At 44.5% G+C, this 57,034-nt stretch overlaps 1 protein-coding gene and 1 long non-coding RNA gene across 2 annotated transcripts; both read left to right on the forward strand.

Moving 5' to 3' along the window:
* Positions 1–3,273: 3,273 nt before the first annotated feature.
* Positions 3,274–45,723, forward strand: PDLIM1 (PDZ and LIM domain 1). Its single transcript, XM_014858440.3, has 7 exons — positions 3,274–3,536; positions 18,752–18,903; positions 20,513–20,597; positions 24,508–24,707; positions 36,779–36,930; positions 44,631–44,748; positions 45,185–45,723. The coding sequence occupies exons 1-7, from the start codon at positions 3,441–3,443 to the stop codon at positions 45,369–45,371; spliced, it is 990 nt and encodes a 329-aa protein (XP_014713926.1). The 5' UTR covers positions 3,274–3,440; the 3' UTR covers positions 45,372–45,723.
* An 8-nt stretch (positions 45,724–45,731) lies between these two features.
* On the forward strand, positions 45,732–55,103 carry LOC123279138 (uncharacterized). Its single transcript, XR_006517013.2, has 3 exons — positions 45,732–45,854; positions 54,763–54,861; positions 54,967–55,103. It is a non-coding gene; the product is annotated as an uncharacterized lncRNA (long non-coding RNA).
* The last annotated feature ends 1,931 nt before the right edge of the window (positions 55,104–57,034 follow it).

The following is a 57,034-nucleotide window of genomic DNA, read 5'->3' on the forward strand; positions in this document are numbered from 1 at the left end:
GAGTCCAGGACTTGTCCTGAAGACTAAATAGGACTCTATGTACAGCCTAGCACAGTCCTAGACTCACCGTCCTTAAGAAATGGAGCTGTTGTTCCAGGAAGCAAGGTCTCCGAATAGTGGCTCTGGAGGGTGCTGGCAATGGCACCCTGGGTGGAGGTTGCCAGCTCTGCAGAAACCAGACTGTGGGAATCCACTAGTAGACTCCTCGCACCCTGTCCATGTTGTAAAACTGGACTGAGAGCTGGAAAGAACCACTGTCCCCGGGACCTCCTGGACTAGTACTCTGCTGTCCTTTTCCTGCCCTCCTCCTTTCCGTTTCTCCTGCACCCCACTTCTCCCCCTCCTAACCACCCTGGCAGACCCAGATATTTGATGGAGGCTGTTTAAGGTCAATGAACTTTGATGGAATGCATTATAATGGTAATAGCAAGACGACTGAAGTTCAGAGAGGTTGCTTAAGGCCGTTCAACGAGTACTCAGCAGGAGTCAAGGGTCCGAGGGAACTGGAGAGCATAGACCGATAATTTAACGGTGTTTACGATAAGACAAAGTTGCTTATATTTGGGGTCAGAGCTGTTAATCTATCACTGTGATATTTTCTGAGTACATACTGTGTGTCCAGCTCAGAGCTAGCTGCTGGAGGAGGGGAAGGGAGATCAGACAGAAGATGAGGCCCTTACCCCAAGAAAGGCTATCATTTAATCTCCATCCAAGGAGCTGAGACCTTTGTACTGATTTTTGTTTTGCAAACTTTATATCATCATTAGAGGAAATTATTTTTAAAAACTTCCCCAATTCCATCTCCCAATACAAAGTTAGTTTTTATATTTTCTCCTACTTTTTAGCAATAGGTAGACATAGTTTTAATTTTTAACATGAAATCTACAAATAATTTAGTTTACAAATAATACTTGGTTTAAAAATAATTTTTTCCACATTTCCCTGTCTCCTCAGAGTCTTCATGGTTAGCATTTTCATGCTGCATACTATTCCCTCATATGGCCATACCATATTTAGCCACTTTTCTGTTACTGGTTGATTCCAGTTTTTTGGTCATTATAAATAAGGCGGCTATAAATATCTTTGTACGTATAGCTTTTTTCTTCTTTTAAATTATGTCCTTGGAATCAGTGCCCAGAAAGGGGATGACTGGGTCAAAGCGTTGACTGTTTTACAGCTCTTGCTATGTAGAGCCAGACTACAACTGAGGACATTTAACAACTAAATGAAGCAACCGAGGACTCACAAGCCCTCACGAAAGTACTAGTGCCCCCTATCTGTAAAGACTATTGTATAGAATAAGGACTTGCTGGCACCCATGATGTGTCGGGTCCATGCTAGCAGTACACCTGGGGATGAATGAGAGGCAGTTCCCAGCCTGAAGAGCACAGAAGCTGTGGCGTTTCAACCTTTTTCTCCTCCTAGGACACAAAATATTCAAAACTGCTACACATTTAAGGGCAGGCTCAGAATTTGGTGATTCTCCAAAATTCTGCAGGGACTTGAACCACTAGCATGTTTTCTAATCAACAGAATCTTAATCAAAGAGGGTGTATTTTTGGCTTTGATGAAGCAGGTGGCTGACTCCTCGCTGTAACTCCATTCCTTTTTCTCAGATTCAAGAAAGAATATCAGGATGCAAGGGGGCGAGAGGGATGGACAGATAACATAAATCCACTTTGATTTTTAAAAACAAGCAAACCATTCCCAAGCATAGGCATTTGTGCTGTGACACAACTGGACAAGTAAGATGATCCTTTTATGTGTAAGTCTGTGCACAGGGCTCCTTGTAGGTAGGCCTGGATCACAAGGAGACATAACCGTGCTGTTAACAAATGCACTGGGGCATGTGTCTGTGCCAAGCACTGTGCTGGGGCCCAGGCACCAGGACAAACGGGTGCCAAGAAAACTATGAAGAACCTGGGCTCCAGAGAGGGTAAGTGGCCACAGGATGGTTGGTGTATTTGCATTCATTAAATACTATGTGCCAGGCACTATTCTAGGCACTGGGACACAGCTAGTGATCAAAACTGATAAAAACCCCTACCTCCATGGAACTAATGCCTAGGGGTGGGCGTGGGACAAATAGTAAGTAAAATGTTGAGAATGTCAGATGGTGATACATACAATGGAGAAAAATAAAGCAGGGGAAGGTTTTAAATAGGGCGCTCAGAAATGGCCTCAATGAGATGACATTTGAATAAAGATGGCTGGGAGAAGAGCGCTCCAGACAGGCCCTGAGGCAGGAGCAAGGAGGCCAGTGGGGATTGGGAGTAGCAGGAGGAGATGAGGTCAGAGAGGGAGTTGAGGCAGGAGCAAGGAGGCCAGTGGGGATTGGGAGTAGCAGGAGGAGATGAGGTCAGAGAGGGAGTTGAGGCCGTTGTGTGGGTGGCCCCCGTAAGCATTTTAAGGATTTCCGCTTAACTCATAGTGAAGCTGGGACCCAGTGGATCGTGTAAGACATAGTCTGGTTTGGCACGGAGAGAGCACTCAAGGGCGAGGGTGGCAGGGAGCCCAGTTAGGAGGCTAGTGGTAGGCTGGGAACCCAGGTTTTCATACTCAACTCCGTGTTCTTTCCATGTACTTAGCCCTTGGCCCTCCCCAAACTTCAGCTCTGAGCTGTTGGGAAGGTCAGAACCTATAAGCGAACTCCAGCCTAGAGGAAACGTTTCCAGAAAGGTTTTCAAATCCAACTATAACATCGTGCCATGGTTTCATTAGCATTAGAAAAGTTCCAGGATGGGGTTCTCTAGCACAGGGAGCCTGGGCAGTGGTACAGTTACATCACTGACCTCGGGCAAGTCTCCTAACCTCAGGCCAATCTAGTTTCTTCATCTGTAAAATGAAGCAAAAAGCCCTGACTGCTTCATAGTGTCCAATGAGATCATTCAAAAGCAACTTTTAAACATCATTATCGTTTATAAAAAGCAAATGTGAAAACGGAGCTAACCTCAGGTTGACTTCGCACAGCACTTCTAAATTCGCTTGAAAAAGCGCCAAGCCGGAGTTTGTCTCCTCCGCGGTTTGTCGGCAGATGCTTCCCTCTCACCTAGCGCCGCGGGCGGGGCTGGGAGCAGCAGCCCGGCGGTGCAGGGTAGTAGGGGTGGGAGGGAGGTGGTCCTGGGGTCCAGGGCGGAGATGCTGAGAACACTGGCCCCCTGACCTGACTCAGGGCTCTCTCGGCAGTACTCGCAGCCGGGGCCATCTGCGGGCGCACGGGGCGGGGAGCGGGTGCGGGCCACCGGCGGGAGGACGGGCGGGGCGGGCGGCCGCGACGCAGACTGGGCGGAGCCGCCCCCGCCCTCGCTCCCTCCGTCCCTCCTCCCGCCAGCCCCAGGCTCCGGGGGCCCGAGCCACGCGCTCTTTCTCCGACAGCTGCCTGAGGAGCCCAACGCGCCGTGCCGCGTCCTGCCCCGTCTGTCCTCGCGGGTCGCCGCGCTATGACCACCCAGCAAATAGTCCTCCAGGGTCCGGGACCATGGGGCTTCCGCCTCGTGGGGGGCAAGGACTTCGAGCAGCCTCTCGCCATTTCCCGGGTAAGAACAGCCTGGGACGCGCGGGGAGCGGCGTGCCCTGGAGGGCACCTAGGGAGGCTGGGGCCCCGCGGACGCTGTCGGAGACGGCGGGTTCGGGAGCCCGGGACGGAGCTGGGACGGCCGGGCATATCCAGGTGCACTGGGGTGCGCCGCGCGCTGAGCGCTTTCCGAGCACCTGGGCCCCGCCGCCCCTTCCCCAGCGCTGCGCTCCCGGGCGAGCCGGTCGATGGCCCGCGCGCACTTTCGGTGTCCACGAGAAACACTGGGGCTGTTTTCATTCTTTTGCCCCGGAAGCTCGGCCCGGCGTGTGGACGCGCTTTGTCAGCGGGCGAGGGGATGAGGGTCCCCGCAGACCCCGCCCGCTGGGAGGTAGCACTTCTCCGATCTTCCTAAGTCACAGAGTGGCGGAAAGCAGTAGGAACGACCTGGAAAGTGAGGTGGAGTGGGTAGGAAGTTTACTGGGGGCGAGTGGAATGAACTTTAAAAACAACCACCAAAACAACTAGTTTTCCATTCTTTGGACTTGATGCATGGCCACTCTCACCTCGCTCATGCCTTTTGGAGAAAAGGCGGGATTTTGGAAACAAACCCGAATAAACCCTCTTGGACATTCCCCTCCCCCAGCGAGAGGTGGCTGTGCCATATTTCGGCCTGGCATTTACGGATTATCAGCCTATCAGCCGTTTTCCCCCCAGGAATACTGGGGTGGGGTGGATTTCCACCTTGTGTGTGTGTGTGTGTGTGTCAGGGGTTGGCTGGTGCTTGAAAGCTTCTCAGAGGGTCCTCATCTCTTTGGAAGGGCTCAGGTTCAATCGCAGACCACCAGACCCATCACCCCCAAATAAAGCCCCACGGAGACCCAGACTCAGGGTTTGGAGAGCCAGGCTTTGGTCATCTAGTCTGGGCTAAAGGCAAGCTTTTTGTCCTACTGAGACTTGCCACATTCAATGCCTGAACCTAGAAGGGGGTCAATGCATATTTTTTGACTGAATGAAAAAAGCACTCCCTGGTGTTCACGTCTTACCTAAAGGCCTCGCATTCCATTCTTGGGTCCATCTGCTTGCTGAAGCTGACCTTAAACGTGCCTCCCCAGCCATGTGAACATCCCTCTTTTTACTTGGGGGAAGAGGAAGCTCCCTCTGGGTCCTTTTGACTTAAGTCTCAGCCTCCAGCAGCTGAAGGAGTGTGGTGGGAGGTGCAGGAGGAAAAGAATTGGGGGCCTCCTCTTGGCTTCTCTGCCATCCACAGTTATACCCACATTTCTTTCCATGGGGGCCTAGTGGAGTGAAGAGGTCTTCTCTGACCACCCCATCCCCAAAAGGGGCAGGTGCCTCCGTTCTTAGGCCCTGTCGTCCCACTGTTTTCCATCTGCTGACCTATGAAAACCTCTTGGATTATTTTTGCAGGTACATGCTGTCTTCATAGCCAGCAGCTGAATTCTCAAGTGTAGGAACTGTGCCTTCCTTTTATCTGGACCCCCGCCCCCAAGCCTGGCACAGAGCTGAACCTGGCCTAGCCCAGAAATCTTTGCAGGCTTATTAATAAATGCTTGTCCAGGGGAGGCACATTTAGACTTGGTTACCTCATAGTCCATTTGTCCTTGCTCTTTGTGTCTATAATTAACCTGTCAGCCCTCTCTACTTCTGAATTTATATGTGACATGAAACCTTTTTTAAGAAGTGGTGGATATATTGCCAATCTGTTAAAGGGCAATTACCACCTGTCATTTTAACTCCTTTAAAAAGTCTTAATACAAGTGGCACTGTGCAGGAATGATGCTCCGGGGTAGAAAATACAACATTGTAAATTCATTAGTTTGTGTCTTCGTATATTTTATTTATTAGCACAAGTTTACTGAGCATATGCCATATTCCAGAAACTGTGCGAATCCCTGGGGTCCCAGTCATGAGAGGACACAGTTCCATTTTCAAGGTGTTCATGGTCTGGTGAGGGAAGCGAATCTTTATAAGGCCCTTGGCAGGTGCTTTAACTGAAAAGTGAAAGTGACTCAGGAGGTGCCATTCTCATGCTGACAGTAATTTGCTTGTTTCTTCATCTCATTATTTCCACACTGAAAAAATGTAGGCCTCCTCCTGGGAATGGGAAAGTCACTGTCCTAAAGGGGCCGTGAAGTGGCTGTAGGAGAGCTGGTGCTGGTCTGGCTTCTGCTGCTTAACTTGAGCTGTACCTGAGGTGAGCCTCCTATTCTCTGAGGCTGCCTTCTTTCTCTCTCAGTAGCCACTGGCTGCGAGTTAAGGTATGTGAGAGTGCTCGTAAAAAGTGAACAGTAGTGAGGAGGGTCAGCGTTGATTGACAGAGTCATCTACACCTTCAGGTTGGTAGGTGTGCTACTGTTATCATCCTGGTCTGACACCATTTGCTACTATGGTCCTGTGTTTGTGGACTTTGAGTCTCCACACCAAAGCAAACCATGAACCATCAAATTAGGCTGGGAGAGGAGTGCCTTTTGTTTAAATAACTATGTTGGCTTTCTCTTGCATGAATTATTCTGGTATTGGCTCCAGTCTTTTGTTAAACTGGTAAAGCTTCTGAATATAACTCTGCAATCTTATGTACTGGAAATTGTTTTTTTCTTTTAACTTATTTTTTTATTGTGAAATAAAAAAGTCATAAAATATAAATGCGTAGCAAATGATTATAAAGCAAATACCTGTGTAATCACCACCTAGGTCAAGAAATAGAACATTGCCAACACCCCAGAAGCTCACTACACATAACCCTATCCTGACTTATAGTAATCACCTCCTTGTTTTTTCTTTATAGTTTTATCACCTAAGTATGCATTCTGAACACTGTAGCTTAACTTTGCCTGTTTCTGCACAGAATCAGACAAAATACATTTTTGTGTGTGTGTGAATAGCTGCTTTCACTCCTCAATATTTTCTTCTGTGTTATTGTGATAAACTTAAAATTTCCATCCAGATTTTCAAGTTTAAATGGACATAAACTAGCTTTCTTCCTTTTCCCACTTTCTCATGTAAGGCCCCGACCTTGGAGTCCCTGATGATCCAGCCACACATTTGCCACTGTCCCCTGAGATTTTTTTCTGTCGGTTTCTGCTCCAAATCCCCAGTCGTCTATCTCCTTGATTTTTTTTCCATGTCAATTTCTTATTTCCTCTAGTTGCTTTCAAGGGAAGCCTTCAGAGAATCCACACCCAGGCCCATATTGCTGCTCAGTTTATGTTGACTGTTTTTCTCTCCCAGCAACTGACAAAAGACAGGAAGGGGTAGGGCCAGAGATAAGGGGATGCTCTTGGTGGGAGGAGCTGCTCATTTGCCTCTTGAGTTCTGGGGAAGCCTTTGCTAAGAGCAGCATGGTGTTATGGTGAATGCTTGTGCCTTTTGCTCAAATATCCTAAAGGGTGCTTAGTAATAGATACGGGGTAGACAGAGGGTCTTTTCTGGTTTTTGAGATTATTTCCAGCCTCAAGTAGGTTTACATCACGTCCTTAAGGTCAAAAGAGCAGGCCTTGTCTGTCAGATTATGAAAAGCAGGAAACATTCATAAAGGCTCATTATGTATTAATGGCCTTGCTCTGCATGCCCTCATTCTGTGAAATTGATCACCTGGGAAATCTTAGCTACTCCAGCTGATCACAGCGGATCTAAAGAGAGAGGAGGAAGAGGATGAACCAAAGGGGATGAACAGCGTGTAAGTGAATGCTTGAGCCTACTGTCATGAAATTCACCAAGTCATGTTAGGAGCCCCTGACCAGATACCCTCCCCCTTCCCCAGCCTCCAGGATCCAACCTTGCTGGTTTGTCTTTGAGGAGGACAGGGGAGAAGAATGGCTTTAAGGTATTGCAGCCTGGCAGATGACTGAGAGGAGATTGCCATTTAACCATTGAGGTCACACTCTCCGTAGGCTGATCAGGACTGGGAAGAACACCAAAGAATTGCTCTTGTGCTGAGACCAGGCTCAAGCTGTCACATTCCCTAGGCCGTGCCTTGCCATTGCTCCATGGAGGAGAGGAAAGCCGGTATTCTTTGCCTTTTACAGAGGGTAGCTCAAGTGCCCATAGGTTAGGTAATTTGTTTGAATTTACATAATTTTTCATTGACTGAACTACTTAACTTCCTTGTAAAGGACAGGGTAGAGAATGGTTAAAAATGAGCAACAGTGGCTATGTCAGAAAATTAATTTTTTTTTTTTTTGAGGAAGATTAGCCGTGAGCTACCGTCTGTGCCCATCTTTCCCTATTTTGTATGTGGCATGCCTGCCACAGCATGGCTTGATAAGTGGTGCCTAGGTCTGTGTCTGGGATCCGAACCTGCGAATACCAGGCCGCCGAAGCGGAGCACATGAACTTAACTGCTACACCACTGGGCCGGCCCCAGAAAATTAATTTTTAAAGGATGGTTTGACTTCCAGTATGTCTCAGAGGAAAGCCTGGGGAAGCTGCCAGAACTCCTGTATGATGCCTGGTAAAGTGTCCAGGGAAGGGACTCAGGCTGAGCTCCAGTCCTGAATACCACACTGGGAGACCCTGGGCAAGTCACATACCTTCTCTGGGGTTCAGTTCTCTGTAAATATAAAATAAAATAGTAAACAAACAAGCAAACCAATGGTTTTGTACCCTTTGAATATGAGGGCCCACTTTTTTATTGTTGAAAAGTGTCCCAGCCTCTCATGGCATTAGTTGTACCTTCAACTATGAGTTGATTGAGCAAATGTATTATGAATTCAGAAATGTTTTCCGATGAATTTGTGTTGTGTTATTCATCTGTGAATATCTGTGTCCAGCTGACTCTTGTGTTATTCACAAGTGTGTCTGTTTCCACTTGAACAGTTTGTGTGAGAAATATTTTTTTGATTGGCTTGAGATAATGACCATAGTTAAAATGTATATAGGACTTTTTGTATGCCTTTAAGTGTTCTAAGTGCTTAATATTCTCTCAGTAATCCTTATAAGTATCTTGTGAGGTCGATACAGTTCAGATATCTATTTTACAGATGAGGAAATTGAGGCATGGAAACGTAAGTACTTTGCCCACGTCATACACTAGTGAGTGACAGAGCTTGAATTTGGCTGGGCAGTCTGACTCTTAAGCCCATGGCTTTAATCTCTATGTCATGATAATATTTTGATAGCAGCTAACATATTTTGAATGCCTACTCTGTGCTAGTGCACTTGTATTATCTTCTTCTGTCCTTCCCACAACCCGTGACACAGGGACACAGGACACACAGTCAATAAATTGCAAAGCAAGGATTTGAAGCCAGGCAGACTGACTCCCAGACGAGCTTTAACTACTATATTCTGCCTCATGATAAGCCGTAACTGTCAATATTTCATTGGTAATAATGTTATCCAGCACACAGCTCTGAGAAGTGCTAATGGTGGTGCAGGCATCAACATGAGGGGTAGGACCCTCCTGGGCTCCTCATTCCAGAGCCTCTTGTGCCCATAGGGTTGGCTGGGTGGTCTTCCAGCTGCTTTGCGGCCTCAGCCTGAGTGCTCCTGGAGCTCAGAGCATCCCACAGAGTAGCAGGTCCCCTCCCTGTTCCTCCTGAAAAGCCAGAAGCCATGGCCCCACCTGAGAGAATGAACAGTCCGGCTGTGGGATTCCCTGTCCAGGTGGACTGTGAAGAACAGAAGAACAGAGGAGTTGAAGGATTGGCCAGAGAAAAGCCTGTCTGGGTGGCTAGGAGGGGATTTGGGGGCAGTTTTAGTGGCAGGTGAAGATGACTGGGTAGTACACAGATCCACCTTCCCCAGCCGATGATGGGCCTGGAAAGTGGCTCCAAAACGAAATATATGCATGAAAACCTAAGACAAAAAATGTAATTTCTCTATGGCACTTAGCACCCTGTATGATTGTTGATATTATTGTTAGCCTCATTGTGGGTGAACTGGAATGCTCCTCCGTAACTGAGCTCTGTGGTGTACTTTCGTGTGTATTGTACACTGCCTTCTTGGTAAATGCCAGAAACATTAAAGATGATTTTCTGAAGAACACTCTGGTCTTGTAGGAGGCCAGGTTCTTGACCTAGGACTCAGGGCCTAATTTTTATAGGCATGGCTACTCATCAAATCAGACAATAAGGACATAGGTATGACATATATAAGATAAAGATGTCCAAAATGCAAACAGATAGATTAAATTCAGATGATGCAGCAACAGTTTACATCCATTTGTTTTTAGAAAAGTTTATTAAAAGTACTCATACTTCTAAAGCTGAACATACCCATACCCTATGACCCAACCGTTCTCCTACTTAAATACTCAATAGAAATGTGTCCATATGGGCACCAAAAGCCACGTCAAGAATTTTCACAGCAGCACTATTCACGATAGCCCCAAACTCAAAAGAATTAAAATGTCTAAAAACAGTAGAATGGATAAATAAATGGTGGTATAGATATATGATATAAAACACCACAGCAATGAGAGTGAAGGAACTATAGCTATGCACAATGACATGGATGAGACAGACAGATGGACAAACACACACACACACACACACAGACACACACACACACACGATGTTGAGGGAAAGAAGCCAGACATAAAACTGTAAGTGCTATGTGCTTCCAGTTATATAAAATTAATCAGGTAAAATTAATATATAGTGTTAGAAGACAGGATCATGGTAACCTTTGCTAGGAAGTGAGTAATGGGAAGGAGGCACAAGGGGGCTTCAGAAGTTCAGGTAGTGTTCTGTTTCTTTATCTGGGGCTGGTTCTGTGGGTGTGCTCTCTTTGTGAGATTCCATCCAGCCGTATACTTATCATTTGTGCTCTTTTCTATATGTGTCTTATACTTCAATAAAAAGTTTACATAGGACCCCTCATCCTTGTTATAAAAGATCAAATAATATAAAAATGTGGAAAGCATAAGGTAAAAGCCTTCCTCACATCTTTGCCTAATTTTACTTCCCAGAGGTAAACATTAACAGTTTGCTATGAAACTTTTCAGACTTTTTTCTATTCACAAGGTGTTTTAAAAATTAAATTACCATATCCTGGTGCACTATTCAGAAGTCAGTGCTTTGTACTTTCTGTCTTATTTTTACTGCAGCAAATCAAGAATTAAAGACATCTCGATATTGCGAGAAAATGCAGTTTCTATATCAGCCTGATCTGGGTTTAAACCCTGTGTCTTGTCCGTTTATTAGCTGTGTGTCCTTGGGCAGAGTTAACTCCTGAAACCTCAGTGCCCTCATTTGTACAGTGGGAATAATAGTACTTGTCTTCAAAGGTTGTGGTGAGGATTATGATTATATGTAGAGGGGCTGGCCCAGTGGCCTAGTGGTTAAGTTTGCGCTCTCTGCTTTGGTGGCCCAGGGTTTCGCTGGTTTGCATCCTGGGTGTGGACATGGCACTGCTCATCAGGCCATGCTGAGGCGGCGTCTCACATAGCACAACCAGAGGCACTCACAACTAGAATATGCAGCTATATGCTGGGGGGCTTTGGGGAGAAGAAAAAAAAAAGATTGGCAACAGATGTTAGCTCGGGTGCCAATCTTTAAACAAGCAAACAAAAGATGATATGTAGGGAAAGCCTAGCACTATGGCTAAATTGTAGGAGGGATAAGGGTACAGTGGTGCTATTAAAAAAATAATAATGGTAGCTAGTGTGTATTCAGTGCTTATTATGTGCCAGACATTATTCTAAACTCTTTACAAATATAATCTCATTTAATCCTTCCAACAACCTAATGAGGTTGATACTATTATAAATTTCATTTGAGGCATTGAGAATAACTTGCCCAAGGTTATGTGTTTGGTGAATGGTTAAGCTTTGGGTATGGGTGGTAGTTACTGGAGCTATTTAAAAGCACAAGGGGTTCATAGGGCCTTGTTTGGAGATTTTTGAGAGTCTCAGTGACTTCTTGATAAATTAGTCAGGCTCTTCTATTTGCTACTTGCTTTTTAATTGTATTCCTACCTGAGAAATGATGGTTGGTCTTTCAGACTAAGAGAGCAATAAGTCTCTTTCAAGTGTTGCACTTTAGCGTTAATAGCTTCCTTTTGCACCGATTGTGAGGTGAAGCTGGATTAAAGCATAACTCATCTACAAGTACCTGAATCCTACTTTATTTCCTCATTTCCTTGAAAAAATGGTTATAGACTAACCAAGAACATTTGGAAACGTTCTTGGGGTTTTCAGGCCATGCATAAGCTCATACAGCTTCTGTGGCTATAATGTGGCTTCAAATCTGTGCCATTGCCTGGACCCGCAAACAAATTGAGTCAGAAGTCTGACTAAGGAGAGTTCAAATTCCACATCTAAATGGCATACTGCAGGGCTGGGTCCTGCTTTTTCCTCCAGCTCAGAATCTTTTCAGTTTATATCTGAAATACTTTGACACAGGCATTAGTTCAACAGAAGTTGTCCTTAAAGGCACATGGCACTGAGATTGAACCTGAGATCCAAATTTCTTTATTCCAGTCTTGTTTTGTATAATGCTGAATTATAATTATCATTATTTATGCTATCTCCCCTACTTGTAAGAAGGACTTAAGGTGATTTACAACACCGAAACACTTTTCTGTTTAAAACACAAGAACACACATAATAAGATTTAACAAAAAATTAGAACATAGAAGAGAAAAGGGAGAGATGTGCCAGGACCTTTCAATCAGGTGGTTTCTGTAATTGCACACTACATTTAGCTGTGAGTTTTCTGGCCAAGGCAAAATAGAACCATGTTGAGTTATTTAGACATCTGCAGTGAAATTACTTGTACAGTACTCCATTTGCACAGCACCTTCAAGGTTGTTGACCAACATATGGGCTGTATTTTTTTGTTTTACTGTTTTGGTTAGAGAAATACTATGCAAAATGGACTTTTCTTTCAAGGGCCTTCTATGTATTTTAATGGGAGTGTATGCCCTTGAAGTTATTTCTGGAGGAGCTAAGCTTTTAGGGTCTAAATATTTTTTGTTTACCTGATGACTTAGCTTCATTTAAGGAGAGAGCTTTGGGCGAAAGGATAGTTAACATCCCCCTTGATGTTTCCAAACCTGATGAGCATCAGAATTTTTCTGGGAAGCTTTAAAAAACTATAGATTCCTGGGTCCCACATATGGACCCTCTTCAGTAGATCTGAAGTGTGGTGTAGAGATCTATTTATATTTTTAAAACTCGCATGGAATCTGATGACCAACCTGTTTGGGAACCATTGCCTCATCCTTGCAAATATCAGAGCTTTCCCCTGATCTGTTGGTGAGCTGGGTCAATGTCTGGCCTGAGGTTTAGATGCCAATTCCAAGGGGCAAGGTTAACAATGTTCTGTTAACATTCAGGAAATTGACCTGTATTCCTGTGCACAGGTGAAAGTCAGAGAACCTTCTGAATACAAACAATTTTTCCCTTAGGATGAAAAAAGCTCTGCATCAGAACTGTTTGAACTATTTGACAAGTATTTGGTTAAAATCCCCATGTCTGTCAGAAGGATGACAATACAATTTGTCATCTGGATAGACTGGAACACTGTTGAGAGTGAAATGGGATACTTTTGAAAATTAAGCTGGGAAAATAGGTTACTGTCTTGGGCAAACCAGGTTGCCTCATAATCCTAGTCCTAAAACATTTCTACATATGATTTTGCTTTACATAACTTTTTAAGTAAGCCAGTGGTCACAAATGCATTTACATGAAGGGGTCAGGAGGCAACATAAATGAGTTTTGACTTGAGGTTGAGGTAGGAAGAAAATTACAGTAATAGCTGAAAGAATGATGATAAATGGCAACTGGTACCAGGTTTCTGTGTTGGGGGCAATAGAGTGTAGTGGGGGTTATGGCTAAATGGAGAGTAGATGCCTCATCTAGACAGCTGGTGCTGATTGTTACTGTATGGGAATATAGCCAGATTTTCTGATGTTTCACAAGAAGCTGAGACTCGCGGTTTTGAGTGAAATTTACCAATATGTAAATATTGGTAAGTAATTTAAATAAAAAAAAATCGTGGGCTGGATTCATTTCATGGGCCTCCAGCTTTCAATCTTGAGCATAGGGAATTAAAGGAATCCCATCTAGCTGTCAATAGAACTTGTAATTTTAAGTGGAACTGCATTTTAAAAGGTCCGCTGGGGAAAGCAGCCTCAGAATGGCTGGCCTAGAAGCTGAATGGGTAACCCCTTGAACGGGGTCTGCTTCTTTGAGCTGTCGTTATGACAGTATCTGTCAAATAAAGTCACCTTAATCTCTGCAGAACTAAGGCCCAGTGGTTATTTCTTGGCAGTAACTGGACAGTCAAGTCAGATGCTATGTTTAAATTCCTTCGTTGTTCCCCATTGTTTTCCAGATAAAGTACGATCTTCTCAGAAGGAAAATACCAGGGCTCTTAGAACCTGATCTGTGTTTACATCTCCAGCCTCATCCTCTTCCTCTCGCTTCACTTCCTGTGTTTCATCTGTGCCAGTCCACATGCTGTTCCTGTAACTTGGCGTGTTCTCTCCTGCCTCCTGTAGTACTTTTGCATGGTTTTAAGCAATACCTCTTCCTGAGAGTCTTCCCTGATTCCACCTTTAGGCTCCCATTGCCTCTTTGCTTGCTTCTAGCACAGCACTCATCAGCTGTTGTACATGCCTGTCTCCCACAGGAGATTGTGAGCTCTTTGATGTCTGGCACCATCCTTTTCGCATCTGTATTTCACTGCCTTGGGTGGTTCTCACATTTCTTGAGCTCATAGTGTGCTCTGCCTGAATCATCTCATGTAATTTTCACAACAGCCCTCTAATGTCAGGACTGTTACCCCTGTTTTATAGATGAGAAGAGTGAGGCACACAGAGGTTTTAAATACCGCACCCAAGGACACTTAGCTTACAAGTGGCAGAGGTAGGACTTTAACTTTAGAAGCCACGTCTTAACCAACAATCTACACTGTCTTTCAGAATGTACTTAAGGAACGACTGGTGAATGAATGAATGAGAGGAGGGAGAGAATAGAAACTTGCTATTATCACAGAGGACAAAGGTTATCTTTTCATGTGTCATGGCCAGTGGGTAGGTATCCGGTTCCGTGTAATAGCAATATTTAGTTATTGAGATGTATGTTGAAGAAAGCAGGAGAGCTACATCATTATCCTATTGTGCACTTTTTAGAAGTAAAATTAAACTCTTCAAAACCTTCTTATGTGCTCAGGAGTCTGGCAGCAATGCTCATTAGGACCTTGCAGTATAGGGTGGACATGCTGGTTGGCCTCTGAGCAAATGTCTGCCTGGGGAGGCCAGAGGGTGAGGGAGATGTGAGTGAATTCTGCGTAAAATGGCAGGTTGTTCATTAGTGGAAATTGTTGTGCCTAAACTTGTTAATTCTCATGTAGCAAGAGTTGTGTGATCGAGTTGTGTAGTCTCTGAGGAAGAAAGCCTGAAGAGGGTTTTTGAGGATGACCATTGAACTAATGGGTCTTTGGAGGAGAGTATGGGATGTCTTTTTTAGAAATTGATGCTGACTCCATTATGAGCTAGCCCTGATGGAATTTGATGGTCAGGAAGAAATTAGAATAGACAGTGTGGTATAATGGGTTAAATGGATACACTCTGTGTAGCCCCACAGCCTGCCACTCACCAGCTGTGTAACCTCAGGCAAACTGCTTAGCCCTGTTCCTCCATTTCCTCACCTGCAATGATGCAAATAATGTTAGTTACTTGATAGCATCACATAAAGATTGGTAAATTCACCCTTGTGAAACACATACCCTGTGCTTGACATTTAATAAGCACTCCTTAACTGATGGCTATTGATATGATTGTGATGAATGGTTAGTGTGTAGTAAGGATGGACTCCACTGTTCAAGATGGGAATTAACCAGTGTTGGAGGCACAGGCCTCTCCTGAGGTCCTTTTCAGTTCTCTGTTATGATTTGGGTATTTTATAAGGCGTGGGGTTACTGGTCCCCAGCTCAGTACAGAGCAATGAAGATGCTTGTCCTGTGGCAGGGAGGCACCCAAGTGGTGGCAGGAGTTTGTGATACTCCACTTCCTTGTGTAGAAGGCCTCAGGAGATGGGTCTCCTTAGTTCTGGATTTCTCTTTGGCTCTGGTGGTTGGGTTTGGAGCCTCTGCATCTGGCATCGTGGTAAAGCAGAAAGGGAATGGAATTTGGAATGAGGGGATCTGGTTTCAAGTTCAGGCTCAAGCCTTGAGCTGTGTGAACTTGCATCAATCACAACTCCTCTGAGTCTTAATGTCCTCATCTGTATAGTCATCTGTTGGTGGTGAGGTCATCATTATTATTATCTCAAATAGGAGAGTGTATGTGAAAGGGCTTTGTAAAAGGCAAATTCCATAATTTGTTTAAATCCATTGGTTTTTTCTTTTCAGAAATAGCTCATAAAAGAATGTGAACTTAATCTGTTTATGTGTGACTCCATCCGATGATGGTGTCTTGTAACTTTCTGAGATTTCCTTTGGCTTTCCATCAGTTTGACTTAAAAAAAAAAACAGACCAAATGATAGGATGGCCAGGCTTTGATTACTCAGGCTCAGGGCTCTTAAGACTGGTTCTAGCTTGTCCAGGGCCTGTTGGGATGTACTTAGTAGAAATGCCTCTCCCTCAAGACAGTTTGAACTAAATGCTGGGAATTCCAGAGTTCTTAGCAGCCGAGCATATGAAAGTAAAATGAAACTTCTATTTTCATTTTCTCAGGCCGCCCCCAACCCCACCATCTTACCATTTTAGTTTTATGGGCAGTCACATTCCAGGATAGCGTTGTTGAGGGAAATGAATATTTGATTCCTTTTGAAAAAGTCATTTTTTAAAGGATAAAATGAAGTAGCATGATTACATATTTAACAACACTAGATATTTTAGACTCAGTCACTCATCGGACAAATATTTATTGAGCACCTTCTGTGTGCTAGTCACTGCTAGGCTCTGGGGATACCACGGCGCAAAAGGCAGAGAAAATTCTGCTCTCACACACCTTACTGTTTTGTAGGCTCTCAGACATTAATTTAAAAAAACCCACCAAATAGATTTACAAACCTAGTGTGACAAGTGCCATGAAGAAGTAGAAGAACAGAGTTTATTAAAAGGATGACAGGGGATCTAACTTAGATTGGAAATCAGGGAAGCCCTCTCAGAATAGTCATTTCAGCTGAGACCTGAAGGATGAGAAGGTAATCAGGCAGAGGTTACAGCTCTGAGGCTCTGAGGTAGGAAAGTAAGGAAGGCCCTTGAGCTAGAGCTTAGTGGGGGGATGGGGTGATGAGGGTGAGGAGGGAGGCATGGTCTTTAGGGACCTTGTTAATGATTTTGGGTTTTGTCCTAAGGGGACTGTGCTTTCACACTATTAAATTTAGTCGTGAAAATGGGTTTGATCAAGCTGCTCTCCCTGGAGATAGAGTTTACCAACTCGAAACCATTGCCAATCCTAAATAAAAGGATGCTTAGTGCCATTTTATAAATAGGGGAGTCTGTATTGTTCTTTAGAAAAAGCAAAATATACATGAAGTCACCCCAGATCAGTCTTTTTCAGGAAGACAGGCAGAAAATGAGAGGAATTTGTTTTTACTGCATATTCTTGGTGACTCAGAGGCTAACTCCGCAATGTTGACTGAATGCAGAGCAACCTACGCTTGCCTGTATAAAAGGTCTTTTCCCAGTAGCTGGATGAGAAGAAGGTCTGAACCTTGGATCAGGGGGCTTTCATTTTCTAAAGACCAGATCTCTGGTAAACAGATGATGGGAAAGCCAGAAAGGAAGGTTAGGAGGTCAAGATCTCTGTAGTGGTTTCCACATCCTGCTACATTCCAGGAGAGTTTTGCCTGATAAAGTCATAGCATGTCTGAACCAGAAGGGACCTCAAGGATCAAGTCTTCCCCCCCTTATTTTATGGGGTCAAGGTGCTGATGGGGGGCGTGGACCATGACAGCAGCATCACACCAGTCACCTCAGGAGGGTCAGTGTTTTCAATCTGGTGAGGGCTGACTGTGTACTGTGACTGCTGAAAACTGCATCAGATACAGGGCCTTAGGGCATAAGCCTTACGTCCTGGTTTGGTGCCTTGAAAGGTCTCTTATTTGTGGTTCAGCCTTAGGAGACATCCAGGTGTTCACTCGACCTTCCTTATTTGGCTCCCAGGGGTCAAGGGCCTTCTCCAAGGGGAGGCCAGAACCCTGTGGGCCCTGGAGTCTGGGTGTGTTACTGCCGCTCTGCTCCTGGGGGTCTTGGAATTCCCATCAAGGAGGGTCTTTAATGTCAAAGTCATGGACTAACCCTGAGATGATAGTAATATTTTTATCTACTTTGGTTTAGAAAATGCCTAATAGTAAAAAATTATTCTGAGGTTAGTACGACTTCAAAGTGAGTTTGTACTTTGTTCATCACAACAGCATCTGTTATTCACTTGAAAGATATTTGTTCACCTGTGTGTGAGCCATGATATTATTCGGTCCACATATAATGCTCAGTAGGCAGATGGATTTGAGAACCCAGTGCAGTAATCGACTGGCTTCCCTCAAGCAATGGTGGCCCATAAATTTGGAACCACTGGTTTAGATGTGTTAGCCTGCAGAAAACTAGCCACATGGAGTGGATGACCCTAATCACAGTCAGATTCTCGGGTCGGAGGAACTGAGCCAGTTTAAACCTATAGTGCCATATTTTAAAATATTCTTTATTGCTTTTTTTAATTACAAAAGGTATTCAAGCTCATTGTAAGAAACAAAAACATTACAGAAATGTTTAACTGAATAGTTTACTGTGTACTGTTGCAGTTTTTTCCTGTGTGTAAATAACACGTTAATTATTAAGACTTTTAATAGAAATAGGATGTTACTGTATGTAATGTTCTGTGTGTGTGTAATTGCCTTATTTTAACGAAGCAACAAGGTTCAGTGGTAAGAACATTGGGTCTGGTTCAGGGTTTGCGTTCTGGTTCTGTAATATGCTAGTTGGATGATTAGTAATAGTAATATACTGTTTAGGTAGTCCCAGGTAAGTCACAGATCTTTCTAAGCTTCAGTTTTCTGGTCTAAAATGGGGACTGATATTTGTGTTTCTTTCTCACAAGGTTGTAAGGATCCAATGAGATGGTATATAGAAAAGGAGTTTTTATAAACCATAATGTATTACATAAAAATATAAAGTATTGTTAATATTGAAACTTATGATTTCAACCCTCTTTGCTTTTTAATTGCTTTGATCCACATCAGTGAACAGTTAACCTGGTGGTAACTTACCCAGTGGTTTCCTTGGAGATGAATTGTAACTAGCCTATTCTTTCCTTTTGTCCAGGTCACTCCCGGGAGCAAGGCTGCTACAGCGAATTTATGTATTGGAGATGTAATCACAGCTATCGATGGGGAAAATACCAGCAATATGACACACTTGGAAGCTCAGAACAAAATCAAGGGCTGCACGGACAACATGACTCTCACGGTAACCAGGTAAGGCCCGTGGAAACGCTCATTTGTTTCTGATCAACCGGCAGCTGCTTGTGGGCAGAGACTGCCTCGCCTCTCTCAGAATCCCCTCCACCTGCCAGCTCAGTGCCATGTGTACTGTAGGCGGGCCAAAAGGCCTGTGAAATTGGAATTTCAGGTTGCTCATTTTCCTCTCTGCTTTTCACAGTGCTGCTTAGAGTGTGGGCAACTTTCTCTAAGTGATCTGCGTTTTCACTTGATCCGACACAACTAACCAAAATTTTGAGGAAGTGAAATCAGTTAAATATTGTCAGGTATAATGAAATGAAAATTTCTTCCTGGAAATCATTGCGAATCTACTTAGAGTGTTGCTACCACCACACTGCACGGAGTGGTGTCTACTGCCCCAGGAGATTACAGTAACAGAGGAAGATGTCAATACCTTAGACAAAATGCTGAGTGGAAGTTTAAGTACGCTGCAAGAGAGGAGAGCTGAATGTTCTCAACAGGTTGATGAGTGAGGAGAGCGCATTGGGAGTTGTAATTGGGGTAGAATGCCCATTCTTATTCTGTTTAGTCTTGGAAGGAGTCCTGCAAGGACATGATTTTAGGAGTGATTTGGTGGAACCTTTACTACCTCCCTGTTTCTTGTTGGATTCAGTGCACATTTTTCAGTCTCATCTGCTGTTAACTTGTTTTTAATGTCTCATTACCCTTAGCTGCCACAGCTTTTCATCGTGAACCGTTTGCACAGGTTCTCATATGTGAAATAGGTTTTTCACTTCTATCTTGTGCTACAGGACTAGCTGGAGGACCACGTGTGGGGCAGGGTGTCAAAATATTTTGTACCTTTCAGAGCCCTATCCCCATGGGAGGTACACCATTTTGTTCCTACCCCCTCAAAAGCACATTTACCCCTCATTCTCATCTCCATTTCTATCTCAGTTCAAATCCTCTCCTTCAAGCCCTCTTCGAGACATTCATTCATTGATTTTTGATTCATTTAGTGACAAATTCAACAGATATGTCTTGTATATATATCTGGCACTCTGCTAGGCACTCTGACAATACAAGGATAAGTACAAATATTCTCTACCTATAAGAGAGGAAAAGCTACACTAATGAAAACTGAGACTAGACTGAGATTGTTGCTGTGTGATCAGTACAAAGAAATGCTTTACATGCTCAAGAAAGGAGGCATCACTTTTATTTGGGCCAGACAAGCTTCAAGAATAAGTTGGTTATCTGGTCTGGATGGAGAACCCTGGGAGCGGCAGGAGAAGCTTGTTCTGTCCCCAGCAGAGGTGGGGCAGCATGAAGCATGCTCAGGAGCATGGAGGAGGCCACTGTGGCTGGGGGTCAGCAACACAGAGTGTGGTGAGGGAGGATGAAGCTGGAAGAAGTCCAAGCAGCTTGGGAAGCCCCTCAGGACTGAGCGTGGGCAGCCATCGGACATGATGTCACCAGATTAGTACTTTTGAAAGATCAGTCTGGTGGCAAAATGGAGGGGAAGGCGAGTGGCAGAGTGCTAGTTCAGAGGCTAGTAGTCAGGCAGTAGGGGGTATTTTCCACTTTGTTTTCACTATGTATTATTTGGCATGAGTGAAACAACAGCTTTGTCAATCTGTTGCAGATCTGAACATAAAATCTGGTCTCCTTTGGTGACAGAAGAAGGGAAACGTCACCCATACAAGATGAATTTAGCCTCTGAACCCCAGGTAAGTACTTGTTCACCCTTGTCACTCGTCTCACCACCCAGCTTCTCCGCTTTTGACAGACAGGTCAGCATGCTCCCGTTTTTCCTGCCCTGGAGGCCTGGGGATAAGATGGGAAGGAGAGCCCTCCACTGTCACTGCTGGGACCTGGCTCTTGTTCGGTTCTTCCCGTAAGGAAACTGCGGGAGGAAAGGGCTGGAAAACCCCAAGGCAGTGACACCATGGCCCAGGCTGAAAGCGAGGGGTAGGAAGGCCGTACGGGAAGAGGGTGGAAGCCTTCCTGTGCAGAATAGAGTGGCAGGACCATGTAGGATAAAGGAGCTGACTCAGGTTAGTCTGGATTTCACATACACATCAGTCATGCCAAGGATGAAAATCAGTGTAGGTCCCGAGGCCTAGAGCTTAAAAGAAATAAGGCAAAATTTCATAGTAAACCCTGCTTCTCCTCCCTGTATTCCACTGTCCGGTTTCCATGAGCCTTAGGGTGGAAATCTTTATTGTTGTTACAGTGAGACTTCTAGTGAGACATTAAAATTACTAAGTAAAGTGGTAAATTTATACTGAAAAATGCAGTAGGGAGTCACTGCATAATTTGTTGGCCAAAGAGAATTTCCTGGGACAATAGACTGTCCTAAGATCCCGTATTTGTAGATAAATCTCAGTACTTACGTTATAGGTGATTTTATTTCTTTCTTCCTTAACTGCGTATTCTAAATAATCTACAATGAATGCATTATTCAAAAGAATGGTATTCTTTTGAAAGGCTGTTTACAACATATTTGTAAAATTTCTCATGCCTGACGTGCTACTTTTCACAAAGTATGTGTCTGTTGGATAAATTAATGAGTTATTAATAAGTAATAGTAAATTGATGGCTTTTAAAAACTTGTTTTAGACTGGTTTGTGATTGTTACACGTTTAATCCCACTTGAAGATTTGAACTTTAATTTTCTTTTGTAAATTTGGGACATTGTTTAGTTTTTATGGTGCACGGAATTATAGTCAAAAGATAACATATGGCTAGCTATCTTTTATACATGAAACAGAAACTCGTATAAAATTGAACTCACTTGGTACATTAGTGTGAGTCAATTGAGTGGTTGTATGTGTCATATTTTCCTCAAGTGGCTTCCATTAAAATTTCAGAAATGTAGTCACACAAAATTTTTTCCATTAATGTAATAAAAATCATACTTAAGAGTTTTAAGAGTCACAATAAGGATCATTTTGCATCTACCGTTTCAAATAACTAAAATGAACGTATTATTCTATACAGCTCCTGTAAGGAAAGTTCATAAAATGGCACTCAGTCTATAAGCTGGCAGTTGTGCAAAATAATTTAAAACATGCCACAGTTAATTCCAATTTCCCAGGGAGTTCTCAGCTGCTTCACTAAATTTACTATAAATATTAAGTTTTAATGTGTTAAGTTCTCATATATTTTATAATGCATAAGGAATGGTTTTGTTTTAATTTGGCCTGTCTAAAATCTTAATTTTCACTTAAATAAGGTAGTACTTAAATTTTAGTAATACCTTTTATATGTATTATACTTGACTTGTCATCTTAAGCATATAATCTGGTTACCTGTGTTACTATTTTGAAGGTAGTTCTTTTCAGATTAAAAGAAATTCTCAAATACATTAACATCTAACTTGAGTATGTTTTCCTTTTGATTCCTGTAACTCTTTGTTCCTATGAAAAACTTCCCACCTCCCATTTTCCCAAAATCTTCCACTTCCAGTCATTCTAAAATAGAGGAATGAGTAACAGCAGAGTTCATCCATAATTAAAAAATCTGTTAGGTCATGTAAAACCAACCAACACCCCAGCTTATCTGAGGTCAGAGTAGTTACACACCTAGTTTATACTTCCTCATTATTGCGTTTCCTTGGAGACTGATAAATAACAAAGCCCAAACAATTACATCATCCCTTCCAAAGGCAAGCCCTGAATTAACTGCCTGACTTCTGGAAAGACCAGTTTTCACATGGGTTACAGATAGTCCTTTTATGTACAAAATGGATATGTTCTTGGAAGATTCTCTATACAGTGAAAATCAGAATTTCCAACCTGAAGTTTTTACTGACTTCTGTTCTAATTGAAAACATGTTTCAATGGAGGGAGAAAGGAATGGACACTGGTCAAAAGTCTGCTTTGTGCTAGGCACTGTGATGGGCACACTAATACTTCACACCAAGTCCTTGTGAAAGAGGATTTATTGACTTCATTTTCAGGATGAGAAATGGGCTCAGAGAAGTATGACTTGCCCAAAGCCAAACAGGAATCGAAAAGGCAAAATTGAGCCAACACAGAAAAATAAGGGCTCTTCCCTGGTGCTCAGTGTCTCATGCTGCTCCTAGGAATTGCTATGGAGAAGGAGAGAGGAGGTAGGAATTGCCATCCTGGCTGCAGCTGTGTGTCTGTCTCGCAGTGCTGTGGTGGAGCCACTGACATGGGCCAAAGTCCCAGGCTGCCCATCTGCAAGTCTTCTGCCATTAATAACCACGTATTATTCCCTGGGATAGCTGTGCCATAAAATTTACTTAACCGTGCTTTGATTATTGCTAAAGTTGTTTTCTTAATTGATTATGCTTCTCTTTTTGTAAATGATCTGTGTGTACTTAGCTTCTGTCCACTGTGGACAAAGTCAACTCAACATAATTTATGCGTTAAAACCTCTCTGATTCTGACTTATGGAAGAGGAAGTCTATCTGAATAGAGAAAAAGAAATCTTAATCATAAAAGTATTGTCATGCTGTCTTTTAAGTCAGTGCACAGTGAGTTAAGCTGTTACTTTTCGTCATGATATTTTCTAAGAAAACACAGAAGACTTGAAGCTTTAGGGAAAAAAGAGAAAAATGAAAGAGCGCCAGAGGACAGGACCTCTTTTGAGGGAAGTTGTTGGGGGGTCTAAGTGTTGTGAAAGAGACCAGGGTTCAGGAAGATTTCTGGGGAACCCAAAAAATATGACACACATTGAGTTTAATAGGCTGCACAAAGCATGTTGTCACCTAGGAACCATGATCCAGAACAGGCATGCAGAAAGCACTTTGCTAACTGAGTCATCAAAAAAGCTGTGATTTTTTTTTTTTTTAAAAGAATTGTTAGTTTGAAAAGGATTTTAGGTATTTACAAAGCTCTGAGGTGTTGTAGCTGTAGTAATTATCCACAGACTCCTGGCAGCTGGTGTAGGGGTGGAGGGTGCTTTCTCAAATTACAGAAAGGCGGGAAATGAGCACAGGAGTAACTCAAGTCCTTTCCTGCAGCTGCCCTGGGCACCACCCCATAACAGGTACCCCCCAGCCTTCCATCTCATTAGCTTTGTCCTTCTCCAATAAGAAACAGCACATCCTGAATTCCCTTTAGCCCCCTTCTGCTGGAGCACTGAGGCCATCTGTGCCTCGTCAGCACCTGCTTCACCCGGTGACACCAGAGCCCTCTTATCATGTTTGTTTAACCCACTCGGGTCTGGGGAATTCATCTCCACCTTTATCATCTCCTGCTTTGCACTGACCAAAGTGACTGCCTGTTCTCCTCCCGGTACCTTAATCCCTCCAGAATGTGCCCTGAAAGGGTGTTTCAGCTTCAACTTGGAACCTAACAGCCCAAGGCATCTAGGGGTGTCCTGCCCAGGCATACTCAGCAGGAGATCAGGCTTTACCAGGCCTCAGGGAAGAATCAGAAAGCAGAGCTGGCATGTGAACCTGCACGTTCGTCCATTTCGTGAGACTTCTCTGGTCGTTGCCCTGTGTCTAGTGGGTATGTCGGAGCCCGGCAGCTCAAGTTTGGCATTGAACCAGGGCCATTGTAGCTCGTTGAACACCTCTCTCCTTGGCACTCAGCCTGCACTGTCCCTCAAGGGGTGCACGTTGGATGCCCCCTTGACTTTTCCTCTGATCTCTGCCTGCAGGAGGTTCTGCACATAGGAAGTGCCCACAACCGGAGTGCCATGCCCTTTACTGCCTCACCTGCCTCCAGCTCTGCCCCCAGGGTCATCACAAACCAGTACAACAACCCTGCTGGCCTCTACTCCTCTGAAAACATCTCCAATTTCAACAACCTCTTGGAATCAAAGACTGCAGCCAGTGGGCAGGAGACAAATGGCAGAGCGTAAGTAGGCCCATGAATTCTCTGTGCCAGTCCTGGAAGAGGCTTTTCAACCACCACCGGGTCCATCCAGGCATGTGGGAGAAAGTTCGGCCACTAGCCAAGGGAGAAAAATGTCTGCTTTAGCACGGCACTTTCTGCATTCATTTCCCTCATCTCTAAAGAGGGGGTAATACCACCTGCCATGTAGAGTTGTTGTAGAAAGGAGAAGTGATGTGTAAAATGCCTGGTACTGTGTCTGGCACAAATTAATCAATTATTCACTGAGACCCATGTTATTATTGTCCTGATTTCTGTGATCATTGTCATCTTCTAAGTGACTGTTTCCTTCCTTGACGGCCCTGCTGCTTCCTGAGAAATTCTTCAGTATTTATAGTTGGGGATTTCTGCTTGTGTTCACTATCTTATCTGAGCCAGAGGCAGGTACTTCATGATGCAGTTTTTGGTGAAGAAGTGTTTGCTTTTTCCCCCAGAGTAGTCCAGCGGAAATAACAGAGAGAGGAGAAGTCCATGAGGATATGAGTGTGTGTCCATCGGAACAGGTTCTGATCTGGAGAGGCAGAGGTGGAGGCAGAGGCAGAGGTGGGCTTGCCCAGGGGAGGGGAAGGGCTGCAGGTGGACAGGATAGAGAGGCCTAAGGAAGCATGTTGCTCAGGACTAGGGAAGCCTGTCCCCTCCTGTCATCAACCCTTTGGCCACAGCTGCCTCTAAGTCTTTATCCAAAGTGTCCTCCAGATCTTCCCAGCAGAGGGGACCCAGTGTCTGCTCCATCCCAAACTCTTTGAAGATGAATCCAGAAACACTGGCAATACCAGCAGCCTGTGGCAAAGAACTGGGTTTGAGGATGGAGAGTAAGAGATGGGACCATTCCCTGTGGGTGAAAAGGGGACGGATGAGGTCAAGTTGCCACCTCAAATGCCTGAAGCGGGCAGGTAAGATGACATGAGGGCAGAGCTCTGAGTGCAAACAAGGGGGAGCAGAGTGGCCCATGGTAGCTGGACAGTGCCTGTGCCGTCCAGAGGGGAACTACTCCTTGGCTCCGCCAGACACCACATGCAGGCCTGCAATTCCCATTTCTGCTGATTAATTTCAGTGAACCAGAAGTTAGAGAGTCTCTTTTTATCTGAAATCTCCTGATTTTTAAATGTTGGTGACGGTCAAATTTGTTGGAAAATGCTGTGTGGTCCAAACTTGTCTGATCTCTGAGGGTCTTTCCCACTGGGAATCCTTAGTTATTGTATTAGCTCTTAAGCCCATTTTGCTGTTCAATTTCTCCCCAGTTTAACAAGAATCTGCTGAGCAATTGAGGTGATTACATCACGAGCCCATTGCTTCAGATGCAGGCTAGGAGAATTAGTTAAGGCACGAGAGGTTCCAAAGCACCTAAATGTTTGGAAAGGGCTCTCCCAGGAAACCATCTCAGGGCTCCTTGGTTAAACTGTGCATGTAGTTCTCCTTCCCCTAAAAAGAGAGACAGACGTTATTGAACACCTACTGCATGCGGGTCCCTGTGCCCAGCACTGAAAGACACTGTGATTCCTTTTTAAGTTCCTTAAGACTAATAGGGAAGACTTTTGCCATGTAACTGGCTTTACAAGATGTTAAAGGTCACTGGCGTTTATTGCAGCAACCAAGGCTAAGAGGCCATTAATGCTTTTTCTTCCCCCAAATTCTGGTTCCTTCAAGGCCTTGCTGACTTGAGATGATGATGCCCTTCAAGGTGACTGCCAGAGCATTTAGGGTGCCTGAGAAAGATTGCCGTGCTGAGCCCCCGCTAAGCTTTTCACAGACATGCCCTGAAGGAAGCTTCTCTCAAGCAGCTCACTGGGGAACCGAGTGGTGGAAACACCAAGGGCCACAGTCCTGTTCTTTGCTGCTTTGGTGCTGGGGGAGGCTGAGAACATGTCCTCTTTTTTACTGTCCCAGAGTGGAATGTTCCATGATCTGGATTTAATAACCCAGGAAATGACACATCCTTAATTGAAAGAGCTGCTATGCATTGGGAGAAATGTGCCTGGGAAATATTTTTACTATGGCCTTGGCCATTGTGCCTTCATTAATGTCTTCTTTCTTCTTCTCTCATGCTCCCTGCCTGCTCCCTCCCTCCAATCTGAAACAATTAAATCTGAAACTGTCTGGACACTGTGCAAGCCTTTCCTCCAGCTCCTGTCCCCTCCTGTCACAGACTTTTTAGTTAGAGTGGCCTCTGAGTCTTTATTGAAGGTCTCTTTCTAGATTTTCTCAGCAGAGTGGCCCAGCTTCTGCTCCATCCCAAACTCTTTGAGGATAAATCCAGAAACAGTGGGAATATCAGCAGCCCACGGCAGAGGAACTGCCCAGATGGGCTGTGCTGCCTGTGCATGGGTCTCTGCTTCCTGGTCTGTTCCTAGAGAGGCCACTTGTGCACTCTCAGCAAAGGCAGATTCTCCTGCAAACCTAGCAGCCACCGGGTAACCTTGCTTGCTCCGTCAGCAGAACTTCTAAGCGCTTGCTCGCGCCCCCACTGTTTAGTCTGTGAAATTTGCTGAGGTTCCAGAATTGGCTCACTTCATACTTTGCATCTGAGGTCATCACTGATTCCCTGGGGCTCACTCTGAGTTTCTTTGTCCCATGCACTTCAAACTGGCCTGGTGTGTGTATGGCTGTCTGTCTTGTAGGACTTCCCAGAGCCGTGTCCCCATCAGACAAGAACACAGACAGCCTTACCATTTCCAGATGAAACTGGGATGGCAGACAAGTGGGTACCATCTGCCGCCTATTCTCCCAGCACACACACAGCTGAGTGGGATGGCCTCTGGGTTAGTTCAGCTTAACAGTCATTTGTTGAGCCAGCCCTGGTGGCTTAGTGGTTAAAGTTTGGCGCTCTCCGCTTGAGTGGCCCAGGTTTGGTATCTGGGTGTGGAACCACACCACTCATTTGTCAGTAGCCATGCTGTGGCAGTGGCTCACATTGAAGAACTGAAAGGACATACAACGAGAATATACAACTATGTACTGAGGCTTTTGGGAGATAAAAAAAAATCATTTATTGAGTGCCTACTGTGTACCGGCTGGGCAGAGGAAATGTTGCTCTGTTCAGCAGAAAGCTTTTACTTGCCCTCTGACCCCTTTCAACTGAGTTTAGTGCATCTGGTCATTTTCTGGTGATTCCAGGCCTGGACTTCATTAGATGTGCAGTGTTGCTCAATACTTTCCTAAAGGTACAGGCTTCATAGATAGAGGGGCCTGAGCTTGAATTCCAGCTCTGTTTCTTACTAGCCGTGTGACCTTGGACAGACCACATAACTTCTCTGAAATTCAGTCTCCTCATCTCTAAATGCAGGTAACACTAACTACCTCACCACCAGGTTATTGGGAGAATTCAATGAGATGTGCAAAAAACACCCAGCATGGTGCCTGGCCCCTGGTAGGTTCTCAGTAAATGCTAGTTATTACTGATTTCACTGCCCATGAAGAACTCTGTTCCCATAACTTCTGAGTACTGGGGTCACCAGAAGGGCAGAAGCATGTAGACAAATGTCATGGAGAAGATTTTGCTATAACTTATGGTAAACTTTTTTCTTTCCCAGCATTTTGGCTTAAGACCAGCCCACCAGTACAGTTAGTCACCTTCCTGATGGACTGATGGCCTCTTCATGGAATAATCAGTTGGGCTTCCATAACCAACACGATAGTCTCAAGATACTAGCTCTTCCAAATTGTGTGCTCAGGCAATACCCCCATGTACTCATGAAGCAGACTTCTAAGCAAGAGCAGTGGACATAAAGGGATGCATTGTTCTCTGTTCAAATGGTATCAGAGGGATTGTATTAACCTTGACTTATTCAGAGCTGGATCAGAAGAAAACCTCTGTCGTGAAGGTGGCTGCGTGTCCCTCCAGCTAAGCTTGCCTGCAGCCCAAAAAGAACTGGCTCTGGAGTCTGGGTCTTCTCCTGGTGCCCATATACTCCTCTGGTTTCTTATCACAGGTCCAGTATCTAGGCCTTTAAAGACTAAAACTTCGGGAGCATTCTGGCCAGACTCCTCTTCCAAAAATGATTACGTAGGGTTTCTCAGAATTGCATTTTTTGGTGAACCTTGGGGTAATCAAGTTGGGGCATCTCAGACATGAAGAATTTTCCTGAGTCAGCCTACATCCTTTATCCTCATCAATGTAAAAATCAAGTCCTAAAATCTCTACATCTTTTCTAATTAGTGTTTAACCTCTGTCATTTGAGGAAAAGACTTTTTAAACTTAAACTTTTTATTTTGAGATACTTGTAGATTCACATGCAGTTAGAGTAAACAATAGAGAGAGATCCCCTATGCCCTTTACGCAGTTTCCCTCAATGGTAACATCTTGAAAACTATAGCACGATACCAGAACTAGAATATGGACGTTTATATGGCCAAGATACAGAAGATTTCCTCCACACAAGGATTCCTCAGGTTGCCCTGGTAGACACACCCTCTTCCCTGCTTTCCCTGCACCCTTCTTAATCCCTGGCAGCCCGCTAATCTGCACTCCTTTTCTGTAATTTTATTATTTCAAGAATGTTATATTAATGAAATTGTGCAGTCTGTAACTTTTTGGGATTGACTTTTTTTTACTCTGCATAATTCACTGGAAATTTATTTGATTTATTCAGGTTGTTTTATACACCAATAGTTCCTTTTTTTCTTTTCTAAGGATTTATCTTTTTTTTTTATTCTGGTAAAAAACACACAGCATAAAATATACCATCTTTACCATTTTCAAGTGTACAATACAGTAGTGGTAACTATATGCACATTGTTGAGCAACACATCTCTAGAAGTCTCTCATTTTTCAAATCGGAAATTCTATGCCCATTGAACAACTACTCCCTTTTTTTCCCCTCCCCCCAACCACTGGGAATCACCATTCCACTTTCTGTTTCTAAGAGTGACTGTTTTAGATACCTCGTATAAGTGGAATCAGGCAGTATTTATCCTTTTGTGACTGGTTTATTTCACGTAGGATAATGTCCTCGAGATTCATCCATATTGCATCATGTGACAGGATTTCCTTTTTTTTTTTTAAGACTGAATTCTATTCCATTGTCTGTATATACCACATTTCTTTGTCCATTTATCTGTCAATGGATGTTTAGGTTGCTTCCACCTGTCAGCTATTGTGAATAATGCTGCAATGAATATGAGTGTGCAAATATCTCTTTGAGATCCTGATTTTTCTTCTTTTGGATGTATACGCAGAAGTGAGATTGCTGGATCATATGCTAATTATATTTTAAATTTTTTCGGGAACCTCCGTAGTGTTTTCCATAGTGCTGCACCATTGTACATTCCTACCAACAATGGACAGGGTTGCATTTTCTCCATCCTCACCAGCACTTGTTATTTTCTGGGGTTTTCTTTGTTTTCATATATATATATTTTTTAATAAGAATATCTTTATTTTTATTTATGTTTTTGAGGAAGATTAGCCCTGAGCTAATGTCTGCAGCCAATCCTCTTTTTGCTCAGGAAGACTGGCCTTGAGCTAACATCTGTGCCCATCTTCCTCTGCTTTATATGTGGGACGCCTGCCACAGCATGACTTTTGCCAAACAGTGCCATGTCCTCACCTGGGATCCGAACCGGCCAACCCCAGGCTGCCAAAGTGGAACGTGCGAACTTAACCACTGCGTCACCGGGCCGGCCCCTGTTTTTGTATTTTTTTCATAGTGGCTATCCTAGTGGGTGTAAGGTGATATCTGATTCAAGTTTTGATTTGCATGTCCTTGATAATTGGTGATGTTGAGCATCTTTTCATATGGTTGTTGCCCATTTGTGTATCTTTTTTGTAGAAATGTCTATTCTAGTCTTTTGCCCATTTTTACAATCAGGTTATTTGTTTCTTTGCTGTGAAATTGTAGGAATTCTTTATATACTCTGGATATTAACCCCTTATCGAATATGTGGTTTGCAAATATTTTCTCCCATTCTGTAATTGCCTTTTCACTGTGTTGTTCTAGTTCTCTTGCTGTTTCTCCCACATCTGCAGTTACTTCCTCCACTGAAGTCTTGAACTTGTCAAAGTCATCCATGAGATTTGGCACTGACTTATTCCAAACTCCTGTTAATGTTGATATTTTAACCTTTTCCCATGAATCACTTGTGTTCTAAATGGCATCTAGAAGGGTGAATCCTTTCTAGAAGGTTTTCAATTTGCTTTGCCCAGATCTGTCAGAGGAATCACTGTCTATGGCAGCTATTGCCTTACGAAATGTATTTCTTAAATAAGACTTGAAAGTCAAAATTACTCCTTGATCCAGGGACTGCAGAATGGATGTTGTGTTAGCAGGCATGAAGACAACGTTAATCTCAGCTTCCTGGGGCACTTGAAGTACTCAGGTCCCACTTTGGAAGGAGAGTCAATCACATCAGTGAATCTCAAAGAGTGAAAACACTTTGCTGCTGCCAGGGAAGGTCAAAATTAAGTTCTAGACTCATCAGCTGGTCGCTTGTGCAGGCGGCACTGGGGGGAAGGGAAGCCACTTGTCCCTGCCCTGTTCACAGCTGCTGGTCCCTGCCTTTTCTCTTTCCCTCCCACCCACAGGGAACTGTGGGAGCCTCCCACTCCCCGGGCTTATGATGGGCCACCTTGAGAAGTGGTTTTAACCAAGGTGGGTCTAGAAGTCCAGTTTCCCTAGTCTGCCTTTTTTGATACCTGTGGTTACTGGGGGCCACTTGTTCCTACTGGAGAGAAGTGGGAGTTCTGGCTACCCACGTGGACTCTGCCGACCTCAGTAGGGGTGAGCTGTGGCCTTTTTACTGCTCAGTAGTGCTTAAAGTCCTCACTGTCCACCAGCCTTCTTTATTCCAGCTGAGCAGGGATGAAATTCAGGCTCTCTACTGGGCCTTCTCTGATGCCCCAGTGGGTTGGTTGGGGCACCTCATAATAACCTGGTGAGGGTGGAGGGTGGAAGTGTAGACTCCCCACTGGCATTTTCTGGCATTTGGCTGGAGAAAGTGGTTCTTGTTTCCAAGTCTTGTGTCCTGCTGGCTGCCCTTCTCAGTCATTTGGTGAGAGGGCTGGCTTTTCTTGTCGGAGCTCGTTGCCCTTTCTGAGTTGCTCCCTTCCTTAGCTCCACATCTGGGATATAATAAGGCAAAGGGAAAACCAGGGAATTCACACTGTTATTCCTGGAATGCCAAGGTCCCTAGCTGATCTCCCTTCTTCCACCCCCCTTTCCCAGTCTTCTCAGGTGCATTTTATATATGCTGTCTGGGGATTTTAGTTGGACTTAGTAGATGGAATAGGGAAAAACATGTCTACTCCATCTTCCCAGATGGGAAAAAGATTTTTATGAAGAGAATATCTTCTCCTTTCTGGATGCTTCTTATAATTCAAGTAGTGCTCCTTTTTGTTCCAAAATCTGTCTCACATACAGGCAGTTTTAGTAGAGAACCGAAGTTGACTTACTATGTGAGAAAATGATGCCATTAAGGTTGTCAGTAGAATGTTTTTCTTATGGCTTCCTTGTTTTAGCTGCTGCCACAGGTGATGGCTTTAGTTAAAAAAAAATAACGAGCCCCTTTTGTCCCCACTGGTCACTTCATTATTTTGATGCAATAGACTTTCATCCCAGGATTGCCATGCTGATCCAGGTCCCAGAGCCATGAGTGTGCTGTTCTCTGTCCTCCTTGACCTTCTGACCTTCACCCCAGTTGCTCCTTTGGCTGGAACAGGCCTGTGTGTCACGTAAGTTCTGCATACTTAGCCTCCGAAATCCTCCTCTGGGAGACGAGCTCAAGGGGAGTTTCTTTTTACGTTCTAAAGACCACTGGTATCCTTAACTGCCTGGCCATGTCAGCCACCTTGTCAGGCTGGGAGGGACCCGGCTATGATATGCCTGGGGAGACAGGCCCCTGTGATCAGGGCCGAAAAGAGGGGGAGAAAATATGAAACATTTAGGTAACTAGTGTACGTTCAGCACCAACTGAGACTTGGGCAGAAACTAGAAGTAGGAAACACAAAGAGTATAAGGTATAGTTACTCCAAAGGAATCGAATTGATTAAACTCTTTTGTTTTTAAAATTGTAAAGACTGGGTTCGGAACAATGTGGTTACTTTTAGCTTACCACTCTCACAACTTTTTCTCCTGGTGACTCAGTTGTGTATATTATATTTTTTGAAAACTTATCACTGTAGAATTCTTTCTTTCATTACTGTTACTATATTTTAAAAAATGAGAATGCTTTTTTTGCTCTATTTCTTGTACATGTTTTTGTCCTAAAATCATTTGTTAAGATATTGTGGTGTCATTTGTCAGTCTCTTATATATAAGGCTTAGACTTTGTGTCTTAGAATATTATTTTTGAATTAGGTGTATTGAAAGTGCTTTATAAATTATCAAGCAGTAGAAAGATATTATCATTATTTGAGAATAAATTGTTTCCTTTTTTTTAATCACGGAAATACTTTTCAAGACGGTTTAGTGGAAGAATATGTGATGACCTTGTGGTTTGGGTTCTGTCATTTTTAGCGTTCCCTTGGTGGCTTCCAGACATAACAGCATATACCAAAGAAGGGGAAAAATTCTTCCCCAAGAACATTCCACGGTCTAGTCTTGATTTTAAAATAGTTCTAAGTGTAATAGAAAAAAAGATTAGTCAAAAATAATGTAATACATTTATTATAGGGTAAGCTCAGAATTCAAGACACAGAGAAAGAGTCAGACATATAACTCAAAGGCAGGGCTGCAAGGTTGGCCGGAGGAAGGCTGGCCCTTGGTTAAAACCGCTTGCTCGTTGAGGTGACCCATTGCCTGCCTGGAGGGTGGGTGGGTCTCCCAGTTCTCTGTGGGTGGGGGAGGGAGAGAGCCAAAGGCAGGGACCAGCAGCTGTGGACAGGGTGGGCTTCCCTTCCCCCCACCATAGCCTGCAGAAGTGACTAGCTGGTGAGGTTAAATTTTGACCTTCCTTGGCGGCAGCAAAGCATATGTCACTCTTTGAGGGCTTTGTTCTCCATCGTGAGATCATGGTCGTATTCAAAGAGAAAACCGGGAGCTTCATTGATGTGATTGATTCTGCTTCCAGCCCGGGACCTTAGTATTTCAAGTGCCCCAGGTGGCTGACCCGACAAGAAAGAGAAAGAAAAGGAGAGGGAGAGGTAACTTGGGGAGAATTACTGAGGGAAGACAAAAACCTTAGTTTTCTTTTTAAAATGGAATGTGAACAAATTACACAATGAGTGGATGGGAAAGAAGTGGGTAAACGTAATATAAAAGGGCTCCAGCCCTTAAGACAAAGTGGTTAGATGTGCTGAGAAAATGGTTGGTAGCCACTGCCCGCATCCTTAAACCTTGGAGGCAGCCTGGCGGGCTGGATAGCTTACGGCTTTATTACTCACATTACAACTTGTTTACTTACAAACATCCAGCTGCATCGACAAATTGCACCACCATCTGCTATTTGCTCTTTGATCGCAGTGGGCACACTGTCCCTTTTCCCTCATGGGTGACGGCTTCTGGAAAAGCAGCCACGGTAGAGAGGCAGGAGGTGATCTGGGCCCAGGAGACCAGGTTGCCCGTTTCCCTGGCACAGCCCTCAGAGGCCCCGCTACCCTAGGGGAACCCCTGTGACCCATGGGGGCAGGAGACCAGGTTGCCCGTTTCCCTGGCACAGCCCTCAGAGGCCCCGCTACCCTAGGGGAACCCTTGTGACCCATGGGGGCAGGGAGAGGGCATAGCAAGGAGGAGAGAGGGACTTGACCCACTTGGCAAGTTTCATTCACTTCCCTAGTAACCTGCTGAGCCCTGATGCTGTGCCAAGCACTGATCCAGGCCTGGGAATACGACAGTGAGCAAGGCAGAGCAAGGCAGAGCAAGTCCCTTCCCTCATGGGGCTTCCTTTCTAGGAGGAGACAGACAATAAAGAAATAAACAACTGCAAGTATAATCCTTGGCAAGAGTGAGAAGTAACCTGGAGAAAGGTGCAGTAGACTGAGGGGGCAGAGCAGTCGGGTTGGGGTGGATGTTTTCAGTGGAAGGTCAGGGAGCCCTCTCTCTGAGGAGTGACATCTGAGCAGAGACCTGAATGAATGTGGGAGCCACAGGGCTATCGACGCAAAATAACCAATAACCATTCTATAGATAAGAGAAATAAAGTGAATTTTACTTGAGTTAGAGTAAGGATTATAACCTGGAAAGCCTTAGGAAGCATTTGGGAGAAGCATGGTTTTCAGTACAGTCTTATATCTTTTGAGAACAAAGAACATACATGAAATCTGCCCAGGATACATATTCATCAAAGTTGCAAAGAGGTATTCAGTTGCAAGTTAGCAGGTCAACATGACCCTGATGTTGGGAAAGGGACTAATCTGGGTTACCAGTGGGGCATAGGAGGGGAAGTCTGCATTCTTATCCTAAGAGAGTGCTTTCTTTACTTTAATGGTCAAGCAGATATACGATGTGTCTTTGATAGGCCAGGTTTTTAGTTCAACCTGAATCAGTTTTGAACCTGAATAGTTACCCCATATACCTCAATATGTGAAAATCTCTTATCAGGGCCACCTGGGAGAGAGTGTTCCAGGCAGAGGGAGCAGGAAGTGCAAAGGCTCTGAGGCTGGTGTGTGTGAGAAACAGCGTGAAGGCTGGTCTGACTAGAGCGGAGTGAGCAAAGGGTGGCAGGGGATGTGTTTAGAGAGGGAAGCAGAGCCACATCTTTTAGGGCCTTTCTACTTTTTGTAATGAATATTTACTCCAAAGGAGATAAATTGGATTAAACTTGTATTTTGTTATTAAAACTGTAAATATTTGGTTCTAAGTCAGATGAGAACACTTTGAGCCACATCACGACAGTCTGATTCTTGTGTTTAAAATATTCCTCTGGCCTCTAGTCAAAAATAAGACCGTCCTGGGGCTGAGAACGGCAGCAGAGGGACAACATATGAAGCTGGTCAGCTGTGCTGGTATGCCGTGTCATATCTTGGTCACGCGCTGGAGGTGGGATGGTGAGAAGGGGTGGGAGTCAGCATTGACTTTACGGGTATAGCTGACTGGGGTAAACCTCCTTTTCACCCTGCTCCTTCCCCAGGACTAGGCCCCGAAAGCTCTTCTCCTGGAAAATGGGCTCTGGAGGAAAGAGGCCCACAGCTCTGCCTGTCTCCTCCTGTTCTGGGGAACCCAGAATGATGGGGAAGGTGTGGAAGGCACCCCAGTCCCTGGGACTGAGCTGAGGCCTCTGCTCCATCCCTTACATTGGACTGGCACTTTTATAGTTTACAAAGCACTTGCATTGTTCATCCTTGCCACCAACTCTGTGAACTAGGCAGGGCAAATACTATTGCCTCTGTGTTGTAGGTGAGGAGACCAGAGCTAGAGAGCCATGAGAATTATCAGAGTTTATAGAGACAGAGAAAGCGCTTTGATATCATCGGGAATAAAGAACACTGTGATTTCTGCTCAGTGAAAAGAACTCATGTGGCCCGGACTGAGGAGGCCCAGTTGAGTTTTTAGTGGTCAGATTGTGGTTGACATTTTCTCTCATCTAAATTTTCTTTCTTTTTTTTTGAGGAAGATTAGCTCTGAGCTAACATCTGCTGCTAACCCTCCTCTTTTTGCTGAGGAAGACTGGCTCTGAGCTAACTTCCGTGCCCATCTTCCTCTACTGTATATGTGGGATGCCCACCACAGCATGGCTTGACAAGCAGTGTGTAGGTCTGCACCCGGGATCTAGGCCGGTGAACCCTGGGCCACCGCAGCGGAACATGCGAACTTAACCGCTACGCTGCTGGGCTGGCCCCTAAATTTTCTTTTGACGTAATGTTGTTTATGTAATTTAGAAAGAAGCAAAGCATTCCTGTTCCATGGGATTAGGCCAAAAAGTAATTGAATTACTAAAACCATTTGGAGAAATAGCCTCATTGCATTGAAGCAGCAGCCAGCTCTGACTGCAGACACCTCACAATACTGGCAGGAGGTCTGTGGCTGAGTAAAGAGAGGGCTTCGTCCATTGGGATAACTTCTGTCCACTCTTTGATCAGGGGTGTCTTTGCTTGGAAGCGGGGGCCTGATGAATTTTTTTGAACTTCTGACGTGTTCTCATAAATTTCCAAACATTCTTTCCAGTTTAGACCATTCTCAGCCTCCAAGTGGACTGGTCATCGACAAGGAATCTGAAGTTTACAAGATGCTTCAGGAGAAACAGGAGTTAAATGAGCCCCCGAAACAATCCACTTCATTCCTGGTTTTGCAGGAAATCCTGGAGTCTGAGGAGAAAGGTAATCAGGCCCTGGTGAGGTCAGAGGTTCTTGATTAAGGCCTGGGGTGAGGGTCAGTCACTGCTGAAAGAGAACTGTGAGCTTTGGAAAACATGGCTTTTGAAATGCTAAAAACTTTTAAAAAGAGAGTGAGAGGGAGAGAGGGAGAGAGCAAGAGTGCTTTCCATCACACCTGGCTGGCTGATTACACCTGGCTGGCTGGTCACACCTGGCTGGCTGATTACACCTGGCTGGCTGGTCACACCTGGCTGGCTGATCACACCTGGCTGGCTGTTTCCTGTTGCATGAGCATTAGGAGGCTGAGGTGGGGGTGAACTTGACGGCTGTGGGATTCTGTTGGTCTGTCCCTTGGCCATTTGTTTGGTTTGAATCCACGTACCAGGCTTGTGTGGTGGCACAGGTGTGAGTGGGTGAAGGCCATGGGCAATGACAGGCAGAGTGAAAAGGAATCGGCAGCTCAGAGGAGCCAGGCGCTAGGCTTTCAGTTGAGGCCACGTTTTGTTCTTGCTCTAGGGTGAATAGCCTCCTGAGAGCCTGAGAGCGCCTGGTTTGGCCACGTCCTCCCTGTGTGACCTTAGGCAAGTCTCTGAACCTTTCTAGGCCTGTTTTCTCATCTGTCAATCCGGGATAAAAATCCTTTCTTCTGAGAATGGATCAAACTTCATAAATTGCACAGAACACCCATCACCATGCTCGGCACAGAGTAGGTGCTTCATAAACTATTATGATGTTTGAAACATCATCCAGAGGCTCTGGGCTAGCCTTAGCTTATCCACAGGAGCCCTGATGCCCAGGGGCACCCACAGCCACCCTGTGTGGCTCTCTAGGTCACAGGAGATAGTATTGGCATTGTAGACATCATGTACTGTGTATTTATTATAATTTTCAAGCTGATGGCAGTAAAGGTATCTTAATTTAACAAAAGCAGTATATTATGAGAAATTTTTGACAGATGGGTGTGTTGAAGAGGGGTTGCTTTTTCCTCATTCTCACAAAGGTGACCTGTGAGCAGCAGCCCTTAGGCCCATCTGCCTCCTGGGTTGCCATTCACAAGTGCCTTCTGATTCTCATGATCACCCTGTTACCGGAACACTGGGTTCTTATTGTTCCCCAGGATGGAAATCAAGAGAGACAACAAATGGGAGTAGAAAAGTAAAAGTTTATTAGCTTGTGCACAGGGGTTGCACAAGGGAGCCGGTGCAGAATGGAAAGGAGCAGGTGACCTGCCTCTTAGTGAATGGGATTGTGGGGCTTTTATTAGGCAAAGGCTGGGAAGGAGTGCCTCGTGGTATGTAGACGTGGGGTTGCGCTTGCACTTGCACTTGCAGTGTTGTTCAACATGCCACCATGTGCATTGCATGTATCATTAACATGCTAGCTCTCCACCCCAGGTGTGATTTTTAGTATGTTAATGGGGCTAGGTTACCTTCACTGTACTCCTGGGTGCTAGGGCACATGCGTAAGCCCAAGAAAATCCAGAGGCTGCGGAATGTGGATCTTAGTGGTGTCTCTTTCATTCTCCTAGCTTGTTGATTGGTTAGGGGCCTTATGTTGTTAAGCCAGCGGCCTTGCAGATGGCCCTGTCTCGTTAGGCTGGTTCCTGTCTCAAGATGAGCTACGAAGGACTTTTCTGGAGAGTTGGGTTTTGCCCCTTCCTGGTCTCCACGATGCCCAACCCTCCACACTCTCTGGCTTTCTCTTTTCTTGAAGCTCTGGTACCTCACTGGCATCCTGCTTTCTACTGCTCTCTCCACCTCTCCCCAACATGCCTGCCTCTGAGGAGAGAGTTGATGCTCCTGGGAGGGACACCTGGTAACTCTGATGGTGAGACCTGCTTCAGCCAGGCTCGGAGGGATTGCCTGGATTGCTCCAGGCAGCAGGGGGAGGTCAGAGCTGAGTGCCCTCTGGGAGAGTCATCTCCCTGCTCAAAGCCCCCAGCTGCAGATTCAGCTTCCTGGGAGTCCGCGTTGAGCTGAAAGTTCCCAACTGAACACACCCAACACCTAGGCTTCCTCCCCATTTGGGTTGCTTCTTTAGAGAAACTGGGCATTTACAAGCATGGGAAATTAGGAAGAGTGTTCTTTTATGCTAAAAGGATATTGTTCTGCCAGAAGTTTCCCCCTTTGCTTAGAGTACCTGTGCAGTTCAGAAGGAGTGAGCCCTAGTCTGTATAAAGTTCCAGTGTTAGGCCTGACTGACACATGATTTAGGGGCCAACCATTGAGGATGACAGTTTTGTCAAAACATGTGAGAAGCCACAACTTACTCTACTCTTAGAACGTGCAAAATCCTTCAATTAAGAGAGAAGTCAGTCAAACCTAGCCCAGATTAGGACATCATAGACAGACACTGCAGAGCTTATCAGATGCCCTTGTGATGCAGAGAGGGACCTGAAACCCAGGATCACTGAACTGCCCTGATGTGGCAGCTCCATGCCCATCAGGACCTGGACTCCTTCCATTCTGTGCTCCATCTACCAAGCCTATGGTTTCCATTCTCAAGGTTACCTTGTGGTCCTCTTTGGCAGCTGATGCTCCAGCCATCATGTCCTCTTCCAGACACCAGGAAGGAAGAAGAAGGAAAGGACTAATTGGGGAGTTCCTCCTTCAGATGAGCCAGGTTTCTCTTTCCTAGAAGTCCCACACTACTATTCCATTTACATTTGATTGACCAGAATTTAGTCACATGGCCACATTTAGTTGCAAGAGAATCTGAGAATCAGTTTTCCCCCCATTGGGCTGGATGTCTTCTTGTCTCAAAGAAATCAAGATTTTAGTAGAAAGGAAGAGGGAGATAATGGATCTTGTAGTCTCTCTCATATCTGTTAATATGTACTTGCATTAAATTTTCACTGAATGTAACAGCATAAATTCCCATCCAAACATCCACCACATGCAGAAGGCTCTCAAGGGAGGGAGCTCAAATTCCTGTTTTCGTTTGAGATGAAATGACCGAAGCACAGGGCAGTGGCTGATACATAGTAAAAGCACTTGGTGTGGGTTACTGTCATTTGAGAAGGCCTCTGGTTGATAAAGCAGCTCTGCGTGATACAAAGAGCCTGGGCATTCAGGATCTGCCTCTGACCCCCCATGAGACCTTGAGCCAGGTGCTCATCTCTCTAAGCTCTAGTTTCTGCACATGTCCAGTCAGGCTAATAATGGCCACCTCATGGGATGGTTAAAGCGTTTTGGGAAGCAGCGTGTGTAAAGTGCCAGGCACCCAGTCAGTGAGGTCCCCACGGGAGGTCTGGCTGCAGCAGGGTTGGGTGATGAACCTCCAAAGACTCAATGTGGGTTTTCTCATTTTGGTTGAAATTCAGCCTCTGGACTCGGAGAAAGGGTCCTGGGTTCTTCTAGCTCCGTCTCGGTCTGGATCAAATTCCAAAATTTGCAGGGAGAAGGAGCCTTTATTTTTTCTAAAATTGTGGTGAAATACACATAACATAAAATTTACTGTCATAATCATTTATAAGGATACAGTTCTGTGGCATTAAGTTGCATTCATATTATTATGCTACCATTTTCACCATCCATCCACAGAACTCATCTTGTAAAACTGAAACCCTGTACCCATTAACACTCACTCTCATTGCCTCCTCCCCCGAGCCCATGGAAACCACCATTCTGCTATTCATTTGACTTGAATTTGTGCTTGTATTTGTACATGTATTTGTATTTCAAGTACTTCATATGAGTGGAATCATATAGTATTTGTCTTTTTGTGACTGGCTTATTTCACTTAGCATAATGTCCTTAAGGTTCATCCATGTTGTAACATGTGACAGGATTTTCTTCCTTTTAAAGGCTGAATAGCACTGTATTGTATGTATATACCACATCTTGTTTATCCACTCATCTGTCCATTGAAGGAGACTTTTAATGAGAGGAGACTTGGAAGGAGATGTCAGGGAGTGAGAAAACACAGCGGGGGCCAGAGGCTCGAGATAAGAAAGCTGGAGACTTGTTTAGGAAGTATTGGGGCTCATTTTGACTGGTGCCCAGGGTTCCAGGGGCTTCCTCAGATGGTCTGAAATCAGATCATGGAGGACTCCCAGGTGCTAGGTTAAGGACTTGAGTTTGATTCGACAGGCAATGTAGAGCCATTGAAGGTTGTTGAGCAGTGAAGTAGATAGAAAAAAAGCTGTGCTTTACTCAACTCATTTTTACTTTTTGTCCAGAAAACTTTGAGATGAAATGTTCACTGGAAGAAGAGGAATGTTGGTACTTGCCCAGAGTCTGGAGGAAGCTAATATTTTTACTGTAAGCTAGTTGAGAGGGAAGGAAGAAGTGAAGTTGCTTCGAGTTTGCAGTGTTGTCTGAATAAGTGAGAGAAGAAAACCGAGCCAGCAGGTGGCGCTGCAGGGCTGAACAAGCTGCGGTGAGGACAGCTTTATCCAGCGCAGCCTCCTCTGCCCCTGCCTGCCCAGTTTCATCCAGTTCACTTCTCTTTATTCCGGAAAGGGATGTGGATTCTCCTCCTACCAAGTGGGGTTTGCGTGTCCCTCCTTTCTTCTCTCCTTCTATCCGCTTGTAGCCCCCACCTTTTCCTGGTCATTTTTCTGCTGATCGAATGAATTATGTGAAAAACACAGCCCCATCACCTAAGAGACCCTGACCACACTGATTTGGTTTCCTCAGTACAGTCGGTCTCCTTTCCCAGCTGCCTGGGTATGCAGAAATGCTGCCATTTCCTTCTTTCCACAGCTGGTCGGCAGCCAGGGTGTCTCCAGCACACAGCCAGAAAATGAGGGAGCTCGTTTGGGATATTTAGAGGCATAGAAGCTGCCCACCCAGGCCCTTATGGGATCCCTCTAGGCAGGGCCAGGAGTAGGTGAGGTGAGGGAGGCAGAATGTAAGCTGGCACCAAAAAACTCAGTAATCAGACAAAAATGATACGTTAATGCAATTTTTTTTTCCTCAGGAAGATTGGCCCTGAGCTAACATCTGTTGCCAATCCTCCTCTTTTTGCTTGAGGAAGATTGTTGCTGAGCTGCCATTGTGCCAGTCTTCCTCTATTTTGTACATGGGATACCACCACAGCATGGCTTGATGAGCAGTGTGTAGGTCTGTGCCCAGGATTGGAACCTGTGAACCCTGGGCTGCCGAAATGGAGCACACAAACTTAACCACTACGCCACTGGGCTTGGCCCTGCAATATTTTTTTAAAAATCAAAATTAATGCAAAAAAAATCTATAATTTTTATAAAGTTGGAACTGTATCCAAGGAAGGGAGTAAGGTTTAGGAAGGTACCTTGGGCTCGGTGATAACCACAGCACCAAGGTGGTTTCCCCTAATGTACCTGCGCTGGGGCAGCACCAAGCCTTCTCCAAGCCTGGTAGAGCTCACAGCTGAAAACAGTGGAAACCCTGGAGTCTCCCCATCTCTGCCCCTTCTCACATGTTGCCAGATGGACTTCTGCATTCATCAGTTCCCCAGTGCAGGGGGTTCCCAGCATTGGTGGGGGAACCCTGAGGGATTGTGCCATAAACACCTGTGATAGGGCTATTAAAAGTCCCAGGCTGCTTTTACATATTCCCTCTGGTTGTTCTCCATAAGGCAGCAAAGTATCCCAAGCTAGCTCTCACACTATGTTACTCAGCAGTGGGTTGCAGCAACAGATGCATTTCTTGGTCGTGTTACACGAGGGCTGCTGGTCAGCTGAGGCTTGGCTGGGTTTGGCAGGGTTGGGCCTGGCTCCATGAGTCTTCTCATTCTGGGAGCCCAGCAGAGGGAGGCGTCACTCGTCAGGGCTTGCTGTTCTTGTGGCAGAGGGCAGAAGCTCAATGGAGACAGGACCAAACCACACAAATGCACTTCGTGCTTTTGCCCAAACAGAGCTCACATCTGTTCACATTCCTTTGGTCAAAGCAAGTAATGTGGCCGAACCCAAAGTCTCTGGGATAGGGGGGTGTCGACTGAGAGCAGGGCTTCTCAGACCGGGTGCTGTTGACGTTTTGGGCCAGATAAGTCCTTGTAGGGAGGCTGTCCTGTGCATTTTAGGACATTTAGCAGCATCCCTGGCCTCTGCCCACTAGATACCAGTAGTACTCCCCTCCAGTTGTGACAACCAAACCGCTCCCTAGGGGACAACCCCCCTAAATAGAGAGCCTGACCTACGGGGAAGTGTGTCAAGGATAGGGAGGGTACAGAGACTTGTGGACAAATTATACCATCTACCACACCCAGCCAATTATCAATGCCCCTTGTTTGAACACATCTCAATGTTTGGTTCCGAAGCACCAGTCAACATTCAGGACTCATTTACTAGAAGGACAGGAGAGCCTTCATTTGTAAGCCCCAGGATTACCCAGCATGGCTGCAGTTATGGGGTGACCCTCTCCTCACTGCCTCACCTTGCACAAAAGGCCATTGTTTGGCTCTTGTCCAGTGGTTCTCAAAGTGCTTCCTGGACCAGCAGCATCAGCAGCATCACAGCATCTGAGAACTTGTTAGAAAGGTAAATTCTCAGGCCCCAACCCAGGGCTACTGAATCAGAAACTCTAGGGGTGGGGCCCAGCAATCTGTGTTTTTAGCAAGTGCTCCAGGCGATTCTGATGCCTATGAAGTTTGAGAACATCTGCTTTATCTAAAGGACTGAGTTTAACCAGGGGTACAGAACAGGATTGCCTGGGATCCCTGCGACTGGAGATGCTCCTTCAGCAGGTCTAGGGTGGAGCCTGGTCTGTGAATTTTATGAAATCTCTCCTGGTGCCTGGGATGCTCACAGGTGCCTGTTCGGAACCACTGGTGTAGGGACCTCTCTAGCTTCGTGGGCCAAAGCATGTTGGAGTACGGTAGGACCATCATGCATTTGTCATGGCATTTCATCATTCATTTCTGTGTGTTTATTGAGCCTCTGTTATTTTCTGAGCCCTGTGCTAGGCTCTTTGGAGTATTGAAAAGTATATGAAACAGGGTTCTGTCCTCAGGTAATTTGTAGTTCAGACAGAGAGACATGTAAATAAATGACAAACAACAATACTCTGCGGCCACATCTCAGTAAAAAAAATAAGTGATGTGGAAACACAGCCAGCTGAATATATAGCAATAAGAATAATATTAATAGCTTACTATTATTAATAGCTACCATGACACTGGGCTCTGAAGACGTGATGAACTGGGCTATAGGCAGTTGAACACCCAGCAACTAGGAGCTTGTTTTACATGCGAAAAGCTGACTTCAGGAAGGCTGCTGACTCTGCTCTGTAGCAGATGGTTTCCATCTGGCTGCTTATAGCATGCTTTACTGTAATGATTTTGTTCTTGTGATGTGGGTTTCTTTCGGCATCTAATACACTGTCTTTTGATTATCAGATAATGTTTTTATTTATTTATGTATTCCATCTATGTAAGGCATTTTTAAGTTCCCATATCAGTGGTTGCATATGTTTACTCAGAGTGTATTGTAATTTGTTCTGAGGGCTGACTGTGTGCCAGGTACTGTGGGAAGGCTTGAAGTCTATTTTGAAATCTTTTTGTACCACTGTGAAGGGAAAAATGATCTCTTCTTTTATAGAAAAGGAAACTGAGGACCAGAGAGGTTAAGTAATTTGTGCAGGATCACACAGCAGAGTCAGGTTTGTTGGACTCCCATGCCCATGACCTTGCTGGAACACATATATAAGTGGCTCTGAAATAACTACATGATATTTATGCAATTCTGCCCTTCCTGGCCAACCCAAGTGTTTTCCTCATTTTAGGGGATCCCAATAAGCCCTCAGGATTCAGAAGTGTTAAGGCTCCAGTCACCAAAGTGGCTGCATCGATTGGAAATGCCCAGAAGTTGCCCATGTGTGACAAATGTGGCACTGGCATTGTGTGAGTATCCGCCTGCCTCAGGCCTTGGAGCCCCTGTGGGTTGGGTAAACCATGAAAATGTGGAAGATGTTGGATGTTGTATGTTTTGGGTGTGATGGGGAAAAAAATCCTGCCCGGAAAAAAGGGGCAGAGAAACCAGGAAAGTCCTGTGTCCTGGAGCCAGGTGGTGAAGGTTTCCCTTGGCCATGGAACCCTCAGATTATGAACATGTAAAACCAGAAAAAGCAGGGCTGCCGTGTTGAAGTGGGAGGTACTTCTGGAGGGCTTCAAGAGGAATATCTCTGAGCCCCAGGAGCAAGAAGCCCCTTTATGGCTGGAGCCCAGTTGGGAGGCCCTGATCTGCCTTTTGATTGGGCCTCTTGGGAGGAGCCCTGGCCCTCGTGCCACCTTCAGGAGCTGGTCAGTAATGGAGTCCCTTCCTGCCTCCCTCCTGCAGTGGCGTGTTTGTGAAGCTTCGAGACCGCCACCGCCACCCTGAATGTTATGTGTGCACCGACTGTGGCACCAACCTGAAACAGAAGGGCCATTTCTTTGTGGAAGATCAAATCTACTGTGAAAAGCACGCCCGGGAGCGGGTCACGCCACCTGAGGGCTACGACGTGGTCACTGTGTTCCCCAAGTGAACCAGCAGATCTACACGAAACGCTGTTCTCTAACTAGGCCCTGCTGCAGCCTGATCTCTGAATGCTCTGGCCCTCTCTTCTCTCAAAAGTTCTTGCTTACTTAGGTTTTATCCCTCCGCATTAAACATTGCGTCCCCCTGCTTTTGCTAACTGAGTCACACTAGCTGTGTGATGCCTGCTTTTACAATTAACAGGATTGTTTTGTTCAGTGTCTTCTTGCCAGTATCGCTGTGTTTTCTCTTCACCTCAGTTCCTCACTGCAGCAAATGGACATCAGCCAAATTTGAACCAAACTGAATTTAACCTGTCTGACAGTGATTTTGTTTTTATGCAATAAATGTATAGACTCCAAGGCGGTGTGGTGTCTCTTTATCATTTGACCATGTGTCCTACTCCCTGTCTCAAGCTAGATGAGATTTCTGAGACCTCTTTTCTTGTTTTAGGTTTCTTACTCCTCTGACGTTTGAGGGCCTTTTCCTGCAGGTATGAGAAAATTGGCATCTGTATGGCCCATGTTCTTATATTTCTTTGAAACTTGCTCCAAGTTATCTTTCTCTGATGCTAATATAAGATACTTAGTTATGTTCTAATGAAATGTTGTTTTCCATACATCTGGCTGTTCTTGGTCTTACCTGAGGAAATGAATGCTTTCCAAATAATAGATGGGGAGCTTTAACAGTTGGCCTTAAAATATTCCCTAATCAGTCCCTCTCCAGCCTGGTTGCTGCCATGACAACCCCTCTCCTTTCTGAAGGGGAGCAAACTCAGGATCGTGGCCAGCAGCACTAAACCTGCAGATTGCTCAGGGAAATGGGAAATGCTCTCAGAAGAGACTGGGAACCCTGGCTGTTAAGGGGTCTTGAGTCAGAGACCATCACCATAGATGACTAACCTCATGGAGTCGTTTGCTCAAACAGTGGCATTCTCATCACTCCAGAAATTGAGATTAAACGATTTGTTAAGAGAGGTGGACAGGGCACTCCAACCAACCCTCCTTCCTCCAAGAGAGCAAATCATCTCCCCTTAAGCACTGGTGACCACCGCAGGTAATAGCTTATGTCCTTTATTGATGAAGGGATTGACTTGTTGGTGCTTACTCTACTAGTAAGGATTTTACTAGTATCCTAACACTAGCAGTGCTAGGATTTCATACCACAGATCTCAAACTAGAATACACCATGGACAGTTTAGACGCGAGCAGTTCTAGTCTACAAACCCCAGAACAAACCTTTCAGGTGGAAAGTTACTTCATGTTAAAGCTCTCGATTTTTTTTTTTTGGTAGTTAATTTGTCCTTCCTTTAAACTCCATCTGTTTCTAAGTTTGTTACAGGCAGGTGGCTTAAACTTTGCAGTTTTGGGAAATCAACCTAAAACAAAAACTGCCTGAACCAAAGCTTGTTTGATTCGTTTACAAATGAGGTAACAACTGTGATTTGGGTTTATTGATTGGAAGGGGATGGATGGGTGATAGATTCTTCCAACGTTCTCCAGTCCTTTTTCTCAGATGATGTGCTAGTGAAATGCCTGCTTTTTAGAAGCCACCTGTTGATTTCTCCCAGCCAAACCCAAGGACTTATTCTTGGTCCTCATCCATCTCACCCACTCAGTGGCGTTTCCATCACTGCTCACCTAGGGCTTTGATTTGTTCGACCTGAACTTTCCCAGCACTTTCTGCTGCTCTGACTGCTGGGTCTCTAGTTATCTCCTTGCAGAAGTCAGGGATGACATTCTCCTCTGGTGACACCTTTCTTTGACTAGGCATCAAAGAAATAGGACTAATGTTTCAGGAAAACAAAGACAAAAGGCTTTTTAAAAGGATTTTCGTCTTCCTTTTTATTCTCTTTTGAAGATAACGCTAAGCATTATCTAAATTTTACTTGCATTGGGTTCTGCCCTTTCCTGGTGGATTTCTTTTCTCAGGTGTCTGAGCTGTTCTGACTTTCTCCCAGGTTGAAGGGAGAGGCTCAGAGGTGTATGCCTTTCATCTAGGGCGAGAGAATGCCTGGATGACCACTTAAAAGGGGAGAGGTGTCTTGACCCATCTTGAGTAAGAAAATATTGGTTAGGGTGGCCTCCATTCATTGCTTTCTTATCTCATTGGAGGTATTTAGGACTGGATTTCAGTAATGGAAGCATCAAACAGAAAGCAAGAGTATTTTTTAGATACAGTGTTTTTAAAGGATATTTGCAAAAATTATATCTTCTCTTCCCTTGTGGCAATACATATAATTTGGGAGGATAAATAGGAACCCTAGTAATCCTTTGTTTTAGTAATAATATTTAGAATATTAATTCCATATTTTCCCCATGGCCAGGTTAAAGAGCCCTGATTATAAAAGGAATTTTTCAAGCCCTCTAGAAGGGTGTTTCTTACATTTCAATGTGCATGAGAATCATCTGAGGACCCTGTGAAGATGCAGATTCTGATTCATTAGCTGTGAGACCTGAGATTCTGCATTTCTAGCAAGTTCCCGAGTGACCTTGATGCTGCTGGTCCACGAATTGCATTTTGAGAGGCAAGTTTTCTAAAACAGTGGCTTTGCCTTAACTCAGGGGTATTTAAGCTACCATATTGCGATTCAGTTGACTGTTAGGGACTATATATCACAATATTTTTAAAATTCAGTTATAATCATAACCAAAATTCATAGGTATTTTTCTTTGAATTTTGATTATTATATGTACCTCAGTCCAGATATAGAACATTTCCATCACCCCATGATAAGTACCCCATAAGTAACCTTTGCTTATGCCTCTTCCCAGTTAATTTCCTCCCACCCCTGACCCACCCCATGGTAACACAGGCTTAGCCTTTCCTTTGGGTCTCCCAGCTCACCCTTCCCCGTAGCCAGTGGTTCCCCTCCTGACTTTATCAGGGTTGCTGCACTGTCCCAGGTCTCAGAACCATGGAGTGAGCTGTTCTCCATTCTCTTAACCTTCTGCCCTTCATCCCAGCTGCTCTTTTGCCTGGAGCAGCCCTGGGTGTCATATAAGCTCTTGCAGGTTCAGCCTTTGAAGTCCATTGGGTTTCATGGGAGCTGCAGAGGAAACAATTTAATTTTCTTTTTAAAATGGAATGTGAAATAATTACAAAATGGGTGGGAAATGAGTGAGTAAAACATAATCAATGTAATTCATTTGTATGTGTAACCATGGCATCATCCATAAAGAAAAAGTGGTTAGATTTGCTGAGAAAATAGTTGGCAGCCACTGCCTGCATCCTTAAACCTGGGAGGCCATTCTGGCGGGCTGGATGGCATATAGCTTTATTACTCACATTACAGCTTGTTTACTTATAAACATCCAACTGCATCGATAAATTGCACCACCATCTGGTATTTGCTCTTTGGCCCTAGTGGACACACTGTCCGTCTTGCCTAGAGGGTGACGGTTTCTGGAAAAGCAGCCGAGGCTGAGAGGCAAGAGAGAGGGACTTGACCCACTTGGCAAGTTTCATTCACTTCCCTAATAACCTGTTGAGCCCTGATGCTGTGCAAGGCACTGATCCAGGGCTGGGAATACAACGGTGAGCAAGACAGAGCAAGTCCTTGCCCTCATGGGGCTTCCTTTCTAGGAGGAGACAGACAATAAAGAAATAAACGACTGCAAGTATAATCCTTGGCAAGAGTGAGAAATAACCTGGAGAAAGGTGCAGTAGAGTGAGGGGGCAGAGTGATGGGGATGGGGTGGATGTTTTCAGTGGAAGGTCAGGGAGCCCTGTCTGAGGAGTGACATCTGAGCAAAGACCTGCATGAATGGAGAAGCTCTGGGGCTATCTGCGGAGAGTGTTCCAGGCAGAGGGAGCAGTAGGCACAAAGGCTGTGAGCTGGTATGTTCTTGGCACAGGAGAAAGGCCTGTATGCCTAGGGCAAGTGAACAAAGGGAGAGTGATTGGACGTATTTTTGGACAAGGAACCAGGGGCCTTGGTCTTGTAGGGCATTGTAGGCTGTTGCAATGGGAACTGGGCTACGCTGCCCCAATCCACCTTCAGGTAGGTCTGAAGGACTTATTTCCCCAGCTGCTGGGAGTGCTGCCGACTGATGGATGAGCCAGCTATCTGGCCTCTTCTTCATTGCCCAAGGTTATTCACTTTTCTGAGTAGCCCACATGCAATGACTAATCAACATAAAGTACCCTGACCCCCACCTTACATGACTCTGAAGGACTACGGTAGCTTCAGTGTTTCCCATACCTTTGTTGAGACTGCGCTGCAGATCAACTTCCCGCTCTCTGCCCCTCCTGCTTTCTTCCCCTCCCCCCAGGTGATGATCCTAAAAATCCTCCCTAGTAAACCTTCTGTACGCTCACCTGTGACAGTTGGTATTGAGAGTGGTCCATGAAAGCAGTTGCTAAGATGGGATTTGGAGCTGGCTCACCTGCTCCCCGGCTGGCAGTGAGGGCCCTATCAGTGCTGGTAAATGCAGAGCAAGTAGCCCTGGCACAAGGGAGAAGGGCAATTGTTAAAATGTTCACTGTTGGAGAATGGGGTTGGCTTTCCTGTGGAAGGAAATGCACGAGGCATTGGAGAAATATGGGCAACATAGTAAATGTAAGGACAGTGAAATTGGATGCTTATTGCTAAGCTTGATTGAGGCTTTAGGGTGATATGGTCAATCATCAACTAAAAGCTAAGCATGAAAGCTAGAGGCCCATCTTGGTAGAGTGTAGAGAAGGCAGAAAGAGCCAAGTTTTAAGTCAAGTAGTTAATCATAAGAATTGTAGACGAGGATATGCATGGGATTGGATTCTGAGGTTGCTGGATCAAGGAAGGCAAAACAAAAAGTGGGATTAGGGAGAATTTATTGATTTGGGAGGATTCTTCCAAGATGAAGGATTTAACATCCTGGAAATGACTCCAGGAGATGGTACAAAGATGGAATTAGGAAGGCTCTTAGAAGCATGGAAAAAGCAATGGCCCTCACCAAGGGAGGTATAAATGCCAGAAATTGACATGGCAGATGATGGAAGAAGGAAGAAGGAAGCCTAAGTGAAGTGGACATGCTCGAATGGAAAGGCTAAGTAAGACTGGAAAACTCACCAGATGACTATTTCAGGGTATGGCCCAAAGGATATGCCATTTACCAAAGCAGGAAGGAATGTGCCCACTTCTTTCTGGTGAGAGGGACACCAGCATCACTAAAACATTCAGTGGTGACCCTCCTCTGTATGGTTGTTAGTTCCAACTGCTGACACAGAATTGGGCTCTCTACTAGTATTGGGGTTGATACCTGACAAAATAAAGATCAGGTGGAGATGTTTTGGATATCAGAGAAAGGTGAATGCAATTGTCACAAAGAATGGTAAGATTGGATTGGCAGCCAGAGGGACTTGTCCTGCAGAGATTATGGAGATATTAATAAAACAAGGCATCCCTACTAGCAACATAGATCACAGCCAACAAAGGTACTGCCCAAGATAAATAACCAAAGAAAGCAAGAAGGCATAAGCAGGGAGCTGAGGGCAGTCTCCCCCATAAAAATCACACTCCATTTCCCGATTTCCTATCTGAGTTTTCATACCTGAAGCCCAATGAATGAAAGACAGGCCATGGAAGACCCTGCAACATCATGAGAAATATTTCCAGTAATGATTTCTAGTCTTTCCCCAAAGAGACCATTGACTGTTTTCTCTGGTAACAGTATAGTTGGAAAAGGGGACTACACAGAATTTTGGAGACTGTTGGACTCTGGGTGGGAGTTGATATGGATAGCTGGAGACCCAAAGCATCATCTTGGCCCCTGTGTTAGAGTGAGGGCATATGAGAGCCAGTGGTTATTTCCCTGGCTCCCAGATGTAGTTTGAATAAATATACTTGGCAGTCGACACAGCACCTACATTTGTTCCTTGGCCAATGAGAGAAGAGCTATGATTTTCAGATGGGAAACTTCTGAAACTTGCTATTGCCTTCCATATATTAAATAAACAAAAAATCTCACACTATCACATCTGAGGTGAAGGAAGAGGAATTGGAATGGCAAAATTATTGTCCTTCTTAAAAAACTAAAGGGGACATAGGTGGTGGTCTTCAGTGGTATCTCCAGGTTAAATATACTTGTCTGGCCCCTGTGAACACCAGACATGTCTTGGAGAATGACAGTGAGTTCTCAAAAAACTCCATCAAGAAGTAGCATCAATGGCAGCTGCTGCAGGAGATGTGGTATCTTTGCTTAGAGCAGATTAATGTGGTTTCAGTTACATGGTATCTGGCCACTGATTTGGCAGATGAAAAGGGATCAGTAAAGGACAAATTATTGCATCTTGTACTTTCACCATGAAGAATGTCTTTTAGGATTCTGGACACAGCTTATCTACACCTTAGAACACAGTGATACTCCATATACTGAGCAACACAAAGATACAGCTGTGATGTGGCCCAGGGCAGAAAAAAGCTCTGCAACAGGTTGAGGCTGTGGTGCAAGTGGCCCTGCTGCTTGGGTCATATTACCTAGAAGACCTTGTGATATCAGAGATATCATAATGGGACACCAGTGAGAGAATCAAAATGCAGGCCCCTTGAGTTCTGGAAGAGTACTTTGCCATCTATAGTAGAGAATTAGATACTTTTCAAAAAGCAGCTCCTGGCATGCTACCTGACAATGGGATATCAAGTGGCAGAACTGCTCTTCATGATCTGAATTCTGTTAGACTTGTTATGTCAGAAGGTCAGGCATATCCAAGAATAATCCTTCATGAGATGGAAGGACTGAACCTGAACAAGGTTGGAGGACACTTGCAAACTGCATGAGCACATAGCCCAGACCATCACGTCACCTACCACTGTTGTATCAATCCCTTTCCCTCATCTCTTCCCCGTGGCTGATGGTAGATCCCTTATGATCAGCTGAAGGTGGAAGAAGAAGCCCAAACTTGATTCACAGATGAGTTGGCTTGGTATGTGGGCGAAAGCTGATATGCGTAGTGGCTGTGCTGCAGCACTACGTGGGGTGGTCTTGTAAGGATAAATCATCACAGTGGGCAGAGCTTCATGTGGTATACCTAATGATCCACATTGTATGGAAAGGAGAGGCCCAAGTTTAAATGTGGATGGATGGACTCATGGACAATGGTGAATGGCTTGGTTGGCTGATCAAAGACTAAAGGGGGAAGATTAGAAGATCAGGGCAAGGAGGTCTAGAGTAGAGGAATATAGATGGACATTTGTTAACACTCATTAGAGAGAATCAACCATGGAAGAGGCACTAAACAACCAGGTTGGCAAAATAGCCGATTGACATCAACCAGTGTGTTGGCCACCCCTGTGTTGGCAGAAAGGATGCATAGATGGAGTAACCAGGATGGCAGGAATGAAGGCTGTGTATGGACTCAACAAGATGGGCTTCTATTTACCAATGCCAGTCTACCTGGTGCTGCTGTCAAACGTCTAACCTTTCAGCAAGAAAGACCAAATGAAGAGGACCATCCTTTGAAGGAGCCAACTAGCGACTTGATGGCTGGCTAACTACATGGGATCACTTCCATCATAGAAAGCACAGTGATTTATTTTGGCAAGAATAGACATGTATTCCAAATATGGATTTGCCTTCGCTATCTACAGGGTCTCAAACACATCACTCTCTGAGGACCTATAGACTCTTTGATCTATTAGCACAGGACTCCATCTAGCATTGTCTGACTGAGGGACCCATTTTACAGCAAAGGAGGCACAGCAGTGGGCACACGACTGTGTAGTCCCATGGATCTATCACATACCACACCACCTAGAAGCTGCCAGCCTGAGTGATGGAATGGCCTGTTGAAAGCATAGTTGAAGTGCCAATTCAGACACTAGACCTTGTGAGTGTGGGCTGTCATCTTCTAGGCTGCAGGAACACTTTTAATCAATGAATTTTATGTGGTGCTGTGTCCCTAAGAGGTAGAATATATTAGTCCAGGAACAAGTGGCAGAAGCAGGAGTGCTCCTGCTTACTATCACTCCTAGCGACTCCCTTGGGGAATCTGTGCTTCCCATACCTGTATATCTGAACTCTGCGGGATTTGAGATCTTGGTTCTCAAGGGGAGGATACTTCCATCAGGGGAAAGAGCACAAGTTCCATTCAACTATAAGGTACAGCTGTCTTCTGGGCACTTCAGTCTCCTCATGCCAGAGAAGCATCAGGCAAGAAGAAGAATCATCATCCTTGTGGGGTCATTGACCCTGATCATTGGAGGACTTAGGGATGCTGCTGGTATGCAGTGAGTGTAGGCAGGAATATTTTTGGCAGCTAGGTGATAATGCAGGCACCTCTTGGTAGTCTCTTATCTAATTTTGATGGTAAATAGGCAAGTACAGCAGCCACAGCCTAAAATGGGCATGGGACCCGTGGTTAAGGACCTGCAGGGGTGAGGATCTGGGTCATACCATCAGGTAAGCCACAGATTCACAGACTAGTTAAAGGTGAAGGGAATCTAGCTGGAATGCATCATAGAACTGGGAGATAATGAATATGAGTTACAGCTCTGACTCCAACTTCAGTGGCAGGGGCTGTCATTTATCCCAGTAACCTCCCTCTTCTAAGTTTTCCCCAGGAAAAATGGCCCACCAGAATCTGGGAGGAGCTGCCTTCAGAGGTCGTATGAAGAATCGCACTGAAGCTGACAGTGATGTATCACCGAGATACCCCTTCAGAACCAAAGGGTTCAGTCCTTGAGCTGCTGGGAGAGTTGGCGGCAGAGGGCCCCATCTGTCAGTCCTCTTCAGGATTGCCTCAGTTGAAGAATATTGCCTCATGGCCCCTTCCTGAGGCAGTCCAATGCCTGGGGAACCATCGACTCAGGGCAAATGAGAATTAGAAAGAATGTATAGGGACTTGAACAGACGTGTGTTGCAAGTCATAAAAACACTATGATTTCTGTTCTGTGGAAGAATGCCTGTGGCCAAGGACTGAGAGCATGCCAGGGATTTGTTACAGTGGTTGGGTTGTAATTGACTTCTCTCCTCCCTTCCATGAAATACTCTCTTGACATGAGGTTGTTGAATCAATTTGAAAAGAAAGAAAGCATTTCCGTCCAATGTTATTAGGCCTACAAGGAATTGAATTGCTGAAACTATTTGGCAGAAGACACTCATTGCACTGAAGCAGGAGCCAGTTCTGATGACAAACATACCTTTGGCAGAATGTCTACTGTTGAATCAAGAGAGGGTTTACTCCATTGTGATTACATTTATATGTCCTGTGATTTGTGGATAATAATTGCTGAAGGGAGGCAGCATGGTGAATTTTTTCTAACTTCTGACACCTAATGAATTTCCAGACATTCTTTATAGTTTCAAGCACTCTCAGCCTCTCAGCAGCCTTGGCATAGGCAAAGAATCTGAGGTTTACAAGATGCTACAGGAGAAAGAGGACTTAACAAACTGAAGTAGTCCACTTAATTCCTGCTTTTGCAGGAAATCCTGGAGTCTGAGGAGAAAGGTGACCAGCCCTGCATGTGGTCTGAGGCTCTCGTTCAAGGCCTGTGGTGAGGGCCAGTCATTGCTGAAACAGAGGTGAGCACGGCCTACAAGTGGGAGGAAAGAGCAGGGTATGAGTTTTTAAATGCTGATACCTAAACTAAAATAATCTAACTATCCCTTTCTGCCTTGGTACTACAGAAGCTGGTGATCTGGCCATTTCCTGTCACGTGTGCATCATATGCCTGAGGATTGGTAAATTTTCTTGCGGTGGGATTTTGTTGGTTTGTCCCTCAGGCCCCCCTTGATTTGGTTGGAGCGCACATATCCCATTCCTGCAGTGATTGGTGGGTGCACGTGGGCAAAGGTCAAGGGCAATGGAGAAACTGAACCAACTGGAGTAACCAGCAGAAGGAATCTGGACTCTGAACTTCATCTTGGGGCTGAGGAAATGCCTTTTTATATTTCTGCTCCAATGCGTTTAGCACATCAGAGTCCTGCACTTACTGCTCTCCCTTCTTCTTCCCACTTTTCCCATCTGCTAAGGGAGAGTCATCTCTCCTGAGAAATATCAGCATACCTGGTGACTCTGATGAGGAGAGACCTGCCTCAGCCAGGCTTCCACTCTCCTGGAGTCATTCCACTTTAAAAGGGACTGACCTTGTTTTTTCAGGGCAACCAGTTTCACCACTTCCTAGCTCTAAGAACTTAGCCAGGTCACTTACCCTCCTGTAGTCATGACCCTTCTTTCATTACTGATGTTGATAATTTGTGTCATCTCTTTTCTTGATTAGTCTTATTGTATTTATTTATTTTTTTTGGTTTCTATTTAATTCATTTCTGTAGTTATGTTTATTATTTCCTTCTTCTTCTTGCTTTACATTAGTTTGTTCTTCTTTTCCTAGTTTCTTCAAGGTGGATGTTTAGGCCATTGATTTGAAACCTTTTTTTCCTTTTCTAATGTAAGTATTAAATAGTATAAATTTCCCTCTAAGTCTTCCTTTGGCTGCATGCCATAAAATTGCTATATCGTGTTCTCATTTTTATTCACTTCAAAATAGTTTCCAACTTCTCCTGTGATTTCTTCTCTGACCCTAGGAATATTTACTAGTGTTGTGTTTAACGTCTAAACAGTTGGTGGTTTCCCAGCCATCTTTCTGTTATTGATAGCTTATTTAATTTCACTCAGAATTGGAATTGGATCCTTTTCAATTTGTCAGTTATCAATTTCTTTTGTAGCCCAGAACATGGTCTATACTGCTGAATATTACTTATGCACTTGAAAAGCATGTGTATTCTGCTGTTTTGGATGGAGTGTTTTATAAAAGTTAATTAGGTCAAGTTGGTTGATAGTGATCTTCAAGTTTTGTATCTTCTTACACATTTTCTATTTACTTGTTCAATCATTTACTGAGAGTGGACACTTGAAATCTCTAGCTATAGTCATGAATTTGTCTAGTTCTTTCAGTTCTGTCAGTTTTTGTTTTATATATTTTAAAGCCCTATTTTAGGTGCATATACATTTAAGATTCTTATATTTTGTAATGAGTTGACTCCTTTGTGATTATGAAATGAACATTGTTATCTCTGGTACTATTATTTCTTCTGAAATCTACTTTGCCTGATATTAATATAGCCATCCCAGCTTTCTTTGATCAATGTTTTCATATAATATCTTTTTCCATCCTTTTAATTTTTCTGTGTCTTTATATTTAGGGTTGGTTTCCTGTAGAAAGCATATAGTTTGACTGAGTCTTGCTTTTTCATTCAGCTTGACTATCTCTACCTTTTGGTTTTGACTATTTTTATTTCATTCAATTTTTGATGTCAATGGGTGTATGTCTGCCATCTTGCCAGTAGTTTCTCTTAGTCATTTTTGATTTTTGTTTCTGTTTTCCTTTTACCCGCATGCTTTTGGATCAATTGTGTATTTTTTTATGGTTCCATTTGATTAAATTATTTGTTTATTAGCTCTGTCTATTTTTTTCTGTTTTGTTTTTAGTGGTTTAGAGTTTACATCATCAACTTACTGTAGTCAGTGTTCAAATGATATTATACTATATCAAGCATAGTGTGAAAACCTTACAATAGCAAACTTCTGTTTCTTGCCCCCTATCTTTTATGATATTGTTGTCATATATTTTATTTCGACATATGTTTAAGCACAATACAGTCTTTAAAAAAGATAAAAAATAAAAATTAGTCTATAATATTCTAAACAATTTTATGTAAGTAATTCCCACATTACCCTTTCCAATGGTTTCATTCC

This window comes from Equus asinus, chromosome 2, assembly GCF_041296235.1.
Source record: "Equus asinus isolate D_3611 breed Donkey chromosome 2, EquAss-T2T_v2, whole genome shotgun sequence".
In the NCBI taxonomy this organism is placed as follows: domain Eukaryota; kingdom Metazoa; phylum Chordata; class Mammalia; order Perissodactyla; family Equidae; genus Equus; species Equus asinus.

Bases quoted from the DNA above. Each gene is read 5' to 3' on its own strand.
- PDLIM1 (XM_014858440.3), top strand. From the start codon at position 3,441: ATGACCACCCAGCAAATAGTCCTCCAGGGTCCGGGACCATGGGGCTTC. The intron at 18,904-20,512 runs GTAAGGCCCGTG...AATCTGTTGCAG, and splicing joins ATGACTCTCACGGTAACCAG to ATCTGAACATAAAATCTGGT. The intron at 36,931-44,630 runs GTAATCAGGCCC...TCCTCATTTTAG, and splicing joins CCTGGAGTCTGAGGAGAAAG to GGGATCCCAATAAGCCCTCA.